The sequence below is a fragment of the Prorops nasuta genome, unplaced genomic scaffold (assembly GCF_024137725.1).
Source record: "Prorops nasuta isolate Cenicafe-Biocafe unplaced genomic scaffold, Cenicafe_Pnas_1.2 PNAS00031, whole genome shotgun sequence".
Lineage (NCBI taxonomy): Eukaryota > Metazoa > Arthropoda > Insecta > Hymenoptera > Bethylidae > Prorops > Prorops nasuta.
In genome coordinates, this window is record NW_027116828.1 from 2,401,977 (window position 1) to 2,474,065 (window position 72,089).

Genomic DNA, 72,089 nt, shown 5'->3' on the forward strand with positions numbered 1-72,089 from the left:
AATCGCGTTTGTTGTGACCTTCTCCATATGTCCTAGCTGCTCGTATTCTCTAATGAATTTAGCATAGCTTTCGGACTGCTCAGGAGATTTGTTAATACGACAGAGAACTCGCTTTAAAGCTGATTCGGCGATGCTGCGAGAGGCTCCCAGTGCCGATTTGGAGAACTCTGTCTTGAAAGGCAATGCAACCTGATAGCGGTCTGATGGTAATTGAGTAACGTTGCTTGCGAAAATGTCCTCACATAATTGATCTTCAGGTGTCAGACTATAGGTGCTAGGTACTTCTTCAATTTCCCAAAAATCTCGCAGTGTTTTATCGAAGTCACAACAATGAAGAACGTTTACTGTTGCAGTATGCATGTGCGACGCAAGTGTACCATACACAACCCAGCCAAATAACGAATCTTGGGCTATCAGTGCACGGTTCGATGAATGAATTATTTGATTCAGTAAAAGCTGAGGGCAATAATCTGCACCAATTAAAATATCAATTGGATTTTTAACAGAAGCATATTCGTCCGCGAGGTCCAGAGAACCTAATTGAGGGAATTCAAGAGGTGAATACGACCGAGGACTATAATTCCTGATTTTTGGTAAAATTAATGCCGTCACCTTGAGTGAGGCCTGATCGTGTTTGACTGACTGTAAGATGAGTTCAGCTTTGCTCGAGACTTTACGTACCGCACCTCCTGTGACTCCGTAAATCGTTGCATTAACTTTGCGGCGTGTAACTCTTAATAACTGGGCTAGATTTTCCGTCATGAACGATGTTTGTGAGCCCGGGTCGACTAAGCCTCTAATCATAATTTGACGGCCATTTGGTGCTGTAGCGCGTGCAAGAAACGTAGCAAGGAGTGTCGTGCGTTCGTCCATGGCACTCACATGAGCAACAACAGAAGTCGAAGACTGATCAATGGTTTGAAGACTCGTGGGTGAAGCAGCTTGAGATGAATTACGTTGAGGCGTCGGATTAGCTTGTTTCTCAAAATGCAAAAGCGTATGATGTGCCTTGGAACATTTTTTACACCGAGAATTACTTCGGCAAGACGATATCGAATGTCCAGGTCTCAAGCAATTGATACAAAGTGAGTTATTTAGCGCTGCTTTATATTTGGCTTGAGGGTTCAAGGCAATAAAGCTGTTGCATTGATAGAGAGGATGATCCGCGTCACAATAAAGGCATTTTGGTTTATCCACGATTGCGTTGAGTGATTTCATCTACTTAGGACGAGAAGTTTTATCAGTAGTTTGTTTACTACCTTTGAATTTATTACTAATAGATTCGAGCATATTTATCTGCTCGGTGATGAACTCTAAAAACTGAGTGAAAGAAGGATATTTCAATACACGTCTTATTTCCTTCTCCCATTCCACAGTGATAACTTGATCTAGCTTGTTTGAGAGGATGTGGACCAATATGGCACTCCAACCATCAACTGGATATCCTAATGTCCTCAGCGAGTCGAGCGCAACTATAGTTGTATCGCGTAGTGTTTTCATGGACATGAGATTGTCAGCGAAGACTTTCGGAATGAGCGTTAGTTTGCTAAGAAGGTTGGACGTAATAATTCGTTCATTTGTATACCTAGTCACTAATTAATTCCATGCTGTTAAGTAACTATCGTTACTGGCGGCTAAGGATCGAATTACTGAGCTAGCTTCTCCTTGAAGACATGCCTTTAAATAATGAAACTTTTGAACACCTGGTAATGTCGAATTATCGTGAATCATTGATTTGAAAGAGTCATAGAAGTTTGACCACTCTGAATAGTCACCACTAAACTTGGGTAAATCTAACTTAGGAAGTGTGTGTGTGTTTCAACGATGGAGCATGGGTCCGCCCTGTAGCGACAGGAGCGACTTGCTCACCGCTTAAATTCTCGATTTGCTCTAAAATGTATTCTTCCGCAGTCAAATACGCCGTCATAGCTCGCTCATAAGTATTCTGCGTCGTATAGTTAAACTGTTGCAAATCTTTTTCCGATAAATGATTAGTGATCGTCACATGATTCGTTTGTATTTTCGCGAGAATTTCCTTGGCACTAGCCAGACGACCATTTAAATAAGGGACGGTAAAATTACCTATACCACGCTTTTTGGTGTTGACCAGTAGCCGTTCTAATTCTGAGCAATAAAGACCAACGTGACCTGCGCACATGAGTATTTCCTCCTGCGTTACCATTTTGCCACCAGAGACACTCCCCGAGTCACCTCGAAGAATCACCAATCAAAATTCAACTCAATATGTACCGGTTATATCCGGCTCGAAGGACCAGAAATTTGTTTGAAAGATGATTGGGTGATATCCGCAAGGAGGTCTAGGAAGGAAGGCTCCAGGGTGACAAAAACAACGCCCAGGAAATCTGGTAAAATCAGTTTATTTGATTTGAAAAAAAAATACAAAAGAATGAAAAGTGCTCCAAAGGAGGCTGAGCCGCAAATTGATAATCCACCCAAAGTTACAACTACGAAATCCCAACCCTGTGGTCCCTAGGTCCCCGGACAGGATTCCCCGTACCTGAGACTCCCAGGCAACGAAGATAGAGAGAAAGGAAGACGATTTCTTGGAGCCCAAGAAATCGACGATGGAGCAGAAATGCGTACTAAGAGACTTAGTGGCGTCGCAGGAAGGGAGGACTGGCTAAGCTGCTGAGAAGAATGACAGAAAAGACAGAGTCTAGAGTCTAGACCGTTTAAATTGAGCCGCGCTTATCACGGAACTCTTGGGTATTGATATGTACAATAGACCCAAATAATAACAGCGAGAGAGAGAGAGTTCTACGCCGTGGGACACCTATCGGCCTCTGTTGGAGGTAGGATCAAGAGAGACAGAGTGTGAGCGGGAGCGAGACGGCCTGAGAGTCCCAGACCGCTCGTACCTACACTCCGATCTCCAACATTACATGTTCCTTAAGTGCAGTTTCCTGATTGGTTCTCACTTTTTGTCCTCTGCTGGCCAAACGGTGACCTTGAGGAAAAAGGTTATTTGACATTAATTACTCCTTGTTCCAAGGTCTATACGCCTGTACTTTATTGTACTATAACTCCGAAATCCTTCGGAAAAAGGGGGGCAGGGGGGGTAAGGGTAAATAGGTTTTTGCACCATCTAAAGTATCCCCCATGGTCCATGTTGTAAAAATTTTTTTTTAGCCTTTCCAATGTTTATTTCCGATCTTCCGAATCGAGTAGGATGCTATTTATAGTCATATTCTGTAGAGGGTGTAAAACTATTCAAACCCCCCCCCCCCCCTCGATCATCCCTGTATCTTTTTTGGTTTCTGTGCAGTGGCCTTTTAAAGTTTGTGATATCTCATATCTCTCTCCGTTTAGTATCACATGTTTCTTTTTCAGTGAACTTGGTCTCATTATTATTATAATTCGTGTTTGTGTATGTCCTGTCTATTTTGTTCGCGTTACCTATGAACTCAGCTCCATTTTTTCCACTAGCCTAACGTAAAATTCCATATTTCTAATGAAACAAAACTTTTAGCCTAATATATAGTGTTTTTCAACTTTGTATGTAAAAGGATCGGAAAAAATTGAGACAAGTAATGCAAATATGAAAAAGATTAGCTAAACAATTATTACAATTCCTCCAAGTTCACTGAAAAAGAAACATGTGATACTAAACGGAGAGAGATATGAGATATCACAAACTTTAAAAGGCCACTGCAAAGAAACTAAAAAAGATACAGGGATGATCGAGGGGGGGGGGGGGGGTTTGAATAGTTTTACACCCTCTACAGAATATGACTATAAATAGCATCCTACTCGATTCGGAAGATCGGAAATAAACATTGGAAAGGCTAAAAAAAAATTTTTACAACATGGACCATGGGGGATACTTTAGATGGTGCAAAAACCTATTTACCCTTACCCCCCTGCCCCCCTTTTTCCGAAGGATTTCGGAGTTATAGTACAATAAAGTACAGGCGTATAGACCTTGGAACAAGGAGTAATTAATGTCAAATAACCTTTTTCCTCAAGGTCACCGTTTGGCCAGCAGAGGACAAAAAGTGAGAACCAATCAGGAAACTGCACTTAAGGAACAAGTAATTTACAAAAATAAAAAATTGTATATAGCTCCAGTTTTAAATGAACTATCTGAGGAACCACAAATTAAAAAATAGACAGAAACTTTGCTACCTTTTAATTAGTCTTTAGTTGGCTACACCATTTTAAACTGGAGCTATACACAATATTTTATTAATGTACCATTGGTTTTAGCTTTGTTTGGCAATGTAATACTGCAAAAATTTGAATTTCGTGTTAGAAATTGAGAACAAAATAGACAGTGGTCTTGCTATTTTGTAATTCCTGTTTAATATGATAGAGGATTTAGAGCTGAGGGTACATGAACTTTTCTGTTAATTGTAAATGGTTTTATGGATACAGTTTCAGCTTCATATAAGCGGTAACCCATGTTTCTACTTTTTTTTAAAATTAGTCAAATTTACACCCAAGTATTTATTTAATATCGCATAAAAATCATTTCTTTATAACTGGAGGATAAATGCGCGCTTTGTACTTCCTTGCTTCATATCGACGAGTCCCTAATACCCCAACCCTGTTATTCGACCCTGTCTCGCCGGTGTTTTCTAGTTTTGTCTGCTAATTTCAGCTTCATGATTTCAAAACAGTTGTTTGCTGTCAGATTTCAAATCAGCTGTTTGCTGTCAGTTTTGTTGCATATTTTAAAATCAGTTATCACTTGTGATATGTGAAAGTTCAGCTGATCAATAAACGTTAACAGCAAATATAACAATTTTTTAGTTTGCTTATATAGTTTAAGAAATTCAGAAAGGTACAGGTTAAACGGTGTTTAACCTATATTAAACAATTTTGAAAAAGTATTAAAATGGAAAGAAAGAAACGTTCTTACTGCTACGATGAATATTCTTCTCGTATGAAGAAAAAATTTTACAAGACTTTACAAGGGGTAAATGCAGATAATGAAGAAATAACGCAAGAGACACAAAAGTAATCATTTGTATATACATAATTTTAATACTTGATATATATAATTTTAACCAAACCTATTTACACTCTTATTCAGTGATAGGATAAGACAAACTGATAATGAGCAAGAAATAGTAGAAGCAGTAACTGACACTATCATAAATGATGAGCCGAATGTTGAGGAGGAAAGTATAGTGAATAGCGAGTCAGAAATTCTGGAAGGTGGCTACTTATACATATATATTGATTTTTATATAACTTTGTAATTATAATTTATTATTAACTATTTATAAATTGCAAAATATCGACATTTAATACTATTAATGCCGGGTTCTGTTATTTATCCGATGAATACTGATGTTCTTCCGTTCTTAAGAAATACGGTAAAACAGTTTACATAGGGGAATGTCATCCGGAGCTGGGAGTGTAAACCCCTCTTCAAATCGTATGTAGATGAAAACGAGGACTAAATCATAAGTACAATAATTGAAACCCAGGAGTGGGGATAGTTGGGCAGAACCCACTGAAAATCTCATCCAACCTACTATCGAGAGATAATCCAAGTGCGAAACTTCTGTCTTACGATCTGATAACACTTATTATGCTATCGTTCAGCTGTTACAACAGATCTCAGATACGATTCTGATCATGTCGAAAATAATTTAAACCCATTCTATAGGCCGGTGTAAGATTGAAAAATTCAGGGCTAGAAACCTCAGAATACATAGATAAAAAAGCAGTAATCATCTTAGATAAACACCAATTCCATATGAAGGTGATAAATTATCATATAATTTATCTAGTTTTACTTCAGAGTGTCTTCATTTCGAGCTCCCGGACATAAACACTGGTTTTTTCTTCAAATTTTGAGGTTTCTAGCCTTTAATTTTTCCATCTTACAACGGTCCTATGCCAATTCATGTAGATTTCTCCATCATTCACTACCAGCTGCTTCTTTCCACCAATAATCAACCAGGGATCCTATTCTAGCCTCTGATTACTCTACGCATTCGTTGATTTTACGTTTTGATAGCTACTTATCTCAAATTTAATTTCCTTGTTCATCTTTTTACAGAATTAACAATTTAAGATGCTTAATGAAAATCTTACAACATATATATATAGGTCCGTTCGAAATTTAACACGTTATAAAATATTTTACTGTACAGTAACCGGCGCGTATGGTTACCAGATTTATTTTGATGTGTTTAGGAACAACATCCTATCAAAAGGTAGGTAGAAGTACGAAGTTAGCATAAACTGGGTGTAAATTGGCCGGAATTCATAGGGCCATTGTAATTAGGAAAATATGATTCCCAACAAAACAGAAAAAAAACCTGAAAATGGTCAATTTGAGTTGGTAGCCTTACGAATCAACTGGCAGAGGCTAGTTCGCAAGGCTACTAACTCAAATTGACCATTTTCAGGTTTTTTTTCTGTTTTGATGGGAATCATACTTTCCAAATTACAATGGCCCTATGAATTCCGGCCAACTTACACTCAGTTTATGTTAATTTCGTACTTCTACCCACCCTTTGGTAGGATGCTGTTCCTAAACACATCAAAATAAATCTGGTAACCATACGCGCCGGTTACTGTAAAGATGCTTTAATATAATCACATATTTTATTTATTTATTGCAGTAATTAAATAAATAAAATAATAACCTCTTTTACTATAATAATAACTAACTACCATATCTATTGTTTTGTTCCTTACGAAAAGAGAATGTTCATAAATAAAAATTATATACTGCATATTATTTTTTAGATCAACCAGATGAAGATGAAAATGAACATTTCTTAGAATGTGACGAATGGTTAGAAGATGAGGATATTTTAAATGTCGACGTAAATGTAGATGGATGTATACCATTATATTTAAATTCGCCAATCACAAAAGAGGAAAGTGCAACTGCAATACTCAGTGTTGCACTTCGACATAACATAACCGGCGCTCTACTAAATGATGTGTTAAAACTTATCTCTCTTCACCTCGTAACCCCAAATTTTGCATTTAAAACAGTATATGAGTTTAAACGTTTCTTGAAATGCAACAAAAGCGATGTAAAAAAACATTTCTTTTGTGAAAAATGCAAAACATCTGTAGGAAAGCACGAGGAATGCCCAGAATGCCATAAGACGGATAAATTGAAGTATTTTGTTGAAATACCTATAATACCACAAATTCAAACATTATTTAGACAAACTAATTTTATTAAAAATTTAGAGCACAGATTTCATAGAATTGAATCCGTAGATTTAACTGATATATATGATGGGGAAGTGTACAAGGAGCTTTGCAATAATAACGGATTTCTTAGCAATAAATTGAACATATCATTAACCTGGTACACTGACGGTATTTCTCCATTTCGATCCTCTAAATTTTCTTTTTGGCCATTTTATTTTTTGTTGAATGAATTAGAATATAAAAAACGTTATTACCCTCAAAATTTAATATTAGGTGGACTATGGTTTGGTGAGACTAAACCCATTCCAAATTTATTTCTTCGATTTTTATATGATAGCTTAAAAACTTTGAAAAACGGTATTTCGGTTTACATAAATAATTCAAAATTTCCTGTTATAATAAAAGGCATTGTAATATGTGGAACGTGTGATTTATCAGCGAAGGCACTTTTTTTAAACATGGTTCAGTATAATGGAAAATTTGGATGTCAAAAGTGCCTTCAAAAAGGTGAAAGGTATCTAAACGTTCAGGTCTATCCATTTAATAATTTCATAATGAGAAATGAAAATGAATGTTTAAAGTATGCCAGAGAAGCAATAAATTCAAAATTTCCTGTTTTTGGCGTTAAAGGTCCTTCAATTATATCCTCTATGGCATACAAATACATCCGAACAACGACTATTGACTCTATGCACTGTGTTTTCGAAGGTGTAGCAAAGAGTTTATTAAATTTTTGGTTAGACTTTAAATTTTCAAGTGAAACATATTCAATAAGTAATAAAATTCGAATTGTTGATGAAAGATTACTAAATATTAAACCCCCACAATTTGTGCAACGATTTCCTAGAGCGGTATCTCATTTAAAATATTGGAAGGCGCATGAATTAAAAAATTTCTTGTTCTTTTATTCTATAGCCATTTTAGAAGATTTACTAGACTCTCGGTACTTCAAACATTTTAAATTATTAGTTTCAAGTATAGCATTATTAATGAAAAACAAAGTAACACATCAAGATATAGATATTTCGGATTCAAAATTAAAAAAATTTGTAAAAGATTATGAACTTTTGTACGGAAAACAATATATGACATGCAATGTACACTCTTTGCTACACCTTCCACAGTGCGTTAGAGATTTTGGTCCACTATGGGTAACCTCGTGCTTTCCTATGGAAGATATTAATGGCAAAATTAAGCGGATGATACATGGCAGCAGAGAACCGCAAATACAAATTTGCAATAAAATGTTGGAATATTCAAAATTATTTGTAATTTTAAAAAGCAATAGTAACAAAACGAATGAACTATCAGAATTTTGTAAAGATCTTAATTATAACCAAAACCGACAAAGATTATCAAAATTAGCAAGTGAAAATTTTATCGTTGGAAATGTTAAAAAATATAACCTTTCTGATTTTGAACAAATAAATTTTACCAGTTTATATATTTTAGGAAACAGATACTATAAATTTCAAAAATTAATAAATAAGAATTATACTTTTGTGGCAAATGATTATAAAAGAAAAATTAAGAGTAACTCATCCTATTGTGTGTACACTTCGTTTCCAGCAAGAAAAGAATTCGGTCAAATACAGCATTTTATTAAAATTTCCAATTGTACATGTGATCAATTTTGTATTTGCAGCGAAACTGCTGTCGCGGTTATAACAAAATTACAAGTAAGGCCTGCATTTGGGATGAACCATATATATAGAGTCATTAAAAAATTGGATAATATTGTTATAAATGTGCAAAATTTACAGTCAGTTTGCTTTTTCATTATGGTTAAAAATATTAACAAATCATACGTTATGGAAACCTTAAATAATATGGAAAATGAATAATGTTGATAATATTTGTGTTTGTGTATAATAAGAAAAATGAAAAAATGAAAATCCTTTAAATCTATCTGTGTGTGTGTGTGTATGTGTGATTTAAAAATATCTGCTTCTTTCATGGGAATCAATAAAAATGAAGTGCGTAAAACATAATTCTCAAGAATAATCCCAAAGGATTTGGAGAATATTATCAGTTTTTGTATATACTATATGTGCTAAGCAGCTTCTCTGAATATTTGTGCCATTAGAGTTATCCAAAACTTAACTATACCTCATAACACGGTTGGCACATTGTTGTACGACATTCTTTTTAAATCTATCTCTGCTCTGTTTTTCAACCATTTATTTTAATATGCATTTAAGCTCAAAAGTTTTTTTACCTGCTAAATTGCTAAGGGCATCGCATTTTTCAGTTTCTTTCTTGTATATGTCTACTTGTATTAAATAATTTTCTTCATTCCTACATTTAGCTACAATTCCCATTGCAACTTTGGATTGATCGTTATTGCTCTAGGTTTCATAATTGAACAAGGATTATTTGCCACCGCCTCTCTATTAGACGTCTACGCAGAAGATGAACATTCCTCTTCCTGCATCCAAATCAACATCCGTCGCCATCCTCTCTCCTAACAAAGTCATAGCAATAAATGTTGCGATTAATTCAGAATTACGAATTTAAAAATTCATCATGAAACCATGTTCAAGAAAAACCTTGGTCTCCCAATGTAGCAAGATTCCTCGAAATTGTTAAAATGAATTAGTTCTACGAGTAACGTTGTTGCAAATTAACGTATTGTTCGGGAATACTTCATTACAATTACTTTCGATTTCTTGGTTATGATTTTATAATAAAATAACAATGTAACGTTTGCTATTCTAGAAACATTTGTGCGGGCATGTATTTTGGAATATATGTATATTTCTTACCTGTACCTACTACGTTCAATGTTTCATTCAATAAATGTCTTAATCCATATCATTTGCTTATTTAATTAACGTTATTTTTTTACAACAAATTAAATTAATATAGCATGTAGAAAATTGTTTAAGGCAGTACAATGAAAAATGGGAGCATCTGTGGATAATGGTCTTATTAAACATTTTTGTAAAAGAGTGTGGCCTATGGAGTGAGCAAGACGTCTTGGAATTTTGAAAAAAGGTGTGGCCTATGGTATGGGCAAGACGTCTTGGAATTGACCCAAAGCGAGACGTCTCGGCAAGCTTTCTTTTGAAGTCTATCGAACGGCTGGCACAAACTGTTAGCCATATTACTTTTTTTTACGCGGGATAGTCAACTAACACGAATCTCCTATGCTCCGCTGTTAGGAAAAGACCCTGTAGATAAACAATGTTACAAAATGCCGCTATGGCAAATTCAGGACAGCTCGAATACCTTGGTAACTGACCAATATGCAATAGTGAAATTACTACATTAGATTACTTTGAATCCGTTTTCTTAAATTTAATTGAATAACGCCTATCATTGCTAAGGCTTCTTCACCAGACTGCAACGAATATGCGTTGAATTTTCTTAAATTGGAGCAGTTGTAACTAATATTATCTCAGGGTAAATGCCAGCAATCATTTTCCATTTAGTAATTTCAGTTTAATAATAAGTACACTCTTTTGTCTATTGTGTACAAATAGAATTAACGGATTGCCGTAATAGTAGTTTGAAAATAGCCAAATTAATGCAATTTCATATTAATAGAGATTCGGTCTTACATATGTTCTTGTATGATTGAAATATTCCACCTCCACAGTTGCTCCGATCTGGTGTTATGCAGGATGTTTGGTTTCATAGTGACGAAGCATCGCGCTATGGTCCCTACCTTTCGTAAGATAGAGGTACTGGAGGCTAAATGGCTCACAATCAATGTGTTGTTTGATTTTGGGCTATGGAATATACGAATGGGATTCGCTGTTCACTCGCCACTCTTCTAATCAGATAGAAATCCGATTGGACAGAAGACGGGCAAGAGTGAAGGTGAATAATGAATGAATGAGTGTTGTGAGATGTTGCGCATGTAAATAATATCTTTGCGTATGTAAATAATAACGTAACGTAGGTAAATAATTAGGTCGCGTTTGTAAATAATAATAGCGTATTTAAATAATTAGGCTGCGTATGCAAATGATAACGTCATTCGTCGTGACGATGAGGCGTACGGAGTATGCGGCAATGGTAGCCAGTAGTATTAATGCATTTTTTTTATTTTCATTGAAAAATATGACGAGTGCGGACTACTTTAGAATATTTAGTCAAGGAAGAATGGGTAACTGCAGCTATGATGGAGAAATACTGAACCGTACTAGAGCCAAGAGGCAACAAGAAGAATTAGCGAATCCTTCTAATCCTTACTCTTTCCATTCATTTTACTATCACCCTATCACCTCATATCACCCATTATCGAAATTAAACCATTGTCTCTAGTAACATCCGCGTTTTTCTTCCCATCCCTTCCCTTCCCATCTCCTCCCGGTGAGTAAATTTCACGTATAAGTAAAAAAATTATAGAAATTTTTAAAAAGAATATGAAGCAGTTTTTCCCCGTTTCCATGTGCTACGTACGTGCGGAGAAAAAATGAGAAGGGAATCAAAAATGGAGATTAGTAAGAAGAGAGACAAGAATTATATTTGAATCGAGTCAGCAATGAAAAAATTATAAAGGATCTGACACGTAGATGACAGTGCCGCTTAATGTATGAAAGCAGGTAATGGGGGAAATAAAACTTAAGCGAAAAGCGTCGGAGTTTTTAATTATTGACAAACGGGTTTGTATTGCTGTGAAAAAATTATTAAAGGTAATTTATCTAAAAGGGACTAAGATTTCTCTCTGCAAAACTTGTAATTGTGCAAGTGAGTTAAAAGTCGCTATGTTATAATATGCAATTTCTTTTCAGGAAACTACACCATACTTACTACTTTACATTATCTTCAAAAAAACGATACTGATTTGAAACATTAATCATCCGGGAAGATCGCACAAACACCAATGAAGAATTGGATAGTTGAAAGAAGTTTTAAAAGCACTGACGATCAACTTTAGAAATTGCGTCTAAAAAATTCGTGACATTACTCTTACTAGTCGGTATGTCGTACTTGTAATATTTTTTTTCCAGACGAAATTAGGATTATTTGTAAAATGATATACAGGGTGTAACGAAACGACCGCCTTTTCTCGTAACTGGAGGTTCGGGGTGACCATCCAAATGCACGTGTAAAATTTTGCTGAAATCGTTCAATGGGTTTAAAAGTTATTTACATTTTAAAATCACCCTTTTTCAGTCCTTTTCGAACGACTTTGACTGCATAATGGAAAGTGGAGAAAGTGAAAAAACAATTGACGAACACCCCACTAGAATGTAAAAATTATCGATCGCGCGCGATAATACATTTGCTATTTATTTCATTAATTTGGCTATTAGATTAATTTTAAAAATAGCAAAATCCTTTTCATTACAATTCCAAATCAATTCAATACAAGTATCATTGACTGAATTAATGGAAAGAGGGAGAAGATAGAATGAAAAGGAAAGTATCAAACGCTAAGATGTCACGCGACTGCACTGATAATTTAATAGAAAATACATCAAGGCATTTTCTTTCTACAAACGAAGGTAAAAAGAATTATTTAAAATCAATTCATTGATGATAGAAAAACTTAAACTTACCCATTATTGTTCTCCAAGTTCCTTTACACCGAAGTATTTGAAAAAGCTTCAAACTGGCTCCTCGATGATTTCCAGAATGCACACTTTCATTGATTTTGTATTTAAGAACTCGCGAATTTAAGCAAATTAGGTGTTAATCTACGTTTCTTCAAAACACCGGTTAATTTGACACTTTTTGAACTGTTTGAAGTAGGCTGAAAAGAGAGACACAGAGAGATAGAATAATCAATCATTCGTTTCGACCACTCTTAATCACCCTACTTCAAACAGTTCAAAAGTGTCGAATTCACCAATGTTTTGAAGAAACGTAGGTTAATACCTAATTTGTTTAAATTCACGAGTGCTTTAATGCAAAAACAGTGATAGTGTGCTTTCTGGAAATCATCGAAGAGCCAGTTTGAACCTTTTTCGAAAACTTCGATATAAAAGAACTTGGAGAACATTAAATGGGTAAGTTTAGTTTTCTCTATCATCAATGTACTGATTTTGAATCACTCTCTTTAGTTTCGTTAGTAGAAAAAGAATGCCCTCATGCGTTTCCTATTAAATTATCAGCGCGTTCGCGCGATAGCTTAGTTTCTGATACTTTCCTTTTCATTGCGTCTTCTCGCTCTTTCCATAAATTCAGTCAATGATAACTGTACTGAATTGAATTGGAAATGTAATGAAAAGGATTTTGCTATTCTTAAAATTGATCTGATAGACAGATTAATGGAATAAATAGCAAAAGTATTATCGCGCACGATCGATAATTTTTACATTCTATTGGGGTTTTCATCAATTGTTTTTTCACTTTCTCCACTTTCCATTGTGCAGTCAAAGTCGTTCGAAAAGGACTGAAAAAGGATGATTTTAAAATGTAAATAACTTTTAAACCCCTTGAACAATTCGAGCAAAATTTTACACGTGGACTCAGTTTGTCACCCCGAACCTCCAGTTACGAGAAAAGGCGGTCGTTTCGTTACACCCATTGGGGTACCGACTCGTCCCAATCTAATTTGCAACGCCATATATCTTGTATTAACCTTTTAGCTGTAAAAACAATTGGCCCTAGTAATCCTAGCGGGTCGAATATTTTCGCTACCTGAGATAATATATTACGCTTGGTTACTTTATTTTGTACCATTGATAAGGATGTAGTGAAATATAATCTATCTTCCCTCGCGCTCCATACTATACCCAACATTTTCAATGACTTATCAATTTCTTCAAACATGCCGCGATGAATTTTATTCTCCGGTAAGTCTTTTAGAACTTCTGGATCATCGAAGACCATTGTCTTATTTCAAATCCTCCTTTAGATAATAATTTGATGGTTTCGTCTATAATTTCGCGGGCTTCCTCTGCTGTTTCGCTTCCCGTTAAGAGGTCATCCACATACATGTGATTTTTTATTATGTGAGCTGCTCTGGGATATTTCTCGTTTTCAATCTCTGCCAATAATTGCATCGTTCGTATCGCTAAGAACGCTGATGAAGACACGCCAAACGTAAGTGTATTTAATTGATAGGTTTTCATTCTACCTTTGTCTCTCCACAATATTTGCTGAAAACATCGATCCCTTTCGTCTAACCATATTTGGCGATACATTTTAGTAATATCCGCCGTTATCACGTATTTGTATTCGCGGAATCTTATGAGATGTGTACAATTTATCTTGTATGGTAGGTCCGACTAGCAATATACCGTTTAATGATATTTCGTTTTTAGCTTTAGATGATGCGTCAAAAACGACCCTAACTTTGGTTGTTGCACTATTTTCTTTAATCACTGCATGATGTGGAAGATAATATCCTCCATCATTCGTATTGTCTATTTCAGTCATGTGACCCAAAAGAATATATTCCTCTATAATTTGACTATATTGCTTCCTTAATTCTACGTTAGATTTTAACTTATTTTCTAATGAATTTAAACGTTTTAATGCAGCGTTTTTCGAATCTCCTAACGTCATATTGCTATCTTTAACCCATTAACGTCCAAAATGTCAAAATTTCTTGCACGTTTTCAAAGTGATTTTTTCCTATGTAATTGGCGTTGAAAAAATTCTTGAACCACATATTGTGATGTGAAATTGCATGCTCTTTCAGAATCCGTAGCCAGAATCATGATAAAACTCACAGGAAAAGAGATATGCTCGATTGAAACATAAAAAACACCTAAATTTTCGAAAAAAAAAATTTTTAGGATTTTTTTTCGAAGTGTTACGGTGAAGATATCACCTTGCGACCATGATCAAAGGTGATCATGGGAGTTGAAGTTTAACAGGGAATTTTTTTGTTGACCTTGAACCATCGCTTCTTTACAAAATGGCGGAAAAAACGATTTTTTTTTTTCAATCTTCATCAACATTTTTCTCGAAATCTATGGTCTTTAGAAAAAAATTCATAAAAACAAAAATGCCTTAGAATCACTCGAGGAACATTCTCAAATTTTTTCAGAATTTTTTGAGACAATTTTTGATTTTCCGGGAAACTTGTGAAATGGAATTTTCAAAAATGTCTCCAAAAATTCTGAAAAAATTTTAGGATGTTTCTCGAGTGCTTCTAAGACATTTTTGTTCTTATGAATTTTTTTCTAAAGTCCATATATTTCGAGAAAAAAATTGATAAAGTTGAAAAAATAAAAATTCGTTTCGGCCGATGTTTTGAAAACCTATTGGTAAAAAAACGTTCTGTCTACGAAAACTCGGAAAAAATTTTACAATATTGCTCGAATGATTCTAACTTATTTTCATTCTTGTTTCAAAGACTTATAGATTCCGACCAAAATTTCATCCTTTATTTCCATTTCATTTCGGCAGATAAGCGTAATTTTTGGTCTCATGTATTGATGAATATTCGTCTTTTTTTGTTCTCTTCTTTCGTATTTTTGTACATACGGATGAGTGATAAATAAACGAAATCATTAATTTCATACATTATGTCGCGGAAACGTGTAAGATCTTCTGAATATGAATCAGATTCTTCAGATAGTGATTCAGAACGCAACGTATTGATTCCGGATCCTGACTATTCAGGTTCCGATGATTCTGGTTCCGATTTTGATTCAGATTGCGAACATGAAATACCCAATATCACTTACAATAAAGCTCGTGCAAATTATTCTGAAAAACAAGATAAACTTGAAAAAGGTCATGAATTCACTTGGATTGAGGGTGAAAAGTTACACCCTGATTCTTGTGAAGATAAAGTATTATTGTCCGAATCGCAAAAAAAGAAAATACGTAGGAGCGAACCTTTTCAATTGTTTGAAACCTTTTTTTCTATTGAAATGAGAAAATATATTATTGATGCGTGTAAAGACAATGGTTATGATCTGAAATTGAAAGATCTTGATACTTTTATTGGAATAGTTATTTTTTCTACATTCAATCCCAGAAAATCACAGAGAGATTACTGGTCATCTGATCCGTATTTATCTAATGAAGTAGTTTCTTCTGCAATATCTCGCCAACAATTTGAAATCACAAAATCTAAATTGAAGTTTTCAAAAAACAAAGACAAAGATTCAAATGATCGAGGATGGCGCGTTCGTTCTCTACTGAAACTTTTTCAAAATAACATCATGAAATTCGGAATATGGAGAACTGCTCTATCCGTTGATGAAATTATGGCCAAATCCTATGCAAAAACTGTTTTGAAACAATTTATTCGAGGAAAACCGATAAGATTTGGTTTGAAATTTTGGGGCTTGTGTACTTCGGACGGCTATCTACTGAATTTGGATCTTTATTGCGGCAAGAATTCTCAAATTGGAGATAAGTTATCTAAATGTGCTTTAGGTTCAAGAGTAGTATTATATTTATTACAACCATTTTTTCAAATAATAAGTTATAACAAAATTTCTCAATTTCATCTGTACTTTGACAACTTCTTCACGAACATGGATTTGGTATTACATTTGAAGAAATTGCGTTTGAAATGCACTGGTACTATCAGAGATAATCGAGTCAAAGAAAAAAATGTGCTTGATAAGAAAGCTCCAAGAGGGACATATGTGGTGAAGCACGACGTAAACAGTGGCATAAATTTCATTACTATCATGGATTCGAAGCCCGTCTCAATAGCTTCAACTGCAGCAGGTGTCAATCCTCTATCTATTTCAAAAAGATACAGCGCAGAGGCTAAATCTAAAATTGAAATACCTTTTCCGCAAGCTTTTCACCTATATAACAAATTCATGGGAGGTGTTGACCTGCATGACGGACATTGCAATGACATACTCCCAAGTATACGATCAAAAAAATGGACATGGGTAGTTTTTATGAGACTTATACAGGCGTCTATTACTAATTCTCTTGCAATTTTCAATGCTGCTAACGATGGAAAGAAAAAAGTTGGAATAAAAGAGTTCACTATTTCGATTGCCAAATACTACTTACAAAAAAGTAGTCGCAAAAGTAAAGCACATGGACGATCTAATAGTGACAAATTGAGGATTTGTTCGAATGTAAACTGTCCAATAAGAACAAGAATTATCTGCAAAACATGTAATTTAAATATTTGCAATAAATGTTGGCTAAAAAAGCACACCTAAAAGTATGAATAAGTGAGAGGCAAGGGGACTCACGGAAAACAAGCACCCCGAGACGTGAGAGGCAAGGGGACTCACGGGAAAAAAGCACCCCAAAGGAGACAGAATTTTACCACGTCCACGCCGTAGTCTCTGGGTAACGCTAAGAGTAAAAAAATCTTCCTAAAATTTGCACAGAAATCGTTTTTTACCAATAGGTTTTTAGAACATAGCGGCCGAAACGAATTTTTATTTTTTCAACTTTATCAATTTTTTTCTCGAAATCTATGGACTTTAGAAAAAAATTCATGAGAACAAAAATGTCTTAGAAGCACTCGAGAAACATCCTAAAATTTTTTCAGAATTTTTGGAGACATTTTTGAAAATTCCATTTCACAAGTTTCCCGGAAAATCAAAAATTGTCTCAAAAAATTCTGAAAAAATTTGAGAATGTTCCTCGAGCGATTCTAAGGCATTTTTGTTTTTATGAATTTTTTTCTAAAGACCATAGATTTCGAGAAAAAAGTTGATGAAGATTGAAAAAAAAAAATCGTTTTTTCCGCCATTTTGTAAAGAAGCGATGGTTCAAGGTCAACAAAAAAATTCCCTGTTAAACTTCAACTCCCATGATCACCTTTGATCATGGTCGCAAGGTGATATCTTCACCGTAACACTTCGAAAAAAAATCCTAAAAATTTTTTTTTTCGAAAATTTAGGTGTTTTTTATGTTTCAATCGAGCATATCTCTTTTCCTGTGAGTTTTATCATGATTCTGGCAACGGATTCTGAAAGAGCATGCGATTTTACATCACAATATGTGGTTCAAGAATTTTTTCAACGCCAATTACATAGGAAAAAATCACTTTGAAAACGTGCAAGAAATTTTGACATTTTGGACGTTAATGGGTTAAAAGGTAAGCGTACCGAGAATCTACCGGTTTCATCTCTCTTATAATTAGTTAAGAAATGTTCCTCACAACGTCTCTCCTCTGCAGATTTTGGTAAATCATAAACAATTTCCTCAATATTCCAAAACTTATTTACGTTTGATTCTAGATTTGATAAAAAACATGTTGTCATTGAGGATGAACGTACGGTTGTACTGCCCGCTAATACCCAACCTAATCTTGTTTTTTGCGCGTACAAATCATTATTATTACTCGACAAATCTATTTGCCCTACCGATAACATGGACAAAGTGGCTCTTAATCCAATTAGTAAATCGACTGGTCTAGGAATATAGAATTCTTTATCGGCTAATTTGATATTAGGAGGTATATTAATCGAATTTCGTGGAAATGGTTCCGTCGGTACTAAGTCAGTAATTATGGGAATAATTAAACATGTTAATACTTTGGAAAATCTATCCGTATTTGAATTGATTCGAATTTTAACTGTACCACACGCCTCCGTACTAGTCGCATTCAATGTGTTTATAAAAATTGATGTCTTTTCTTTCTTTATTCCTAACTTATTTACTAGATTTTCCGTAATAAAATTTGCAGTAGCGCACGTATCTAACAAAGCCCTTACATAAACGATTTTGTTATTAATATCATGTATATAAACTGAAGCACTCATCAATAGCTGCGGCGAAGAGAGTGTTGTTATGGAAGCTAGATTTATGGCTGTCCCATCACTGGTACTCTCTCTCTCCTCCGCGGGTCATTGTTGCTTGACTATGTTTGTCTTTGAGGCGTCCGCTTGACTGTTACTAGCATTTTTGTTTATATGTATCAGTGTACTGTGCTTCCTTTTACAAACGTTGCATCCTGATAATTTACACGGAACACCACGATGCGATCGTAGGCAATTAAAACATAATCTAGCATTCTTTATTTTTTCTATTCTCTCTTTGACCGATAAAAGTTTGAACTTCTCACACGCATATAAAGGATGCGATTGATTTTCGCACATTATACAGTGTAACGTTGCGTTCTCGCAACGTTACTATAGCTGCCATCTAGCGCTTTGCTAATCTCAAGCGCTAGATAGGCGGGTCGCGCACGAACTAGGGAGTCATCAACCGATAAGTATTGATCTAGGATCGATAACTTGTCGGCTCCCTAGTGCCGCGCGATGGGTGTAGTGGGGCAGCGGCGGGACAGGCGCAGGGCCTGACTTGCTCCCGCGGACTGCCCCGACACACGTAGTTTAGAAGTCAAAGGTGACACATAGTGCCTAGAAGCGCCCCGCCGCCGACAAAAGTGCGACCCCAACGACAGCCGCCACACAGAGCCTGGAAAAGAGGAGAGGTGCAGCGACTGCCAGGGAGCCGCGAACCCATATCGGACGACGGGACACCCCCAGCCCTTCGGGCCAGCCACCAAGGGCGAGAGCGAGAGAAGGAGAGAAAGAGAGAGAGACCGAGAGAGCGAGAGAGAGCGAGAGAAAGAGAGAAGAGAGCCTACCTATCGTAAGCGGACATTTGGGTGATTATTCGTTTTGTAATAAAGTCCAGTGACGTCCCGGGGTGTGCTAGGGCTTTAGGGCTCGTAGCACCGACCGGTTGTATAGGGAACCGCTGGCCCTGCTCACCTGTCACGGGTAAGCGGGCAACCTAGCGGAGTGGTCATTCCGTCGGACCGGTAACGAGCATCTTATTGTGTACAGGCGCGAATTAGTAAAAGTGTTCGCGATTGCATCGATTAGTTGTGAGTTGACCGTTGACGGGAACGTTCCCGTAATTAGCCTCAAGGCCGCGGACTTAGTATAATCCCCGTGAGGACTAGTGACCTTAGAGTCCTCGACGTAAACAATCCGGGTCGTTGTTGTGTTTGAGTACGCGGGAACGGAATCAGTGCGAATAACCGTCGGGTGACGCGCACGCGCGGGGATAGGGACCCATCCGCGTAACGTCGCGTCGTGGTTAGCCTACGAATCCGCCGGAGGCGCGCGAGTACCGCGCGACTCGGCGGGACCGCCGCGAACGCCAACTAGTGGCTCGAGCGCGGGGCTAACTACTACGTCATCGGGGCTTCAGCCGCGTTCGCACGACTTAGGCCGCGCCCACATTTAGGACCTCGCGTAACACCGTTATACCACGTGCGAAGGATCGGGTATTGTATTAAGTACCGATTTTATAATAAAGAGAGTTCAATCGAAATTAGCGAGTTAGTGTATTAGCACCCCACCCCTATATTCGCGTACGAGGGTTAAAACCCCCTCTGTACCAATAAATATTCGGGAATTATTAAATAATTACATCGAAGGCGCCCGGGTCTTATAGGAAGTCGCCTATTGGGACGCGAACGCAAGCGGTGGGGGGAATCACTCCTCCCTCCCCGCCTACACCATCCCTTGGGATAGACAGTAGCGTCACAATTTGGCGCCCAACGTGGGGCCCACGGAGTGAGGTCTCGTACGCGTGGTAGAGTGCTAATTTTTTTTTAGATTTGAGAATAGTTTTTGGCGAGAGTAAGATTTTTTTTTTGGGAATTGAGAACAATTTTTTTTGTAGGTCGAGTAGCGGAAAATTTTTTTTTCTCGCACCCCTACCGCGGATAGAATTTTTTTTTGTTTTTTTTGCGGAAATAGAGAATTATGTCGGATTCCGACAAATCGAGTGGAATGTCAGTACGCGATCGTGAAATATTAACGGAACGTAACGAATTACGACGGTACGCGAAAAATATGCCGCGTAGTAAATTAATCATGGCGCTGACGGACGCGGAGCTAAATACACGCGATAGCTCGGAAGATCAACTACGCGATCGATTTGTGCGTCATAGGTTACGTGAGAGTTTCGGACCGGAAGCAGCTCAGTGGAATCCGCGGGTGGATGAATTGGAACCATTCCACCCCGCCGTCCCACCTCAGCCGTTTCCAACACCTTCGGCGATAAAAACCAACGAGGACGAATTAGCGACACCGAAAACGAACCCGAAATTAAGTCGGCAATCGGAAGATGCGCTTCGTGAATTGTTTGAGACCCCTCGGGGAGGGGAAACTTCGCGACAGATAAACATGTCAGAAGAGAGTAGCGACTCGAATTTGACATGTATTGATAAAAATCGCAAACTAACGCCGAAACCGAAACGAGGGGTTACGTTTGAATCAGATTCAGACAGGTCGGGCTTCCGAAGGCGTGATCTTGACGAGCGGTCTTCGGAACCACCCAACCGAACCCCAGCGAACCCGGAGTATTCGAGGGAACGAAATGCGCCGGTAGGAGTGGGAAATTCCGCATTAGGAGCGGTTCCGCCCGAACTACTAGCTAGCATCGTGCAATTAGTAATTGCGTATCAGTCGGCAGGAGCGCAAGGGTTTGCACCGGTCGAAAGGGCACCGGAGATGCCTCAACCCCGCGAAATTAGTAGAGATTCGCCGGGAACAAGCCGGGGTGCGACTAGTCGCCGTCGACAACCCTCTGAATACCGATCGCGAAATAGATCATCGAGTTCGGAAAGATCGAGCGAGTCTAGCTCACGATACTCCAGCCGGAGAGGAACACGGGTAATAGATGCTTTCCGGAAATGGGGTATTCGGTTTAAGAATCACGATGCTGACGACGCCGAAGACTTTATAGAGAACTTAGAACATTGCCGCAATGTTTCCGACCTAACGTTTAGCGAGATCAGGGAAACCCTCCCCGTCGTGTTGAGCGGGGAAGCCAAAGCCTGGTTTAAGGTCGAAGGCAGCTCCTGCTCAACATGGCGTGACTTCCGCGAGGCCTTCCTCAGCCAATTCGGGGATGAGGAGGATAACGACGCGAAATGGGAGAAGGCGCGACAACAGACACAAAGAGAGGGCGAATCGATCAAGGCGTATTTGGTGCGTATTCGGTCGATTCTAAAAGAAATTAGGCCGACCCCTTCCGTCTCGGTTCAATTGGACCTGGTTTATCGAAACCTACGTCCCAATTACCGCCGTAGAATGTTTCGTAGGGATTTTGATTCATTCACGGGTTTGCGCGAAATAGGTCGGGAAATAGAGAAGAACGCGGAGATAGACAAGGCGTTTAAACCACCGCCTGGAGCTACGAAAACGCGCGAAGAGGATAAATCGTCGCGTAAAAATCGTGAAGCTCTCTCTGCAGTTTCCGAGAAAAGCGAAAAACAGCCCGAAAAACAGACAAAAAGCGACGTAACCGGCAAGAACGCGAAGAAATCGGACGAGGAGAAGCCGAAAAAGAAAAAGTCGCGTTCAAGGAGAGGAAAACGCGGTAAATCCAAACGACGCTCGTCTGGATCGACCAGCGACTCTAGCTCGGGGTCAGATAGTTCGCGGGAATCTCCTAAGAAATCGTCTGGGAGATCGTCCCGAAGATATTCTGACAAAGGGAGTAGGAAAGGGAGCTCAAGCCATAGCGGACACCGTAGCAATTCGTCGGACGAGCTAGGTGCTATCGCTGCAGCTCCAAGACAAGGTCAGAGAAGACCAACCTCCTCCTCACGAGCGCCGGGAGGACATGTAGCGGGTCAGTCGCGATATCAGGATCGTGGGGGTCAATTCCGCGACGCAGCGATATGCCATCGTTGTGGAGGAAGAGGACACTACGCGAGAGAGTGTCCTTCGCGTGAGCCGACTCAAGCCGCGATTGCGCCTGCACCCTGGTGGGCCCAACAGGCCGCCGGGATGCAGGCGCCGATGCCACCGCAAACGGTGACCACTCCCGCGCTGTCTTATAATCAAGCGCAGTGGCCACCAACAACGTCCGCGTCGACAATAGGTCAGAGCCTATTGAATAATGTATACGGGAATGCGAGAAATCCGGGAAACGGACAGTAGGGCTCGCGGAGGAAGCTCGCGCGGGCCCGGCTGATAATCTTCGTAAATCGGGTATGACAGTACGATTTACTGACCCCGAATCATGGAGGGACTCATCGGTGAGTAGCACGGATTACGAATATTACGCGTCGGAAAGCGAACAAAAAGATTTGCGGGACCCTTCGACCTCGGAGTCAGAAGATGAGCCTAATTCGACGCGACCGGACTTTAGCGCTGAAGATTCTAGTGAAGAGAGCGTTTGTAGTTTTACCTCAGAAGTAGGAAGACGACCTTCACTAGAAAGTAACCCTGAAGATTCGATAAATGAAACGGAACCGAGTAGTTTATCCGATCATTTGTGTGCTTTGGACGAATTATTGTCCAAGGAGCGCACCGCGACTCTTGGCCAGGTAGGGGGGAAAGGGAACATCACAATCCGAACTCGTCGCTGTGTTCGGAGTGATGTGTTCCCTAATCAACCGAATACCGATGGCCGCTATTATTTGCAGCTAGAATTATTTGGACAAATTTTTCCTGCACTAATAGATACGGGAGCATCGCGATCGTACCTCGGACATCGAACGCTGGAAAGAATCCAAGCGAAGATTGACAGGTCGCAAGATAGAGTAATGCGTACTGCCGATGGTACGGAAACACGAGTAATAGGGGTTATTGCGCTAGAATTAGAGTTAGGAAAAACAAAGAAAGTAATGTATTTCCGCGTGGTACCGGTTTTAGACTACGACTGTGTCCTCGGTATGGATTTTCTCCGATTATTCGGAGTTATAATTGATACTTCGCGCGATTTATGGCAAACGCGCGACCGAGTAAATTTGAGATTCGCGAAAATAAACGCGGCAAGCTCAAATGAGACACACGTATCTTCATGTTTTGCTATCGCTGAAATGACTAGCGAGCAAAACGTGGTACTAGAGAAGTTTCTAAGTGATAACTTCCCCGAGATAGTTGGACCAGTCCCGGCGACTACCCTGGTCAAACATCATATAGATGTCCAGGGTCAGGCTCCAATCCGCCAAGCGGCAAGGAGAGTGTCGCCGGTGATCTATAAAGTAGCGCACGAAGAGGTCGATAAATTATTGGGTGAAGGGATTATCGAACCCTCCACGAGCGCGTGGGCCAGCTGTCCGGTTATAGTACCAAAACCGGGCGGGAAATATCGATTTTGCATAGATTTTCGACGCGTGAATGAGGTAACGCGCAAAGACGCGTACCCGATTCCGCATATCGATAGCATTCTCGATAAACTCCGCCACGCGAGATACATTTCGACGTTAGATTTAAGTCAAGCGTACTTCCAAATACCGCTAGGAGACGAGAGTCGGGAAATTACAGCGTTTATAGTACCCGGAAAAGGACTCTTCCAATTTAGGCGTATGCCGTACGGTCTTACGAATGCCCCTGCGACGTTCCAGCGAATGATGGACCAATTAATCCCGCCTGAATTCGATCCATACGTGTTTGTCTATCTGGACGATATAATAATCGTAACGAACACGTTCGCGGAACACCTAGGATGGTTAGAGCGTGTGTTGAATATTATTCGATTCGCGGGTCTAGAAATCAATCGCGAGAAAAGTAAATTTTGCAGGTCGGAGGTGCGGTTCCTTGGGTATCTGATAAATCGTAATGGTTTAGCCCCAGATCCCGAGCGAACCGCGCCATTAATGAATTATCCGCCGCCAAAAGACTTAAAAACACTACGCCGATTCCTAGGGATGGTTGGTTGGTATGCACGCTTCTTACCCAACCTGTCGAAGGACAAAATTCCACTCGTCTTGTTATTGCATAAAGGCGTGCGCTGGCATTGGGATCAAGAGCAACAGACTTCCTTTGAGCGATTGAAGGAAGCGCTGTGCTCGGCCCCGGTCTTGGCAAGGCCCGATTTTTCGAGACCTTTCCAAGTACAGACAGATGCTAGCGACTATGCAATAGGAGCAGTATTAACTCAGCGACACGGAACTGAAGAGCATCCGATTGTATTCGCTAATCGAGTACTATCCAAAGAGGAGCGGAATTACACGACGACCGAGAAGGAGTGTCTCGCTGTCGTGTGGGCAATTCGCAAACTAAGACCGTATTTAGAAGGCTATCATTTTACGGTTGTCACGGATCACAGTAGTTTGCGTTGGCTACACAACTTGAAAGATCCAGTCGGGAGATTAGGTCGATGGGCCCTCGAATTACAACATCATTCGTTCGATGTGGTTCATCGTAAAGGCGCATTGCATCACGTACCCGATGCATTATCACGCGCCCTCCCAGTAGGCACCGAAAATGAATGCGTCTCCGCGGTTAACGAAGAAATTAGCGAAAATTCGAGCGAAAATTTGGTCACACAGTCGCGTATCGACTTCGAGAGCGACCCGTGGTATACAGCACGACGCGGAAAAGTAATTCAACGACCGCGGGCTTACCCAGACTGGAAAGTTGAGGGAAACCGGCTGTATTGCCATCGGCCGGACGTGATACTCGAATCGATAGGTCGCGATTATGATGCGTGGAAGTTAGTCCTCCCGCGAGAGGCTCGACTTTTAGCCCTACAGGAAGCTCACAATAACACTTTCGCAGGACATGCTGGCGTTCAGAAAACTCACGCTAGAATCTGTAAAGATTACTATTGGCCGGGAGTTTTCAAAGACGCCGTAGCATTCGTCCGCGGGTGCAAAGTCTGTCAGCAACATAAAGCTGTACAGCTTGCCCCTGTAGGACTTATGGGAACTCGGGTAGTGGAGCGACCATGGACTGTGGTTGCGGGAGACATAGTGGGCCCCTTTCCACCGAGTAAGGCCCAACAGCGTTACGTAGTAGTCTTCCTCGACAACTTCAGTCGTTACGTGGAAATGCGAGCGATCCGCACAGCTGACGCCAAAAGCATCTTGAAAGCTTTTAGCGAGCTGGTTATTTACCGTTGGGGATCACCGGAAATATTTCTTTGCGATAACGGTACCGAGTTCGTAAATAAGGAAGTGACCAAATTTCTAAATGAGCATCAGATTAGGCAATTTACTATTCCGCCGTATCACGCGCAAGCTAACCCGGTAGAACGCGTGAATCGGGTAATTAAAACGATGATTAGGATATTCGTAGAGAGCGACCACCGAGACTGGGACGTTCATCTTGCAGAATTCCGTTTCGCGATTAATTCCGCGATGCATTCGTCGACTGGAGTATCTCCCGCGTTACTTAACCTCGGTCGAGACCCAGTAATTACTCCGAATCTACGGCGAGAGATTGAGGGTTCTCGTACGATACTTAGGAGCGACCCCGAAAATTGGGTGGCGCGACTAAAATGTCTTCCTTTGATTCATGATATCGTGCAGGTAGAAATAGAAAAAGCGAGTGCTCGTCAAGCCCGCTATTACAATCGTGGCCGGCGCGATATCAGGTATCAGGTAGGAGACGTGGTATGGCGGCGCGGCAGACCATTATCGTCATCTGCTGATAATTTTGCTGCGAAGCTAGCACCATCGTACGAGGGACCGTTTAAAGTAGTTCGCGTAATATCGCCGGTCGTCTACGAGCTAGAAAATCAAGGCCGTAGTAATCCGAAGGTCCACGTTTCGGATCTAAAACCGTTTGTCGCGTCGTTTTGCGTTCCGGACGTCGATGAACCGGGTGAGGAAACCGTTGCGGGGGAAGGGGACGACGACCCTGCACCTTCCCCAAAACCGACCGGTAAACGGAAAGGGACTCCGGGAAAACGGAAAATGTCGATCGTGAGCGATTCGTCGGATTCCGCCCCGTCTACGTGGACGGCACGCCTGCGCCCACGTCGAGACCCAACCTAACCCTCGCGAACCTGAGTGCGGACTTGTGTGTGTGAATGGATGAACGTGTGTGTCGCGTGATTTTTTATTTTTTTTTGCGGAGAGATGACGGATGCCTCCTCCTGTTCCAGAAGATGGATCCGTACCTGCAGCAGGTGGTGACCCACTGCTGGCTTCAGGGGATTCCCCTGCCGGGCCCCCTACCAGCAGTGGGCCCACCCACCGCCTACCCGCCACCCTCCCACCACCACCAGCCGGGGTACCCTCTCCCTCCGCCCCGCTATCCCGAGCGGGGTACCCCCTACCCTCCGGCCTACCCCGCAGCCCAGGCCTCTGGGTACACCGGTCCGCAGCCCGCCGGCTGGGAGGCGGAGATGAGCCGTCTGCGTCGGGAGAACGAGATGCTCCGGCGGGGAGCGGGCTACTCCCGCATCCGTTCGGACACTCGTCCTCCCGCGCAGGGGGCCTCTCGGCCACCAGCGACGGGAGTCGGACTGGCTGTACCCAAGCCTAAGAAAAAGGCGCATAGGGGCAGACGGGGTGGCCGGAAGGGCCAGGGAAGGGCCCAGCAAAGGAGGCGGGCGGAGGAGAGAAAAAAGAAGGAGGAGGAAGAGGACGAGGCTCGACGACAACGCATCTGCGTTGCCGTCGAGCAACGAAAGAAGGAGGAGAGGGAGAAAAGGAGAAAGGAGACGAAGGAGAAGGAGCAGAAGGAGAAGAAGAGGGAGGAAGAGATGAGGGCGTGGAGGAAGGAGAAGGCGGAATGGGAGCTGGAGAGGAAAAGGAGGGAGGAGGCGATGGAGGAGGAGCTCCTCCAGTTAAATTAATGTCCGTGTCCGCGTCTAGTGTTTAAGTTTTGTTTTGTATAGAGTCTTCTTTTTTTTTTACTTTATTTTTTTTATATATTTCTTTTTTCTTCGAGCCAGAGAATTTTTTTTTTATTTTTTTATATATTATATGTAGGCCGAATTGTTTTTTTTGTAATAAATGGATGTGTGTGTGAAGCGAGCGTTATTTTTTTTATTATTGTAGTATTGTAGGATTGCGCGCACCAGGAGGAATTAGATGGAGATAGGAACACCCCAGGGTCGACTTCAACCGGGAGGAAGTTGACCAACCCCCAAGTTGGTCCTAACGAGGGGGGAGTTGTAACGTTGCGTTCTCGCAACGTTACTATAGCTGCCATCTAGCGCTTTGCTAATCTCAAGCGCTAGATAGGCGGGTCGCGCACGAACTAGGGAGTCATCAACCGATAAGTATTGATCTAGGATCGATAACTTGTCGGCTCCCTAGTGCCGCGCGATGGGTGTAGTGGGGCAGCGGCGGGACAGGCGCAGGGCCTGACCTGCTCCCGCGGACTGCCCCGACACACGTAGTTTAGAAGTCAAAGGTGACACATAGTGCCTAGAAGCGCCCCGCCGCCGACAAAAGTGCGACCCCAACGACAGCCGCCACACAGAGCCTGGAAAAGAGGAGAGGTGCAGCGACTGCCAGGGAGCCGCGAACCCATATCGGACGACGGGACACCCCCAGCCCTTCGGGCCAGCCACCAAGGGCGAGAGCGAGAGAAGGAGAGAAAGAGAGAGAGACCGAGAGAGCGAGAGAGAGCGAGAGAAAGAGAGAAGAGAGCCTACCTATCGTAAGCGGACATTTGGGTGATTATTCGTTTTGTAATAAAGTCCAGTGACGTCCCGGGGTGTGCTAGGGCTTTAGGGCTCGTAGCACCGACCGGTTGTATAGGGAACCGCTGGCCCTGCTCACCTGTCACGGGTAAGCGGGCAACCTAGCGGAGTGGTCATTCCGTCGGACCGGTAACGAGCATCTTATTGTGTACAGGCGCGAATTAGTAAAAGTGTTCGCGATTGCATCGATTAGTTGTGAGTTGACCGTTGACGGGAACGTTCCCGTAATTAGCTTCAAGGCCGCGGACTTAGTATAATCCCCGTGACGACTAGTGACTTAGAGTCCTCGACGTAAACAATCCGGGTCGTTGTTGTGTTTGAGTACGCGGGAACGGAATCAGTGCGAATAACCGTCGGGTGACGCGCACGCGCGGGGATAGGGACCCATCCGCGTAACGTCGCGTCGTGGTTAGCCTACGAATCCGCCGGAGGCGCGCGAGTACCGCGCGACTCGGCGGGACCGCCGCGAACGCCAACTAGTGGCTCGAGCGCGGGGCTAACTACTACGTCATCGGGGCTTCAGCCGCGTTCGCACGACTTAGGCCGCGCCCACATTTAGGACCTCGCGTAACACCGTTATACCACGTGCGAAGGATCGGGTATTGTATTAAGTACCGATTTTATAATAAAGAGAGTTCAATCGAAATTAGCGAGTTAGTGTATTAGCACCCCACCCCTATATTCGCGTACGAGGGTTAGAACCCCCTCTGTACCAATAAATATTCGGGAATTATTAAATAATTACATCGAAGGCGCCCGGGTCTTATAGGAAGTCGCCTATTGGGACGCGAACGCAAGCGGTGGGGGGAATCACTCCTCCCTCCCCGCCTACACCATCCCTTGGGATAGACAGTAGCGTCACAACAGTTACGTGTTGAAACTGCCATAAACGCTTGATTCTGAGAGTAATGTTTCTTCCTTTTGACTGACGAATCTGCTTTTGATTTTTCATTTTCCTTAAGATCTTTCCTTTCCCTTATCGATATGCTAACTCCTACTTTGTACAAAAATTCTATCATTTGTTCTAATTTGGGGAATTCGTCCCTCGTCAAACTCTCTTCCCATTTTTCCACAATATTTCTAGGTAATTTTTCTTCCATAATCTGTACGATTATTTCCTGACTAATTTGAATCCCTAACGCATTTAATGCCGCGAGATGCTGTTGAATTGAATCTGCCAATTACGTAATATTGTCGGAAGTTTCTTTCTCTATACTTGGCGTATTCAAAATCATGGATAGATGTCTCGAGATTAGTATGCGTTTCACTTCGTATGCCCCTTCCAATAATTCCCATGCTTTAACGTAACTAAATGAATCGGCTGATACTATTTTGATTTTTAAAGCTGCATCGCCTATTAACCCCTTAACCTACGATTTAGATTCGAAGATGTTGGGCCGAAATTGTATACAAGTTCGCGCAGCGTTCGGGACGTTCGCACGACTTGGGTACACGCCGATCCGGGCAATTGTAAACATGACGGACATCGCCCGTGGTAGAGCGGTCGCGGTTTGTAGATAGCACAGACAAGACTCGTGATGTATTTCTATCATCTCTTCGTATCGTAATTAGTTTCCAGTCGTTCTTGATCGCATTCGCACGTCGAAATTTACGTTCATAAATTCTAGAGAAGCAAACCCACAAGATGTTCTCTAGAAAAAGATTTTGTGATGAAGATAGTGAGAATTGTGCTATTAATTTTGCTAATGAAAGTGACAGTAGTGACGAAATATGTAAATTTCGAAGAAAGTATAGGCGAATAATTGTTGATGATACATCCGATGACGATCAACTACCAGAGTCCTGGGTTTGGAACGAAAGAAGAAATAGTCCAAAAATCTGGGACTATACAATGACTCCTGGCATAAGCGAGGCAGCCTTATGTCAATTAGGAGGAAGTAGAGGAGAATTTGATACATTTAATCTAACATTTGATGATATATTTTGGAACAATATTGTGACTGAAACAAATCAGTATGCAAATCAACTACGAGAAAATCCACATACAAGACGAAAAATTGACGAAACCTGGTTTCCTGTAGACTCTACCGAAATTAAAAGATATTTTGCATTGACGATAATAATGGCACAGATAAAGAAACCAAGAATCCAAATGAATTGGTCGAAGAGGGCTGTTATCGAAACACCTATATTTAGAAAATCAATGCCTTTGAAGAGATATCTACAAATTACAAGGTTCTTGCATTTTTCAAACAATAATCTTGTTGCCAATACAGATAAATTGAAGAAAGTTAGACCTGTGATTAATTTTTTGAACCAAAAATTTAAAGAACTGTATATAATGAAAAAAGACATTTCTATTGATGAATCTCTTATGAAATTCAGGGGGCGTTTATCTTATAAGCAATTCAACCCATTCAAAAGGGCAAGGTTTGGCGTAAAATTTTATAAATTATGTGAGTCCGATTCCGGATATTGTTACGAATTTAAAATATATACCGGCAACGATAAAATAAACTGTAAAGATAGCGCTTCAGAAAGTGTTGTGAAAGAGCTTTCTGAGTCAGTGTTGCATAGGGGTCTCACTTTGTACATAGACAGTTGGTATTCTTCCCCAAAATTATTTATGATATTATCACATAAATACAAAACAAATGTAATTGGCACAGTACGTTCCAATAGGAAGAATATGCCAAAAGATTTGTGCAGTGTAAAATTAAAAAGGGGGGAGTACGTAATAAGAAGCTGCAACCGAGTACTCGCACTGAAATGGAGAGACAAGCGAGATGTTTATATGATGTCGACAAAACATGAAACAGCCGAAATGACTTCGCAAGGATCCAAACGCACTCTAAAGCCAAACTGTATTACAGAGTACAACAAGGGAATGAATGGAATTGATCTCCAAGATCAAATATTAGCATGTTTTCCAATAATGAGGAAATACTTGAAAGGATACAACAAAATTTTTTTTTATCTCTTTGATATTGGCCTGTTTAATTCTTACATCTTATGGAAAAAACTGAATGATGGAAAGAAACAATGTTATGTCGATTATAAGATCAACATAGCCGAATCTCTACTGAAGAAAATGCCAAAACCGATTTATAAAGAACGAGGCGTATTATCTTCCGGAGATGCGCCAGACAGACTTTGCGCGAAGGAATGGGCTCATTTTCCAAAGCACATTGATCCAACACCCTCTAAATTAAGACCGTCAAAACGTTGTACAGTTTGTCACAAAAATAAAAAACGGAAAGAAACAACGTGGGAGTGTAAAAAGTGTAAAGTTCCGTTACATGTACCAGAATGCTTCGAAAGATATCATACCGTTACAGATTACTAATTTTGTATTTTGGAGTTTTGTATAAATAAATATTTTGTAATACTTGCGCCTACCACAATTATTACATCAGACTGTAAATGCGTATCAAATATTCCACGTAATATTTACATCGGGCCCGATCACCGTACGCGGGCTATGCCCGTAATATTTACTTCTGGCCCAATCACCGTACGCGGGCTATGCCCGTAAAATTCGGGTTTGGCCCAACCATCGTACGCGGGCTATGCCCGTCATTGTAGGTTAAGGGGTTAATGCTGCATTGAGATAATGGAATTTATCAAGTTCAGACAGATCGGTTTGAGAATCTATCATATTTTTAAAAGACATTTTGAACGAAAGCCAATTTTCGTACTTCCCATCAAAAGTAGGCAATGGGGCTTCTGGTAATTTAATACGACGTTTTTTTATCGGCGGCGTATATTCATTGTTTTGATTCGACGTAATGCTGCAAAAATCTGAATTATTATTGGCATTTTTGGTTAATGATTCTTCTATCTTGCTTGCCAAATTATAGAAACGCTCTTGTATACTATCAAATTCGGTTTGATAATTTTCTTCTGGTTCCAGAATCACTATTTCGTCATGAAACTCTTAATACGCGTGAAACTGTGTAGTAAGCCTCGCTAATCTTAATTTTAACACTACCGGATTAGTTTCCTCTTTTTCTAATATATTTGTTATATTTGTTATTTACGACTTTAGGGTAGCGCGTTTTTGAAGAATGAACTTAATTCGGCTTGACATGGTTGAAGGCAATTAAATAAATAATATCGAACGACCTACTGGCTCACCTTTCTGATATTGTCTGTCTTTCCTAGATTCTTGTAATTATTTCGTTTGCGTAGTATTTTCTTCTGAAGCCTGAATACGTCCACCTCACAGGAGGCACCAATGTTTTGTCGTTAAAATTTATCTCGACAATAAATGCAAATCACTACATTCTCACTTTCATTAATCCTTTTTTTATTATATAATCCAATATAAAAAGGTATTATTTGCGTGATCAGTTATTGAATATCTTATTCGCTCTATGGTTTAGTAACGAGTAGTGTCGTGCTTTTTTTCTGTGGTAGAGGTCTCGAGACGAGTTCGACCGATCTCGAATCACGTGATCAATACGATCCAAGCCGACACTATTCCATAGGCGCGCTAATATTTGAACTATGTGTTGTAGCGTTGTTATATTGGTGGTTGGCCAACCATATAGCAATGATTTTAATTTCTACATAACATACGTTTCGATAGTATAAACCTCTATGTTATTTATTTATTATTATCAAATACACATCTCTTATTTTTCAATGTCTATGAGAATTGTAATTATAAGAAATGTAAAAAATAAAATGATATAATTTTAAAAAATACGTTCACCTTATTTCAACATATTCCTACATCAAATCTGTTCAATTATAATTATATTGATTGAAAATTTGTGTATGTGTATTAGGGTGTCCGTTAAAAAGGCATTATTTTTGTTTGTTTGTCAGCTATATCTAACTTGATGTAGAATCAGGTAAAAATGAGGTTTGCAAGAGTCTAGCCGATTTTGGTAGTAATAACTCGTGCCACCGTAGGATTGGATTTAAAACGGAATTTCGCATAGAAAAATGATATTTTGTGACTATTTTGCATGTAATTTCTTCATTCTTCAAACATTGCACACGATGATGTAGATTTAGTTAGTTTAAGCGTCTCTGAATATGGATCCATAGTGAAATTAATTTTTTGACTTGTTACAACATTTATTTTTCGTGTTAATGTTTCTTAAAATAACGATTTGCAATAAAAATTCATTATAGCCCTATCTTGCATAACTTCTCTTTCTTTGCCTCGGTATCCCCCCCCCTTCTTCGTTCTGTAATATTTCTGAATATGATAAGATTATGCAAATATTTTTTTGAATTTTTGTAACACACGTTTCATGGGTTAATGCTGTTAAAAACATTGATTTATCGTGACAAATCCTTTTATTCCTGTATTTTCTAGAATCTCTAACTGTTTCTCTCTTTCTCTTTCTATTACTTCGAAATGATTAGTTTTTAAGTTAAAAGTAGAGGTTTTAACCTCCACCTTAAGAATATATTGAATGAATTTTTAATTTCTCTAAATTTAAAGATTTTTGTTAATGAACTCTTATGTATATTTAGATATAATTTTTGGTAATATTAATATATCTTCTTGTATAATATATTAATATTACCAAAAATTCTATCTAAATATACATAAGAGTTCATTAACAAAAATATTTAAATTTAGAGAAATTAAAAATTCATTCAATATATTGTTATGTACATAGAATAAACATACATAACTCATTGCTACAATAAGCATTATATAATTAATATTATTAATATTATTATCATTTGAAGACATAATTAATAAATCTAAATCTATCATAGTTATACTAAAATACCAATAGCCTCATTGTAAAAGAGAAATACTCCTAATAGTCCAGGAAATAGAGACAAGTGCGTGCAAAAATTAATACCTGGAAAAAAAAAATATGGTTGTATAGGGAATAAAAAATAAAGGTAAGTTTCTATTTCGAGCAACTCGATCCTGAAAGTCGAACTTAACCTAAAAAATCGGCAAAGTTGCAAAAACCTGTTTTTTACAAATAACTCGAAAACTATGGCTCTAATCGTTAAAAGTTAAATCAGAAAGTTGTAGATATTGAATAAATCTATAAATTTTGTTTATAATAATTATTGCTATCTTTAATACTTTTCGAGTTATATTGCAAAAACCACTAAAAATCGGGTACTCTAGATCTCGTTAACTATCAGACTTATACACTTGTTATTTTGCATAAATATAGCCTATGACATGCTGAAAAAGTATTTTTTTTTTTAATTAAAAATTGTTATTATTTTTCGAGATACTTCGATTTTTCGGAAAAAAGATGCTCTCGGAAATTGGTTCCTCTTCATCGTAGGGTAGTCGTAGAGAATCGATTGCGGGCTAATTTTTTTTCTTAAGAGTTGTACTTTCATACTATTGAACAATTACAACGAATTTTTGCATTTTGAGTGCTAAAAAAAATGTTTAAACAAATTGTACATTTTTTTTGCAAGTTTTGTTTACATAACTTGATCAATTTTTAATTAATAAAATTGACTATTGTAGAAATCAATTTCTAACATTTTTTTGCAAATTTTAAAAAAAATCAATTTTCTAGAACCTTCTGGAGCCGAGATAACTTTTTTTTTTCGAAAAAATCTAGAAGGCTTAATAAACAATTTACAGAAGCGCGCTTTAAGGATGTTGATGTTAAATAGTTATATTTTCAATAAAAAAATACTAAAATACGCTTGCTTGATTTTAAGGCTTAGAAATTAATGAGCTAAGGAAAGCGTGCGAGCGCGGAGCGCGGCATCTGAAGCGGGCGGCGGAGTGGGGAGAGTTCCGCGCGCTCGAACAGAAAACTGATTTAGCGCGTTCAAAACGGATCGCGCTCATAAAAACATTAATATCTCGGCTTCTAACACTCGTACAAAAATCTTTTTGTACTTAATTTGGGGTAGCTCGGCGAGACAAATAAGAATACGCTATTTATTTTTGTCTTTGAAGTTAAACAAACCCGGAATCATTTAATTTTCTCATTAATTATAGTAAATTACCGTGATATTGAAGCCGCAAAATTGTTATACAATAAGTGACATAAAAACCAAAAATATACTTCATAGTAATTTATAGTAATGAATTTAAAGTTTTTTAATTCATCAAGTTTTTACATTTCATTAAAAAAAAAACGCGCCGAGATATTTACCGCCAGGTAGTGAGGAAACGATATCATTTAATGTAATTCCAGCATTATCAAAGCAAAGAAACGTATCAAGAAACCATAGAATATTGTATATCTGTAAATAAAGAATTCAATGCGATGACGTATATTTTTATTAATTATTTACACACCACCCAATAGCCCGCTGTTCAAATATTTGTTATTAATTCTAAGATATACTTTGTACACATTAAAGATAAATTACTATGAAGTATATTTTTGGTTTTTATGTCACTTATTGTATAACAATCCTGCGGCTTCAATATCACGGTAATTTACTATAATTAATGAGAAAATTAAATGATTCCGGGTTTGTTTAACTACAAAGACAAAAATAAATAGAGTATTCTTATTTGTCTCGCCGAGCTACCCCAAATTAAGTACAAAAGGATTTTTGTACGAGTGTTAGAAGCCGAGATATTAATGTTTTTATGAGCGCGATCCGTTTCGAACTGCGCTAAATCAGTTTTCTGTTCGAGCGCGCGGAACTCTCCCCACTCCGCCGCCCGCTTCAGCTGCCGCGCTCCGCGCTCGCACGCTTTACTTAGCTCATTAATTTCTAAGCCTTAAAATCAAGCAAGCGTATTTTAATATTTTTTTATTGAAAATATAACTATTTAACATCAACATCCTTAAAGCGCGCTTCTGTAAATTGTTTATTAAGCCTTCTAGATTATTTCGAAAAAAAAAAGTTATCTCGGCTCCAGAAGGTTCTAGAAAATTGATTTTTTTTTAAATTTGCAAAAAAATGTTAGAAATTGACTTCTACAATAGTCAATTTTATTAATTAAAAATTGATCAAGTTATGTAAAAAAAACTTGCAAAAAAAATGTACAATTTGTTTAAACATTTTTTTTAGCACTCAAAATGCAAAAATTCGTTGTAATTGTTTAATAGCATGAAAGTACAACTCTTAAGGGAAAAAATTAGCCCGCAATCGATTCTCTACGACTACCCTACGATGAAGAGGAACCAATTTCCGAAAGCATCTTTTTTCCGAAAAATCGATGTATCTCGAAAAATTATAACAATTTTTAATTAAAAAAAAAACACTTTTTCAGCATGTCATAGGCTATATTTATGCAAAATAACAAGTGTATAAGTCTGATAGTTAACGAGATCTAGAGTACCCGATTTTTAGAGGTTTTTGCAATATAACTCGAGAAGTATTAAAGATAGCAATAATTATTATTAAACAAAATTTATAGATTTATTCAATATCTACAACTTTCTGATTTAACTTTTTACGATTAGAGCCATAGTTTTCGAGTTATTTGTAAAAAACAGGTTTTTGCAACTTTGCCGATTTTTTAGGTTAAGTTCGACTTTCAGGATCGAGTTGCTCGAAATCGAAACTCACCTTTATTTTTTATTCCCTATACAACCATATTTTTTTTTTCCAGGTATTAATTTTTGCATATTTAACATTGAGCCGTTCCCTGTTTCTTGGACTATAATAGCGACAAATTCCTGAGTGTAATACGAAGCGCCAGACGCAGCTCGTTCACACTGTCGCCAAGGCTAAGTCCCGACACTTGGCAAATGCACTTCGACGGCAGTCGAATGTTCTAGAACAATGACGCATTTGACCATTGGGACCCGCAAATGTTACCATATAAGGTAATGTTTGACGCTGCACTTTGAGGGTAAGAGCCCCAAACGTGCAGCCCCAAAGTTCAGTTCGAGTCTACAGCTAAGAGGAACCAGTCGAATCTTTTGGGACCTCCAGTCCTCCTGCCTCTTAGACTTCTCTAGGCAATCCTTTCCCTCTTAAATACACTATTAACTAGCTCATAGCTCTGGTTATCAACTTGTATAAAGAAGAAACATTGTAAACAAATCTCAATAAATCTTATTATACAAAAGAATTTCAAGTTTGTCGTGAATCAGCGATTGAACCACAACAATATTCTTAAGGAAGAGGTTAAAACCTCTCCTTTTAACTTAAAAACTAATCATTTCGAAGTAATAGAAAGAGAAAGAGAGAAACAGAGAGAGATTCTAGAAGATACAGGAATAAAAGGATTTGTCATGATAACTCAATGTTTTTTAACATCATTAACCCATGAAACGCATGTTACAAAAAATTCAAAAAGATATTTACATAATCTTATCATATTCAGAAATGTCAGAACGAAGAAGGGCGGGGATACTGAGGCAAGGAGGGAGAAATTATTTAAGATACGGCTATAATGAATTTTTATTGTAAATCGTTATTTTAAGAAATATTAACACGAGAAATAAAGGTTGCGACAAGTCAAAAAATAAATTTCACTATGGATCCATATTCAGAGAATTTTAAACTAACTAAAGCTACATCATCATGTGCAATGTTTGGAGAATGAAGAAATTACATGCAAAATAGTCACAAAATATCATTTTTCTATGCGAAATTCCGTTTTTAACTCCAATCCTACGGTGGCACGAGTTATTACTACCTCAATCGGCTAGACTCTTGCAAACCTCATTTTTATCTTATTCTACACCAACTTAGATATAGTTAACAAACAAACAAAAATAATGCCTTTTTAACGGACACCCTAATGTGTATGTATAATATGAAAAGTAATATTATCAAATATCACACACTACATTCGTTTATACAAACATACATCTGTAGTAAGTATTTTCATTATTGTTTCGCTACACATTCATATAAACATGCATCTTCAGTCAAAATATTTTCGTTAACGTTTCATTTTTCAATGTAAGATTGTTTCTCTACATTTATCCACTTCTATTGCTTTTTAATTTTAAACATTAAAATTGTTTTATCTGTAGCGTAAAGTATATAGTGAAAATGAATAATAGTCTTTAGAAGAAGTTCAGTTTACTAAAAACGTTATGTGAATATAATGCATGGGTACCTGAGTGTCGTAATCATATTCAAGAGTTAAGGAAGACTGATCGGGATACACCACTGGGTACGCAACAGAAGAAATTTGCTGAAATTGCACGCATCAAGTGTTTACTCCTACGGGTATCACGGGACAAAAGTTCAATTAAATTCGGTCGTGGTAGCAATACTACTGCAGGAGAATTTATTTGCAAAGAGCTCGATTCAGCCATTAAACCTCGAATATATAGTGGTATGGTTGTAAATAGTAATCATATTGAAATGCGGAATATTTTATTAGATGTGCAGAAGGATTGGTACATATTGTTATATATATACAACTACTTATAATACTTTTCTCTATTAACCTAAAACCTAGCCAATAACTTTGTAAAACTAGGAATAAAACATTTAATTAATTTAAAGTTAGTAAAATTAAAAAAGGCTCCGGTTGCATTCTGACCAAGCGCTGTGTGGCGTCATTCGTATGCAACCTGAACCTCTGTCTTAGGCAACAGTACTTCCTTGCTGCCAGGATCTCAGAGCGCGCGTGACCAAAAGTCTTAGTCAGCTATTAGAACAATCGACTTATTGACGCACGATCGTCTTAGTAACCATTGACACACGATCGATTCCCAAAAACCATACCATATATGGTCATGAGAATCGATGCATTTTGAGGCAATGACTTGACTGCTTGGCTCCTGACCGATCAGTCCGGGCCCAGCAGTAACTAGCACAAGACATCTGACTTTATCTGAGCTTTATCTCCCAAGTTACTCTAAATTCAATCTAATTTCAAATTAGATAATTATTTTATAAAAAACCTCTAAAACGCGTATAACTATTAAATTTATTTTATATAATTGAACATTGTAAAAGAACTCTACCAGGACTGAATAAATTTATTTGTACCAAAGTACACTTCGGCCCAATAATCCTGTCCCAGGCAAGGGGAAGCGGAAATCAGAGGGGCGAGGGGATATCTAGGGAGTTTCTCCGTAGCTGTCAAATGGCGCGGTTAACCTTCGTTTTTGTATCGTAGACAAAACTAATTTTTTCGGAAAAGTATTACGGCAAAAAGAAGGAAGGATTTTAATAAATTACAGAAGAAAATATATATCAGATGAGTATTAATTAATAAGAAAACATAAAAATTGTTGTAAATTTTTAAGGAAATATACTTTGTGGTTATTTCATTTTTGTTACAGGTGAAATCCTGTTTCTAATGAGTTTCAATTAAGGAAAGGAATACTTATATAACAATAAACGAAGAAGCATTTATATACGAATCATTTTTGTGTGGCCCAGTCATTTCAATAACTATTACGTAATGTTATCATAGTGAATATGAAACGATTGGTGTATATACAACAAAGTCTTATTGTAAATTAATAATGATGTACGATAATGTTTTGATTCCTGTTATTATAAATTAAAGCTAGTTCAATTAAAATATTTTTATTTCATCCCTTTCCAAATTGTATACATAGTAATTACATATTCTCATAGTAATCATATATTCTTTATATTGCTAACAAAATTACAACTACTTTATGTTTGTAGAGGATAGATGTTTGTTGCAATGATTTTTATTATTTAACGTGAGACAAGTTAAATAGCGTTTCTGCAAATGTCGTATTGATCTTCCACATCCTTTTACATCTTGCGTGATATTTATTTGCCTCATTAGTTCTTCCTAGTTTTTGACATATATCAATATTTCTTTACTATTTTTAAATAAACTTAGATATATCCTTTCTATTGACTAATTGATTCTATAAAAGTTAAGATGATTGGTAAACGATTGTTCTATTAGTGGTTTTATTCACTTGCAACTGTTCAGTAATATCTACTGAACTTATTCCTCGATTCCACAGACTGATAACATTTCCTTTTTTCATAATCATTTTACTATTATTTGGCATTTTGCAATTAATTTTATAAAGAACCACTTATAAAATGTTTAAACTGTATCAGTCATAAAACATAAGAAAGCAAATAATGTATCAGCCAAAGAACAAAGGAAAACAACTACTGTTTTTATCTGCTAAACAAATGAAAACAAATACGTGTTTGTTTTCCTTTGTTTTATGGCTGATACAGCTTAAACAGTTTTATAAGTGGTTCTTTATAAAATAAATTGCAAAATGCCAAATAATAGTGATTTGTACATAAAAAAAGTAGAGGCTATTGGTCTGTGGAAGGGAGGAATGAGTTCAGTAGATATTGCTGAACAATTGCAATTGAGCAAAAGAACTATTAATCGATAGATTAAAAAATACAGTGAAGAAGGATATGCAGGACTAAAAGACAAAAGGATAAATAATAAAAGGCCGCGGATCACAACAGAAGAACAAAATAGGCAGATTGTTCGTGTAATGGACGAAGATCCTTTCCGGCCTTCCTGCAGTGTATTGAGCAAATTGGACTTTCGTGCTTCAAAAATGACTGTGCGCAGAAGACTCCATGAAGCTGGCATACATTGTCATCATGCTGCTCACAAAATTAAGCTGTCTGAGTATCACAGGCAGCAGAGAATTGGATTTGCGTTACAGTATCTGACTGTGGAAGAAGAATTCTGGGATGACGTCATCTGGAGTGATGAGAAAGTATTTCAATCCTCCGAAGATGGGAGATTACACGTTTGACGTCCAGATGCAGATAGGTATAATGACAAATATGTCTTGCCTACAAATAGGAGCAACAGGATTAGTGTTGCATTCTGGGGCTGGATATCAAAGCATGGTGTAGGTGAATTAGTTGCTATTGACACTAAAATGAATTCGGTGACTTACACTAGCCTTTTAGAGAACTGCATGCTGCCAAGTGTCCGAAGAAGATATCCCATCGAACAGGCTCCATTAATAAAATTCGTTCAGGATAATTCAAGTGTGCACACATCGAACATGACCAGACAATGGTTTGATAGGCATCCTGACGTCCTTAAAATTAATTGGCCAGCCAGATCTCCAGATCTCAATGTCATAGAGAACATTTGGGGAATCATCGTGAAACGTTGGAGGCCTGAAGAAGAAAGGACAAAAGAAGCATTAAGGAGCCATGTAAAAAGAATGTGGCAAGAGCTAATTGATCAACCAGAGATATGCAGAAATCTTGTAAACTTTGTCCCAGGCCGTTTACACGAATTAGTAGCAGCAAATGGTTATGCACTGAGGTATTAATAATACTTACAGTTTTCTAACTTGCAGATCAAATGGCTGTACGGTGCAGGGGGTTTTAGTGGGTATACTTGGGGGTGGCGGCTTGGTTGAGACTGTCTTTTTTAAGACAATCAAAAAACCACTCCCCCCAAGGAAGTCTTGACCTTGAATGTGGTCTTTCCACATAATCCTGGCCTGCAAAGACCAGGATATGCGTAACAGCATTTCCACATGCACCTAAATCTAAAAAGCAAAAAAAAAATTCAATGTGTATATGTTGTAACGTGGTGAAATCACGTTACAGAAATGTACACATTTTTTAGTTCTTCTCAGGTCTCCCCCTTAGTGCCTCCCGTCCCCTTGAGTATGCTTGTGAGTGAGTATAGATGAACCTTCCGTGTGATGGTAATGTAGTTACCCGCCTAAGGGATATTGTAATTGCCATCCACGGAAGGAGAGTAAATGTTTTTAGGAATTGGTATGATTGAGGATTGAGCGAATGTTTCTAGGCTGTAGTTTATTTAGAATTACATATTATATTCCCAATGGTAAATTTTATTAGTAGCTTATAAGACCGATTTCCCTGCTCCAACAAGAGCTTGAAAACTGTTGTCCCTCTATCCTTTTCCAGCCCATACCCGATCCACATAAGTCTATCTCCCTCGCACCCATTGTTCCGTCCGCGTATGTTTACGTGTCGCTCTATCCTTCCCCTTACCGCGCTTCGCGCCGCGAGCGCCTAGCAGCGAGTCCCGTCCCCTCTCCTTACCGCGCTGACGCCTCACGCGCCTAGCGGCGTTCTCCCCTGCCCGCGCCAATACCGACCCATTGTCGCCGACCCCGCACCGTCTCGCTCCGCTGCCGAACCACGAAGCCATAGTGTCGTCTGCTGCTAAGGACGATCACGCAGGATTCTCGCGCAGGACCTAGCCACCCGGCTATCATGCCAAGTATATGGGTGATTAGCCGAAACGGCGAGAAATATGGATCGCGGATCCATACCTAATTAATGATTGGTCCCTGGATCCCGATCATAACCATGACACCCCGGAATGAGGGGAATAATTGGGAGAACGGAGGAATATCCGTCAAATTGGACTACACCTTGTTCTACTCTTGGAGCATCAGTAAGAGCTGGCTCGTCGCCGCGAATATTGAAATTCGGCGTATTTCAATATTGCGGGCCCCAACCATCGATTTAGCAAATTTTTCTGTGGAGTTCTCGTGGCGGACGTCGAGGGATCGTGGGACATCGCCCTTGGAGCCACGGAGGATTTTCCCTGCCCTATTTCCTTCTCCCTTTTGCTTTTCCCCCTGCCGCCTTCTAGTCCGTTGCTTTCCCTAAGTTTTCCCCAGTTTTCCTTTTCGTTTAGTGGTTAATGAAATCATTGTGCGCGTATAATAAGTGTGCCAGGACATCGCGAGAGGCCTCTCCCCCCGAGATTTTATAGTAGAAAATAAAGATTGTGTCCCTGGATTTTCTTAGTGTTTTCTTTGGAATTTTCTAACCCGGAATCCTTTCCGCGCGTTACAATGTATAGCAGTAGACAAAATAAATATAAAATATATATAAAATACATTATTTTATATTGTCATTAATTCATAATTGCCAAGTTCATTTTTAAGTTGACAGGTAACCTTAAACATTTCCATTGCTGTAGATGAATTAATATATATTGAGATGACTGTGCAACACCAGTAAGTGCGAGCGATAGCCTACTTCTTTCCGATCCAGTTGAAAAAGAGATATTTATTTGCCACAATCAGACTTTTATCGAAAAGAGGAATTCATCTGTAATCAAATTAAAAAAACCACAAAGTATATTTTCTTAGCAATTTACAATTTAACGTGTTTTATTAATTAATACTTATCTTATCCTTTTCCTTCCTTTAATTATTAAAGTTCTTCCTTTTTTGCTGATCTTTGAGCAATTAGTTGCAGTTCTGCTGACGTAAATAAGAACAGTTCTAAAATTTAACGGTGCTGACAAGAATTCACTAGATATCCCCTCGCCCTCTGATTTCCTCTTCCCCTTGCCTGGGACAGGATTATTGGGCCGAAGTGTACTTATATTAGATTGTCACGGTGTGAACCCATAACAAAAGTGGTGGCAGCGGTGGGATAGGCTGTAAGATCTATCGATTGGTGAAGCAGCAGGAAAAAGAAGAGAGATTTACTACGCTCATCAACTACTACGACGGCAACAACTGGAGGAATTTTCATTTCAAATCAACCTCTCAGTTCCCCAGTCCTCAAGGGATTCATCTATCATTATCGAAGTGTCAACATTTCGACCTCGTCCATTCGGGAGATCACTGCCTGCCTTGGAAGATTCAACATCACCGACCAGCTTACTCAAGGAATCTACAAGAGGACCTACGACATCAGGACCCAACTGAAGAAGAATGGATCTTTGGTGAGTACGGTTCCAACTTGTAAAAAATCAGTAGCAAAACTATTTACTTTGCGAATCATTGTAACCGCGAGCCCAGCGAGCGATTAAACTTTAGAGGAAAATTTTCTCATGAGTCAGGACGACGGAAACCTTGACCGGACTCAATCGGTTCCCAATCTTACAGCAATTTCTAAGCGTTTATTTAATCAAGTTTCTATCAGTGACGAAGTAACTTCCTTCTTGCATGAAGTGCAGGAAAATACCGTACGCGTACTATTCGAAACGGAAAGCCCAGAAGTGACCAATACTGTTGCACTTCCTAGCATGTCAAATACTAACACAAGCCGAAATGCATTAGTTGGGAGCGTAGACCGCAGTGTTTTTAGATGTAACGTAACTACTCGTAGGCGCGGAAGCTCCATTGTGGTAAATCGCAATCGTGTTGTCATTCATGACCCAAACTCAGTTCATGAACAAAATCCAGATAGAACCCTGGATATCAGAATACCTGTAACACCTGCCCCAAGGGTGCCACAGTCGCCAATAACGACTGAAATAAACAGGTTGAGTGAAACCTTACGACGAGAGGCCAATCCTCTCGAAGAAGAGAATGCTAGGCTAAGAGATGAACTTAAACAACTGCGTATCCAGCAGGATGCAATTTTATATGCAACAGAAAACGAACCGCGACCTTGCGGAAGCTCCACCATAAAGAAACCTTCACGGAGGACTTTCTCTAAACCGTTAAACCACGGTTCAAATCATGAATGGGAAGAACTAACTCAACAGAGTTGCCAAGTGTAGTACTTTCGGTACTACCGTAGTACCAAAAAGCGACATATCCTATAGCGTAGTACTATTTTAGGTACTACGCTATAATCGCTGCTGATACTACTGGTCGGCTGAAATACGTCAGAGGGTAGAGACTGTAGAGGGGCCGCAATATAGATATTTCTAATTACTATATGAAAAATGGCAGCACATAATATGTCAAAATACATAATGCATGGTCCGTGAGCCAAGACAAATGTTAGTATTATTATATCATACCACAATAAAGTATTGTAAAGAAATAAAGAGTAAGTGACAGTTTTAATCTTACTGACAGCTGATATACTGATGGTGTAAGTGAATAAATAAAGTGACGAAATTTGTAAACTGTAAATAAAAATAATTTTTAAAAGTATATAAAGGACTTAACATTTTAGATAAGTATAACAATAAATTTTATAATATAAGATGTAAGATATATATATTTTGTGGTACTTTGTGGGATTTTATTTCAGATTAAATTATAGTAATGTGTTTACTATGTCACTGTGCTGAGGATGGAGCTGTGTGGATTTTCAAAATTAAAATAAAGAAATGGACTAAACATAATGTGGTTATAGTGTCATTGTTGATATTCAAACTATGTTAATTGAGACGGATTATAAAATAAACGTATCAAAAAACTGGGTAAATACAATAATAAATAAAGAAGCTGACAAATTTGATATATAATATAAAATGTAAGATATTTTATAATACTTTCTGGGATTTTATTTCAGATTAAATTATAGTAATGTGTTTACTATGTCACTACTGAGGATGGAACTATGTGGATTGAACATTAAAAGGAAAGGAATAGATTCACCATATTATGGTTACTGTGTCATCGCTGAGGATCAAACTGTGTTAATTGAGATGAATATTAAAATAAACAAGTCAACACATTGGGTAAATACGATAACAAATAAAGAAGCTGACAGATTACATTTATAATTTAAAATGTAAGATTTTATATAGTTCTTTTTGGGATTTTGTTTCAGATTAAATTATTGTAAAGTGTTTACTATGTCAATGCTGAGAATGGAGCTATGTGGATTGAACATTAAAACAAAAAGAATAGATTCACCATAATGTTGTTTCTGTGTCATCGCTGATGAGGATCAAACTATGTTAATTGAGACAGATATTAAAATAAACGAGTCATCAATTTGGGTAAATACAATAATAAATAAAGAAAATGACAGAATAGATATATAATATAAAATGTAAGATGTTTTATAGTACTTTGGGATTTTGTTTCAGATTAAATTATAGTAATGTGTTTACTGTATCACTGCTGAGGATGAAGCTACGTGGATCGAACATTAAAAAAAAAGAATAGATTTACCATAATGTGGTTACTGTGTCATCGCTCAGGATCAAACTGTGATAATTGAGATGAATATTAAAATAAAGAAGCTGACAGATTAGATATATAATATAACATGTAAGATATTTTACAGTGCTTTGTGGGATTTTATTTAAAGTTAATATATGTAAAATAAAATTTTTGTTTTCTTCTTACAATTGTATCTATATTAATTACTATATGTTGCAATCTCTTAAAATTAAGCCTCTGCTTTTATTAGCAAACTAATAGTTCCACACGGCATTGATGCCAGAAACAAGCTTTTAGCAACAAAAGTGAAGATAAGCGCTAGCCAGCAGCAGTATAGAAAATTTGAAGGGAAGCGGTACAAACATAGCTATGCCTGGTCAGCATAGGTGTGATTTGGACTTCAGGCAACATTGGCTTTAGAAGAAGAGCGACTACCGCTAACCGTGACATTTTTACGTGTCATCCGCGTGAAGTGGTGCTGCGTTGACCTAAAAACCCAAAGCAAATAAAAATGCTTTTCCTAAATTGATTTTTAATTTTTATAAAATGGTCAAATGTAGCCATTAATTAATTACATTTGGTAATAAATACGGAAAATGCGTTTTATTATAACAATTCAGTTGAGGTAAAATAAACTCAATGTTTTTATATTAATCTGTTAACAAATGCATTTTTTTATTTATTATTGAGACAATAAGTTAATGGTTAAAAAAAAAATGAAAAAATTTTAAACTTCACCAAGACTCGAACCCGAGCCCACCGAATGACAAACGGCATCCTTACCGCCTGCGCTACAGCGCTCACTTGATGTACCAAGAGCAAAACAGTCTTTTAATGACGGTATACCCTCATTTCACCGAAAAATTTTCTGACGCTGAGTCTACTCTCTATGTACTGATTATTACTAGTTCCAGATCTGGTGGAAAACAGGTGGCAGGAGCATCGCAGCAACTAACCTAACCTGTGGGACCTGTCACTGTGTCATGACAATTAACCAGGTGTTAATGTCCAAATTTTTATAAATTTAATAAATAGAAAATAATAATAGTAGTTTTGGGAGAAATAGGGTCTCAGATAAGTATTTATACTGAATTTCTAAAAGCATTAATAAAAAAAGGAGTAAAATCTTTGTGTGTATTTAATGTATGTTACAGATTAAAAAATGCTGGCTTGTAAAGGCTTCCTTTTTTATGCTATTTAAAGATTATATACTACAAAGGACTTTTTCAAAATCTTCAGTTCCTGTTAAAAAAGCTATCTTCATCTTTATTAGAGCATTATGTTCTCTCTATTATTTAGAACAATTATACTATGAAAGCAGTGAGTAATTTTGGCCTAATTTAGCTATATTTATATGTATAATTAAGAGGGATATAAAAGATTATATAATCAGTCCTTAAACATAATACTATACAGCTGGCACAATGAACAGCAATACGTTTCAAAATGAATTGATTATTTGAAATAACTGTAATGTTGATTTGAGTCATATCATACTACTTTACATTCGATATTTCCATACTTGTATATCAAATATAATTTTGCATAAGCTGTAAGATGTTTTTACTAATTAGGGAAGCATAACTCTGCATAACGCTTGCTGAGTAAATATAAGATTATACGTAACTGTCTATAATAACTTATTATCTTTGAAGTTAATCTTTTCTGAACTAGAGCAGTCACCCCATTTGTATCAATTATTTAATTACATCTCATTTTAGGATATCATCACTTTTAGTTGACCCAGATAAGTCTTGAAGATTATTCCAAACAGTATGAAGAATGAGAAATTGTTGGTATTCCCGCTTATAATCTACAATTTCTCAAACCCAATCTTACAAAGGCTAACAACACTGCAACCTGAGGAAGACGAATCTGACAATGGAAATACACGTGCAATAAATCTATATTTACATCTTAAAATAGTAAGTATTTTATTACATTTTGGAAATCCTTTTCTCTAGTTTAAACAACATGCATTGACTACAATTATATTCTGATATAAATCTTTTGTTTTCTTGATAAAGCATTGTTACATTTAAAATTTTGTTTATGTCAATATAATAATACAGTACTTCTATAAATTACAGATTTTACCATGACTGTTCCTTTTTCACCAGTAGGAGTTATAATTTTTCTTTTGGTGAGTGGAAGGTTTTCTGAAAGTGTAAAAAGAACTATAAATATAAATTTGACGGGTCTTATACAATTTAATGATATGAATGAGAAATAAAAGTTCATTACCTTTTCTTTTATTATATAAAATCCGAATTTTCTTCATAAACATCTTATTGCTTAATGAAGTTAAAGTTAGAAAATTGGTAATGATATTTTTTTCAATATTTTCACTTTGATTAAAATTCAAAAAATTATTATTGTATTCAGATATAAATCTATTGGAAGTGTCATTATTTAATAGATTTCTTCTCATTTTTCTGTTTCCATATATAAACTCAATATAATATAATTTTATAATATATTGAATTTTACCTTAAAATTAAAAGTTATTCGATTTTATAAATATATGTAGTACTAATTTAAGTTTAGTTTAGTCCTTCGCATCTCCTAAAAAGCTTAAAATAGTAATTAACAATTTCTGAATTAGTCCGAAAATATAATTTACACATTGAAGCAATGAAAGACGCTGGGTAGGTATATGGCGTTGTTATTTATATATTCTGTCTGATGATAACTTTTAAAGCTTAAAATGAAAGAAATTTAAAAAAGAATGATATAATATGATTACTTAAAAATTTTGAAACAGAGGGATGTACCCCTATTGTTTGATTCAAATATCTGTGATATCTTTCAATTGGATTATTGGTTCTTACACGTTTATTAACCCATTAACGTCCAAAATGTCAAAATTTCTTGCACGTTTTCAAAGTGATTTTTTCCTATGTAATTGGCGTTGAAAAAATTCTTGAACCACATATTGTGATGTGAAATTGCATGCTCTTTCAGAATCCGTAGCCAGAATCATGATAAAACTCACAGGAAAAGAGATATGCTCGATTGAAACATAAAAAACACCTAAATTTTCGAAAAAAAAAATTTTTAGGATTTTTTTTCGAAGTGTTACGGTGAAGATATCACCTTGCGACCATGATCAAAGGTGATCATGGGAGTTGAAGTTTAACAGGGAATTTTTTTGTTGACCTTGAACCATCGCTTCTTTACAAAATGGCGGAAAAAACGATTTTTTTTTTTCAATCTTCATCAACTTTTTTCTCGAAATCTATGGTCTTTAGAAAAAAATTCATAAAAACAAAAATGCCTTAGAATCGCTCGAGGAACATTCTCAAATTTTTTCAGAATTTTTTGAGACAATTTCTGAAAATTCCATTTCACAAGTTTCCCGGAAAATCAAAAATTGTCTCAAAAAATTCTGAAAAAATTTGAGAATGTTCCTCGAGCGATTCTAAGGCATTTTTGATTTTATGAATTTTTTTCTAAAGACCATAGATTTCGAGAAAAAAGTTGATGAAGATTGAAAAAAAAAATTCGTTTTTTCCGCCATTTTGTAAAGAAGCGATGGTTCAAGGTCAACAAAAAAATTCCCTGTTAAACTTCAACTCCCATGATCACCTTTGATCACGGTCGCAAGGTGATATCTTCACCGTAACACTTCGAAAAAAAATCCTAAACATTTTTTTTTTCGAAAATTTAGGTGTTTTTTATGTTTCAATCGAGCATATCTCTTTTCCTGTGAGTTTTATCATGATTCTGGCAACGGATTCTGAAAGAGCATGCAATTTTACATCAGAATATGTTGTTCAAGAATTTTTTCAACGCCAATTACATAGGAAAAAATCACATTGAAAACGTGCAAGAAATTTTGACATTTTGGACGTTAATGGGTTAAAAATTGTTAAAACTTGTGGATTTACTTGTTTTCGCCAAAATCTATTTATATATTTCATTAAAGGCTGGAATTGATTGTAAATAAATTTATCTTTCACCATATCATCTTCTATAAAATTAAGACCCTTTTCAAGGAAATTTGTAGGCAAAAAGGGCAAATTATAAAGCTTCCTTAAATTCAATAAAATTTTACATTGAATATTAAGATGATAAAATTTAAAATGCTTTAACAATTTTAATGTTTTTGCCCTCTTTCTTACATTCTGTAAATATTAAGAAAAATGAACAGATTATGGTATTTAGAATATATATTATAAAAAATTTTTAAAAATAGTCAATAAAGGGTTTTAAAATAAAATGAAGCATATTATTATACTTACATATACATAGTGAAAATAACAGCCTTGAAGATTAACTTTTTCAAAAGAATTTACAACAGACTTTTGCTATGCTCTCTCAAAATCGGTAACAATAAGTTTAGGTTGAAGAGTAACTATGTTCTCTCGTATATAGGTAAAAATACTATCGTAAATAGATTTATTCTTTTTTTCGGATAAAACCCAAATGAACGGGATAGCCTAGGATGAAAATTTGTATAATTGTCAGTTGTCTAATTAATAATATTGATGAATAAATAACAAGCATTATTATTTATCTAAAATTAATGAGCTAAATCATAATTACTTTCATATTATATAGACCCATAATTGTTAATAATTGGTGGGCATTTGTTATACCTTTAGGAACACAATCAAACGTTGCATCTATAAAAAGTGTTTCCGCTTTTGCCATTATGCTACAAAGCTTTATGTCAAACAGTATAACAAATTTTATTTCTCCACATTCATAATAATTTAATGTCAACCTGTGATTGTCTCCTAAAATCTCATAACTTAAATAATGTTCATATTTTGAACTGTTAAAAATAGTAAGTTTCTTTAAATTTTTGGGAATAGTTCCTTTAAATTGTTTAGAATTCCACCTTTCTAGTGTTTTCTCTAATTCATTAAAATTACAGTGGATTGCACCTTCTTCATTTCTGAAAAAACAGGATAGAGCATAAATTTTACTATCTTTTAATGAATAAAATAACGAGATAGCATTAATAAATTTCCAATCTTATACTTACTTTATTGCAACTGAATTATAAATATCATTTGATGTTTGTTTAATAAGGTTTTCATTTTTTACAAAATCATAAATTTCTTTGCGAAACTTTGCAATCTTCACATTTGTTAAACAAACATCATGATTATGAGCTCTTTTAGGGATAAACTTATTATTCTTCAAAGTAGCAGTACCAGGACACGATTTTTCTCTACATTTTAAATACCTAAAATTAAAAAAGAATATTTAGCCAAATAAATTTGCCTTACAAATAGTAAGAGCATTTCACTTGTTTAGTATTAGGAAGAAATCACTTCTTGAACTAATGCTTTTGTTAGAACATAATATTTAAAATAGTTCAATAAAAAATTTTAGTTATGTATATTAAAAATTGTTAATAAGGTATTTAACATACTTAGTGATGAGCCCACTTTCATTTTTAATACACTTATTGATGTGATAAAAATAGTTGTCTTGATAAAAACTAGTTTTATATAGACCCTTATTATACTCTTTATTATTCATTTTCTTTACTATAAATTTCAAATTTCATGTAGAAGAGGAAAATAATAAGCACGACTATAACACCGATCAGGACAACCATAAAAGTAATGGTACCACGAATGTAACAATAATGAGATCTATATATACGCGGATAGAAAAACAAATGCATCTTGAACTCAAATAGCACAATCATAAATCTGGTAAATATGTATTATTAAAAGCAAATTAATTTTCATTGTGACTAATTTCTTTATTTAATGTTTATGTATCATTATACAAATCGCAAATAATTTGTTAATATAGGTTATAATTATTGTTAATATAACTGTAGTCAATCTTATTTCAAAAACATTTCCATCCTTATAAATTGACAGAAACACAGGAAAAGGGAAGATGTTTCTTGAATTTTAAACTTAAGACAATTTCTTATTATATCAATTATGTTTTACACTTCTTTTTATTAATGCGCTCAATCTTTTTTCATTATTACGCTTAAATCTGTTAGATATCATTTAAATAGAAATTAGAGAAACAATATACTTTTCGACAAGCAGCTTTATTTTCAAGACGATAAAATAGTTTAAATTCTTTCTACACAAAATTAAAAAGGTTTATTGTGCACTAACATAAAATTTTCATCATTTCACATATTTCTGAGAAACGAAAGATTTATATCAGAATATAATTGTAGTCAATGCATGTTGTTTAAACTAGAAAAAAGGATTTTCAAAATGTAATAAAATACTTACTATTTTAAGTTGTAAATATAGATTTATTGCACGTGTTGTAACGTTGCGTTCCCGCAGCATTACAATAGCTGCCATCTAGCGCTTTGCTAATCTCAAGCGCTAGATAGGAGGGTCGCGTGCGAACTAGGGAGTTATCAACCGATAAGTATTGATCTAGGATCGATAACTTGTCGGCTTCCTAGTGTCGCGCGATGGGTGTAGCGGGGCAGCGGCGGGACAGGCGCAGGGCCTTACCTGCTCCCGCGAACTGCCCCGACACACGTAGTTTAGAAGTCAAAGGTGACACATAGTGCCTAGAAGTGCCCCGCCGCCGACAAAAGTGCGACCCCCAACGACAGCCGCCACACAGGGCCCAAAAAAAGAGGAGAGGTGCAGCGACTGCCAGGGAACCGCGAACCCATATCGGACGACGGGACACCCCCAGCCCTTCGGGCCAGCTACCAAGGGCGAGAGCGAGAGAAGGAGAGAAAGAGAGAGCGAGAGAAAGAGAGAAGAGAGCCTGCCTATCGTAAGCAGACATTTGGGTGATTATTCGTTTTGTAATAAAGTCCAGTGACGTCCCGGGGTGTGCTAGGGCTTTAGGGCTCGTAGCACCGACCGGTTGTATAGGGAACCGCTGGCCCTGCTCACCTGTCACGGGTAAGCGGGCAACCTAGCGGAGTGGTCATTCCGTCGGACCGGTAACGAACATCTTATTGTGTACAGGCGCGAATTAGTAAAAGTGTTCGCGATTGCATCGATTTGTTGTAAGTTGACCGTTGACGGGAACGTTCCCGTAATTCGTTTCAAGGCCGCGGACTTAGTATAATCCCCGTGAGGACTAGTGACCTTAGAGTCCTCGACGTAAACAATCCGGGTCGTTGTTGTGTTTGAGTATGCGGGAACGGAGTCAGTGCGAATAACCGTCGGGTGACGCGCACGCGCGGGGATAGGGATCCATCCGCGTAACGTCGCGTCGTGGTTACCCTACGAATCCGCCGGAGGCGCGCGAGTACCGCGCGACTCGGCGGGACCGCCGCGAACGCCAACTAGTGGCTCGAGCGCGGGGCTAACTACTACGTCATCGGGGCTTCAGCCGCGTTCACACGACTTAGGCCGCGCCCACATTTAGGACCTCGCGTAACACCATTATACCACGTGCGAAGGATCGGGTATTGTATTAAGCACCGATTTTATAATAAAGAGAGTTCAATCGAAATTAGCGAGTTAGTGTATTAGCACCCCACCCCCTATATTCGCATACGAGGGTCAGAACCCCCTCTGTACCAATAAAAATTTGGGAATTATTAAATAATTACATCGAAGGCGCCCGGGTCTTATAGGAAGTCGCCTATTGGGACGCGAACGCAAGCGGTGGGGGGAATCACTCCTCCCTCCCCGCCTACACCATCCCTTGGGATAGACAGTAGCGTCACAGTGTATTTGCATTGTCAGATTCGTCTTCCTCAGGTTGCAGTGTTGTTAGCCTTTGTAAGATTGGGTTTGAGAAATTGTAGATTATAAGCGGGAATACCAACAATTTCTTATTCTTCATACTGTTTGGAATAATCTTCAAGACTTATCTGGGTCAATTAAAAGTGATGATATCCTAAAATGAGATGTGGTTAAATAATTGATACAAATGGGGTGACTGCTCTAGTTCAGAAAAGATTAACTTCAAAGATAATAAGTTATTATAGACAGTTACGTATAATCTTATATTTACTCAGCAAGCGTTATGCAGAGTTATGCTTCCCTAATTAGTAAAAACATCTTACAGATTATGCAAAATTATATTTGATATACAAGTATGGAAATATCGAATGTAAAGTAGTATGATATGACTCAAATCAACATTACAGTTATTTCAAATAATCAATTCATTTTGAAACGTATTGCTGTTCATTGTGCCAGCTGTATAGTATTATGTTTAAGGACTGATTATATAATCTTTTATATCCCGCTTAATAATACATATAAATATAGCTAAATTAGGCCAAAATTACTCACTGCTTTCATAGTATAATTGTTCTAAATAATAGAGAGAACATAATGCTCTAATAAAGATGAAGATAGCTTTTTTAACAGGAACTGAAGATTTTGAAAAAGTCCTTTGTAGTATATAATCTTTAAATAGCATAAAAAAGGAAGCCTTTACAAGTCAGCATTTTTTAATCTGTAACATACATTAAATACACACAAAGATTTTACTCCTTTTTTTATTAATGCTTTTAGAAATTCAGTATAAATACTTATCTGAAACCCTATTTCTCCCAAAACTACTATTATTATCTTCTATTTATTAAATTTATAAAAATTTGGACATTAACACTTGGTTAATTGACATGACACAGTGACAGGTCCCACAGGTTAGGTTAGTTGCTGCGATGCTCCTGCCACCTGTTTTCCACCAGATCTGGAACTTGTAATAATCAGTACATAGAGAGTAGACTCAGCGTCAGAAAATTTTTCGGTGAAATGAGGGTATACCTTTAATGACTGACTACAATTCTTTTATTAATTCGTCATAATGATCAAGAATAAGCTGTAATAATAAGTACATCTATCTACACAGCATTATTGTAATAAATTTATTGTTTTTAATTTGCAGCATACATTTTGCATGAAGATATTATAATTTAAGGGTAACCATTCAGTACTCTAAACACATTAAACCTTTCATATGCTCATCTATCATAAATTATACCATTACACGTGTAACATATATTATAATATTATTTAATTAATTTATGACAATGGAGCATATGAACAGATTAATGTATTTAGAGTACTGAATAGTTACCCTTAAACTATCCTATCTGCATGCAAAATGTATGTTTCAAATTAGAAACATAATAAATTTAGTGCAATAATGCTGTGTATATAAATGTATTTATTATTACAGCCAATTCTTGATCGTTTATGACGAGTTAATGAAAGAATTGTAGTAAGTCTTTAAAAAGCTGTTTTGCCTCTGGTACACCAAGTGAGCGCTGTAGCGCAGATGGTAAGGTTAACGTTTGTCACGCGGCGGGCTCGTGTTCAAGTCTTGGTGAAGTTTAAAATTTTTTCGTTTCATTACAAGGAATTTTTTTTTTAATAACCATTAACTTATTGGACTCAATAATAAATAAAAAATGCAATTATTAGCACATTATACTACTAAACTAAAATACTATCCGACGATTTTGGCAAAACTAGGCCAGGCCACCAATGTTTCCAAATGCGCGTCTTGCCAGTGTTCCCTTTAACAAATTTCGTTATAATTGTGTTAAAGTTGGCTTAAAAAGCATTCCTGTAGAATATACCTTCTGGGGATACCACGTTAAAAAAAATGCGCCTCCAGCTCTACCTCCAGGGTAGGGTGGAAAAGAATTTATTATTTAAAGCATTTTTCGTAAATATATTAAAAACACGAGGAGCTCAATGTTTGAACATAACGAATAGCAAGTAAAGATGTGTACTTCATTCGCTGAGCAAAATAAGTCATTAAAATAATAAACTTCGCGCGATGCACCCTACCTAAGGCTCCATTTGACAAAAATCATATTTTAACTAACTTGGATTCTAGCTAATTAAATACCATACAAAAAATATTTAAACTTATTTTCGATTAAAATAGCCGGATTGAAAATATTAAATTAAATAAGATAAAATTGCAAAATTTGTATTCCTTTTTCCTGAATAACTTTTTAACCAATTTCGCTACAAAAAATATTGTCCAATAATAGTTGTAGAGAATATTTTTCTAAGTTAAATAAAAAAAATTGTTATTCTACGATGTACAGGAGTCGAATTATTTTTGGTTACCCCTTTTTCACCCCCCCCCCCCCCCAATTAGCAATCCCCATAGGAGTTTGAATTTTGCACATTTTCGCTCTTTAGTATTTACCACTGAAAAAAAAAAACAAAATTTACGATTTTTTGGTAATTATTTTTATTGATTTGACTAGACTACACTTGCCGTGCTGGCTGAAAAGGATTTTGCCACGCTTCCTTGGCTAAGAGACACTCAAGATTGGGAAAGAGTGAGAGGGCCGAGAAAACTATACTGCTCTCTCTCGCTCTGCAGTTGTGCCGAATCCGACCGAGACCCAGCGAAGGCAGCCGAGACACGCACGTATTGCTGCAATGGTGTGCGTGACTACGGAGTTGCGCATGAGTAGGGATGTCTCACCGATGCTACCGGCTGACCGTGTGTTAGTGAGACTACGGTCGCGTGGTGGGGAGAGAAATCCGGCACGATCTAACAGCATTGGTTCGATACAGCTATGAAAATGTTACCCACTTTATCAGGGAATCCAGATAGACTAGATCCATTTATAAGTACAGCATACCTTATTCACAATGGTATAACCCCTAAAGATCGGAGCGACTTATTACAATTCATTAGATTTTCAAGTCTAAAAGGCAGAGCGTTCCATGAACTTAAACATCGGGCCATTGACACAATGGACGATTTGGTCGTAGAATTGGAAGCCATATTCAGGCCTAAACGATCTGTAGCAGTTGTACAAAACGACTTATATACTAGCCGTCAAAGAAAAGACGAGCCAGTAAAAGCATACGCTAACCGAATAGAAGGATTGCTAACTGAGCTATTACAGTTCAGCTTGGACCCAGGAAATTCAGCAGACAGTAATGCCGCAATAGAAGGATTGTTGAGAAAACAAGCATTGATATAATTCAATCACGGTCTAAATTCGCGTATTGCAACTATAGTGAAAGTAGAGGAGCAATGCGGTTCCGATGACAGGGAGTGGGGGAAGCTGTTTTGTGGTGTGGAAGGGGGATGGGTGGGGATAAGACTCTCTTAGTATGGTAGTGGTGGGGATGAGGAAGGAAAGGGTCTTATAGTGGGATCGAGTTTGGTTAGGGAGGGTGGAGGTATTTTTCACCCTATGTCACAGTTGGAAGGTCTTATAGTGGGACCGAGTTTGGTTAGGTAGGGGGTATTTTTCACCCTATGTCACAGTTGGAAGGTCTTATGGTGGGACCGAGTTTGGTTAGGGAGGGGTTATTTTTCACGCTATGGTACCGTTGGTTAGTTATCCTACGGGGCCCTAGTTGAGGGAAGGTTTTTTCACCCTTTGAAGTCGATGGTTAGTTACCTTGCGTAGGTAACCGGACATTTCGCCGAAAAAATTTGTAGCATGGAGTATACTTTCTACATATCGCATAAATATGACTAAAGTTTGCGCATATCCCTACAGCTCACCTAGCGGAGAAAGTTGGCGAAAATTCTCCTAGGCAGTTGACACTTGACAGATTGGTTAATTTCAGATAAATAATAGTTGAATAAGTTAATGATGAATTTTTTATTATAAAAGGTATAAGATGTTTCATGAAAAATGTATTGCAGTTTGTTATTAAATGGACGCCGAATTTATATAGTCATCTTTACAATAACTATATAAATTCGGTGTCCATTTAATAACAAACTGCAATATATTTTTCATGAAATATCTTATGCCTTTTATAATAAAAAATTCAACATTAACTTATTCAACTATTATTTATCTGACATTAACCAATAATACAAATAATAACCAATCTGTCAAGTGTCAACTGCCTGGGGGAAGTTTCGCCTACTTTCTCCGCTAGGTGAGCTGTAGGGATATGCGCAAACTTTAGTCATATTTATGCGATATGTAGAAAGTATACTCCATGCTACAAATTTTTTCGGCGAAATGTCCGGTTACCCTTGCGTAGCCTAACTATTTCCTACTCTGCTACACAGATAAATTAGGTTGAGTTAATTGCTAGTTCCAGTAGTCACCGCTAGGTGACTGCCTTCCTTAATCTTCTTTCGCACTAATGGTATTTTAATATTACGTAATTACACACACGGGTGAACTAGTTCAATTTAAAAAAGATGTTTGACTAAAATTATACATTCGCGGTACCACGGGATACGGCTATAGAGAAGCTAGCCTTCAAGAGGAGGATGTGGATGAAAAAGGAGGAGGAGGAGGAGGATGAGACATGAAGACTGGATGAGTAACTGATAGTAAAACTTTAGTTATTGAATAAAAAACAGTTTTAAGAATTTTTATAGCCTTCCTTGACTTATCTTTTAGCCATTTTTAGCTTTTCAGGTAAGCATATCATACGATCCATCTAACGAGCAGGCTAGGTATTAGAAAGGGAAAGAGTTGTCAGTGCACTTCATTTTTTTTAGGGGTAGGTAAAGCAAAAAAAACATAACTTTTACCTAGACTTTAAGAAACTGTATTGGCACCATTCTAGCGATTGGAGGACTGATTGTAGAGTGTGCAGATATCTTCTAGAACGGATATGCTCGAGCACCGGACGTCTGAGATCGTGCCATGACTTGTTCAAAACAAACGTCTAGACTAATGTTACTTGATTTATGACCCCTTTAGAGCCCCGATTTTTTCATATTCTCTCATTTTTTTATATGTCTAGCTATCGAGAGGAATGTGCTCGTAAATTTTCCCGTTTCACTTTTCACTTAAGAAAATTCTGCAACACGTTTATGCAATTAAAAGAATTCTGGAGAACCCACTGGTAACGTGTCATGACTTGTTTAACGCAAATTTTCCCTAGTTCACTTTAGAAAAGTCTACAACATGGTTATGCAATTAAAAGAATTCAGGAGAAACCGATTGTAACGGTGGGTAGGAAAATGCCCTAATGATAAAATATCCTAACGATAAAATGACCTAAAAACGCTAACTTCAAATAGTTTGATTCTCTACATAAAAATTACCGACCGGGTCGCTGTAAATTCTTAAAGTCGAGGAGCTGGCAACAACGCTAGTGTTCATATAGAAAAGGCGCGAAAAGAAAATGTTACAGAAGCTTTGAGGGTTAAGAAGTGTATAATTACTAAGTAATAATTATGCACGCAGAAGATCGAATGGCAATCAATGTTGAGGCCAGATAAAAAAATGATTGCATAAAAACAAAAATATCCATTTTAATTTACATTAATACTGTTTCATACGACGAAACCAGCATTTTTTTAAGTACGAAAAAACTGATTATGTGGAAAAGTATAGAATTGTTTAGATGAAAAACTAATTTAAAAGAGTAATATACGAATTGTTATGGAAAGATGTTGGCTCGAAAAAATTGTGAAACGATTGTATTTTTCGTAAAATAAAATGTGAACTTTATTTTGATATATACAAATATCATGTAATATTTTATAATAATTGATAAGTCCTCACATATATATTATTAAACAAATCCAAAATTCTGTAATTGGAATGGCTGCGAGTAAACAAATTTTTTTTAATTTGAAGAAACAACCCTGTATATATACATATATATATATATATCTATATTACATCTTCAAATTCTGAATCTATTATTTCCTCAACTAGTAAATCATTTTCTTGGATATTGCTTCTTTCAATTGTAGCATTGAAGACTGATTGGTTTAAAAATGCCATAATGCTTTTTTTAATGCTGGGATTGCTTAAGTTTATCGTCAAGTATTTATCCAAATTCTCCCATGCTGGAATAATCCAAGAATCCAATTTTGTTTTTAATTGTTTCTTTTGGTAATTGCCTCTTTTTAATTGTTCATATATTACGCAATAATTTTTTATAATTGCCACCATTCCACCTGTAATATAGCATTTTAGTATATTATGAAGCATTTTAAGGCTATAAGTAGATGAACGAAAAAATAATCTTACAAAAAAATTCAACAACTGGTGGATGAATTCCTAAAGTTTGTCTGAGATATAAATGATATCTCTCCTGAGCATTGTTCGTTCGGTTAATGCACTGGAAGATCGACAGCATTTTAGCCCCAGTCTTCAGAATCCATTGCTTATTGAAATATTCTAACAGAGAGGAAAGCGTTTCGAATATCTCCTCATCTTCCTCTATTGTTTGAATTAATTCCACAAATGCCAAATCTATAAATTTTGCAGGCAGTAAACAAATATTTATAAGCATTTTGATGTACCGCTGTGCTAATTGTTTCTTATCTGACGATTCAAGTTTATCAATTATATCGTTCAATTTTAATTTTTTTACTTGCTTCATTACGTTCTGTAAAATATAACAAATGTATAGTGGTTGCCCAGAAATAAAAAGCGAAACTCTTTAATTTTTGGAAGCAATAATACCAAATGTATGTATTACTAAAAATAAAAGAAAAGACTTACATGGGCCATTCCACGTCAAAACAGACAGATTTCGGAGTACAACACCGATTTTTTTTTTAAAAATATGTGTTAATATATAAGAAAATACAAGACTTTTGGCGCTAGTTTGAGTTAATAATCTTTTTTCGTTTCGGAGATACGAGCTGTCAAAGTTTGCAGTTTTACTGTTTTTCGTAAAAACACGTAATCTTTGAAAATTTATATCTCCTAAACGAATAAAGATAGAAGACTCTGGCTGGAACGAGTGTACTCAGAAAGAATCATACTTTATTAGAAAAATATAAAAAAAAACAGTTTGTTTTAATTGGTTAAAACTATTAACAATTAAAATAAACATTTGAATTAACAAATGTGTTGTCATGCTCTGACAATTATAAAAAAATATCAGAAATGTTCCTTGGAATGTCCTCTACAAAGAAAAAAATTAAAACGCGTATACTCTCTTGGTGTTCATATTGAAAAAAAATATTTTATCACGACGCGCTCGGCCAGAAGCGTCGTTCGAGCGGCGTAAACCGGTGAAGCGCATGCGTAACTGAGCGCGACTAGTCTCTACATGTCGGAATCCATCAATCTATGAATAATGCGAGCTTATAACATGTTTTAATTGTTTGTTTATGTTTTTATAAATATTATAAATTAACAATATATTTATTATTATTCTGCTTTATAAGCAGTCGTTATTTATTTACAAAATAATTAGCAATAAGACATTTGAACATGGCATTGAATATACAAATTATATACTAATTTATATTTACATATTTTATTAAATTATGGCAGAAGAAAATATTAGGAATATGAAATTTCTGTACTGAAAATATTTAACTAACTTTAACAATTGTATAATTATCTGATTGAGGAAAAGCTTTAGTTTGTAATTGTGTCTTTGAATCTATCGTTAAAAATGCACGATAATTTCAAGTTCCTTTAACTATTTTCACTTTTCAAAAAATCTCGTACGAAGTGTTTTAATAAGCATTAAAATAATATAAACGAGATTTTTTTGAAAAGTAAAAATAGTTAAAGGAACTAGAAATTATCGTGCATTTTTAACGATAGATTCAAAGACACAATTACAAACTAAAGCTTTTCCTCAATCAGATAATTATACAATTGTTAAAGTTTGTTAAATATTTTCAGTACAGAAATTTCATATTCCTAATATTTTCTTCTGCCATAATTTAATATAATATGTAAATATAAATTAGTATATAATTTGTATATTCAATGCCATGTTCAAATGTCTTATTGCTAATTATTTTGTAAATAAATAACGACTGCTTATAAAGCAGAATAATAATAAATATATTGTTAATTTATAATATTTATAAAAACATAAACAAACAATTAAAACATGTTATTAGCTCGCATTATTCATAGATTGATGGATTCCGACATGTAGAGACTAGTCGCGCTCAGTTACGCATGCGCTTCACCGGTTTACGCCGCTCGAACGACGCTTCTGGCCGAGCGCGTCGTGATAAAATATTTTTTTTCACTATGAACACCAAGAGAGTATACGCGTTTTAATTTTTTTCTTTGTAGAGGACATTCCAAGGAACATTCCTGATCTTTTTTTATAATTGTCAGAGCATGACAACACATTTGTTAATTCAAATGTTTATTTTAATTGTTAATAGTTTTAACCAATTAAAACAAACTGTATTTTTTTATATTTTTCTAATAAAGTATGATTCTTTCTGAGTACGCTCGTTCCAGCCAGAGTCTTCTATCTTTATTCGTTTAGGAGATATAAATTTTCAAAGATTACGTGTTTTTACCAAAAACAGTAAAACTGCAAACTTTGACAGCTCGTATCTCCGAAACGAAAAAAGATTTTTGACTCAAACTAGCTCCAAAAGTCTTGTATTTTCTTATATATTAACACATATTTAAAAAAAAATCGGTGTTGTACTCCGAAATCTGTCTGTTTTGACGTGGAATGGCCCACATGATACAAATGGAAATAGCAGCCGTGTACCTGACATTCCGGAAAAATATTTTTAAGGGCTGTATAAAGCGCATTCTCAAAATCTGTTACAAAAATCTTAGGCATCATATTCAGTGCAATTTTTCTTATTATTAACGAAATTGTTTCAAAATAATTTTCGTATGACTTCGATTTCATGAGAGCCCAAGCAAACGGAATAATCTGGAAATAAATTGAAATATAATTAAAGATACAATTATTCTCTCTCTCTCTCTCTCTCTCCTTCCTCTCGTTGTATATCTATACATTTAAATTGTATTGCAGACTATAATAACTTGCTTTATTATATCTCTCAGCCATAATTGTTAGAACTTGGTAAACTCGGCTTCCTCCTATTTGCGGTGTCGTCTTGTACGTAGCATCTATAAAAAAATCTGTAGCGCCTTCTGCTATATCTTTAGCAAATTTCAAGTCACCAAAAATGACAGATACTGCACGGTCGCTGTGGCCATTGTACGTGCAAAATATAATTTGGTGTACATAATTGTCATAATTAAACTTCAATAATTTGTCCCACTTCTCATTTTTTAACGCTTCTTCTAAATTTTCCAAACTTTTAGGTTGAGGAGGATTATATATTTGAACCCATTTTCTCAATGAACTCTGGATTTCATTGTATACCATATATTTAATCTCCTCTGGAAAACTAATACAATACATAAGGGACATTATTCCGTTGGTATTCAAAAATATGTAGATAACTACTTTTTCAAACACTCGTCATAAATTTTCTTTCCCGTTTTTAGCGAATTTTTAGAAATATTGTGAGCAAACTCTCTAATTGTGGCTTTTGCCAAATATTCATTGTCGGATGCATGCATGTGGCTCCTTGTTTCTTGAAAAATTCCTTCCTTCAATACTCCTTTTCCCGAACACTCCTTATCTTTACATCGAAGATAACTACGGAAATCAATCAAATTGAAACTGCAAATAATTTATCAAATGAAAATTGTACATAAGGTTAATATAAATCATTACGTCACGCATTCCCCTGACTTATTCCTATATTTTCTTACTTGATGGTAAATGAAACCGTCGTAAAAAACATTTCTCAACTTTTTAGGATTGACGTCCTTTGGTTTGAAAATTCTATTTGGTCGGATTCTCTCCATAATTATTTCATGTGTTTTAATACTCGAGCAAAGGAAATAACTTTGATCGTCAATTTTTTTTTACGATACTGTTTATTCGTAATATATACATTTTAGAATTTATCGTAAAAACAATTTGACGATCAAAGTTATTTCCTTTGCTCGAGTATTAAAACACAAGAAATAATTATGGAGAGAATCCGACCAAATAGAATTTTCAAACCAAAGGACGTCAATCCTAAAAAGTTGAGAAATGTTTTTTACGACGGTTTCATTTACTATCATGTAAGAAAATATAGGAATAAGTCAGGGGAATGCGTGACGTAATGATTTATATTAACCTTATGTACAATTTTCATTTGATAAATTATTTGCAGTTTCAATTTGATTGATTTCCGTAGTTATCTTCGATGTAAAGATAAGGAGTGTTCGGGAAAAGGAGTATTGAAGGAAGGAATTTTTCAAGAAACAAGGAGCCACATGCATGCATCCGACAATGAATATTTGGCAAAAGCCACAATTAGAGTTTGCTCACAATATTTCTAAAAATTCGCTAAAAACGGGAAAGAAAATTTATGACGAGTGTTTGAAAAAGTAGTTATCTACATATTTTTGAATACCAACGGAATAATGTCCCTTATGTATTGTATTAGTTTTCCAGAGGAGATTAAATATATGGTATACAATGAAATCCAGAGTTCATTGAGAAAATGGGTTCAAATATATAATCCTCCTCAACCTAAAAGTTTGGAAAATTTAGAAGAAGCGTTAAAAAATGAGAAGTGGGACAAATTATTGAAGTTTAATTATGTACACCAAATTATATTTTGCACGTACAATGGCCACAGCGACCTGCAGTATCTGTCATTTTTGGTGACTTGAAATTTGCTAAAGATATAGCAGAAGGCGCTACAGATTTTTTTATAGATGCTACGTACAAGACGACACCGCAAATAGGAGGAAGCCGAGTTTACCAAGTTCTAACAATTATGGCTGAGAGATATAATAAAGCAAGTTATTATAGTCTGCAATACAATTTAAATGTATAGATATACAACGAGAGGAAGGAGAGAGAGAGAGAGAGAGAATAATTGTATCTTTAATTATTTCAATTTAATTCCAGATTATTCCGTTTGCTTGGGCTCTCATGAAATCGAAGTCATACGAAAATTATTTTGAAACAATTTCGTTAATAAAAAGAAAAATTGCACCGAATATGATGCCTAAGATTTTTGTAACAGATTTTGAGAATGCGCTTTATACAGCCCTTAAAAATATTTTTCCGGAATGTCAGGTACACAGCTGCTATTTCCATTTGTATCATGTAAGTCTTTTCTTTTATTTTTAGTAATGCATACATTTGGTATTATTGCTTCCAAAAATTAAAGAGTTTCGCTTTTTATTTCTGGGCAACCACTATACATTTGTTATATTTTACAGAACGTAATGAAGCACGTAAAAAAATTAAAATTGAACGATATAATTGATAACCTTGAATCGTCAGATAAGAAACAATTAGCACGGCGGTACATCAAAATGCTTATAAATATTTGTTTACTGCCTGCAAAATGTATAGATTTGGCATTTGTGGAATTAATTCAAACAATAGAGGAAGATGTGGATATATTCGAAACGCTTTCCTCTCTGTTAGAATATTTCAATACGCAATGGATTCTGCAGACTGGGGCTAAAATGCTGTCGATCTTCCAGTGCATTAACCGAACGAACAATGCTCAGGAGAGATATCATTTATATCTCAGACAAACTTTAGGAATTCATCCACCAGTTGTTGAATTTTTTTGTAAGATTATTTTTTCGTTCATCTACTTATAGCCTTAAAATGATTCATAATATACTAAAATGCTATATTACAGGTGGAATGGTGGCAATTATAAAAAATTATTGCGTAATATATGAACAATTAAAAAGAGGCAATTACCAAAAGAAACAATTAAAAACAAAATTGGATTCTTGGATTATTCCAGCATGGGAGAATTTGGATAAATACTTGACGATAAACTTAAGCAATCCCAGCATTAAAAGAAGCATTATGGAATTTTTAAACCAATCAGTCTTCAATGCTACAATTGAAAGAAGCAATATCCAAGAAAATGATTTACTAGTTGAGGAAATAATAGATTCAGAATTTGAAGATGTAATATAGATATATATATATGTATATATACAGAGTTGTTTCTTCAAATTAAAAAAAAATTGTTTACTCGCAGCCATTCCAATTACAGAATTTTGGATTTGTTTAATAATATATATGTGAGGACTTATCAATTATTATAAAATATTACATGATATTTGTATATATCAAAATAAAGTTCACATTTTATTTTACGAAAAATACAATCGTTTCACAATTTTTTCGAGCCAACATCTTTCCATAACAATTCGTATATTACTCTTTTAAATTAGTTTTTCATCTAAACAATTCTATACTTTTCCACATAATCAGTTTTTTCGTACGTAAAAAAATGCTGGTCTCGTCGTATGAAACAGTATTAATGTAAATTAAAATGGATATTTTTGTTTTTATGCAAACATTTTTTTATCTGGCCTCAACATTGATTGCCATTCGATCTTCTGCGTGCATAATTATTACTTAGTAATTATACACTTCTTAACCCTCAAAGCTTCTGTAACATTTTCTTTTCGCGCCTTTTCTATATGAACACTAGCGTTGTTGCCAGCTCCTCGACTTTAAGAATTTACAGCGACCCGGTCGGTAATTTTTATGTAGAGAATCAAACTATTTGAAGTTAGCGTTTTTAGGTCATTTTATCGTTAGGATATTTTATCATTAGGGCATTTTCCTACCCACCCTTGTAACGTGTTACGACTTGTTTGACGCAAATTTCGTAGGCGGGCAAGAATACCCACCACTCAAATATTAACTTCCAATAAGAATGCATCTCATCCCCTTCCATGAATGCATCTCATCGCTTCCACCATTTTTAAAACCCTTGTTGTTAGCAATCGGGAAACTTCAGTCAGTCAGTTTTCATTAGAAGCTTCAAGGAGGTGAAAGATCCAGTGCAAAGCTATATTCTGAATATTTTCCTTGCTGTACCACAGAAACTCTTTTGGGTAGTAAGAATTATTCTTTTATTATTATTCTCTTTTCTTGCTATTCTATTTTACTGTTTTCTTTTCTCAATTTCTATGTTTTTTCACAGAAAAATTGATTTAACCATGATCAATGCACTTGCAAGTGTAACTTACCAACCTAAGACTTTCGTAAAGGTGAATACTTTTGAGGAGAATAAGGAGTATCAAATCACTGAATTAGTGAAAATTAAGACCAAATATGGAGAGAAATTAATAGCGAAGCTGGCTACAGACGAATGGTTCTTCCTACCCTCAAGGATGATGAAATTACTGGAGTCGCCTGAACTAATCAAAGAACTTCAAAATGTTCCAACAGCGAATACATTAAAAATCTTATATGTTGGAGGACGATACAATAATTTAGAATTTAAAGTTAACCAATGATAATCATAAGATAAATTTTGGAAATGTTTGTAAGGAATGTTTTTAAGGAGTGACATCAATAAATGTTTATTATATCTTATTTATTTATTTTTTCTTTATCCCTCACTACATTAGTAAGATACATATAAATCTAGTCTATTAACTTACATTTCTAACAATACTAGTAAGCGGGTTATATTCAACGATTTTATCATGTATAATTAAACAAAACGCAGTAGTATTACTTGGAATATTTCTAGTACAATCAATCTCAATTTTAACATCAACAGTGCCTGACTTTATAGATTCATTTTGATGCGAACAATCGATGACGAAGAGAGGACCGTATTCCACAAAGTTTTTGTAATTAAGCATTGGTTTCGACTGTTTTTCTCCTGCATAATATGAATGGATAAATTTAACATACATATCATATAGTACAGAATAACGGTTTTTTTCGCTATCACTATCAATTCGGTCATATGGATAAAATTCTGAATTCAGATAGACTTTAACATCACGAACAGAACTGTCATTGAATCTAAGCACCTCCATATGCTGCGTACTCTTCTTATTTTGTCTAAATGCTAGTATAACATATCGAGGTTTCTCTAATGGTATTGCAGCTTTTACGGCCCATGTATGCCTCTGTGTTTCAGGTAGAAGTGGATATTCGTAGAGTTCCCAGGAACGAAAAGCCATGGTTAGACTTTTGTTTTGCTCAATCAAACGTAGAAATTTAAGTTTTGTATAATCATTCAGTGATACATGAGGAATCCTCCACTGCACTTTTTGCAAATCAATTTTGGAGTTGATGATTTTTCTCGAAGAATGTAGTGAATTTATATCATGACGTGCTCGAATAAGAACGAGTTCATGACGAGCATTTATTATAACTCTTCTGTAGTCTTCACAAAAACCCAACAGCATTTGCAATGGTACACAAAAGTTGAAATGATTCGTAGACCTGTGATCTGCTAGAAACCATCCTGAATGACGTAGACTTGCACTTTCCTCAGCAGTTAAGGAGATGAAATTCTTCATGGAGCTAGTAATACCCACATTCTTGCAGCGATCAATCTCAATACCATTCAATTCATAACGAATTTCAACAAACAAGAATGCCATGGAATTACAGTCAAGTCCTACGACATCTTGGGTTGCTGCATCCGGAGTACGGGTTCCAACGATTATTTTTCCCTCAATGTAGAGATAACTTTCACTGGGTAGAAGAATTAAATGTTGCTGTCGTATAGGAATTCGAATTTCATCATTATTTCCCAATGAGGCATTTGAATAAGGATTGTATGCATCTATTTCCATTTTAGTGATGCGATTGTCGAACACCGGTTGAGCGGTTACATCTAATGGATCCATTTTTATTTCTAACGTTGAAACCCAGTGATTGTAGAAAGGTGATATTTCTTCTTGTTAATGATGCTCCAACGTTACCTTCGCTCAATGTATTTTGTCCTCCAGCGTTACCTTCACTCAATGTATTCTGTCCTGCTGCAGAAGTTGGACTGATAGGCTCATCGAGTATCGGTGATTTATAAGTATTCTTGTAAATCAACATTTTCTAATATGTAAACGAATTGTGATTTCTTCACCTCCGAAATTTACTATACGATCTTCCTGATCGAGAATACGCAAGGTGAGACGGTCAATTACTTTCGCAATGACTGGCAAGTAAATGACGTTCTTCGGTGTTTCTGCGATTTTATAACCTGGCGGAACACTCGGAAAAAATTCATGTATAACATGTCGAGGTCTACCGTTTGTGTACGCACCCGCTGTAATGTTGCATTCAATTCGTAGAATATTTACTCTTATAATGTTTACGGACTCGTCTGATTGAGCTAGTGTGTTCGGTGGAATAACACGATCTGATGAAAAACCCAACAAAGAGCCTATATTGTTAGGTTGTGTAAAATCAATCTGATATTTACACTTTATTTCACTTTTTAATGTATTATTATTAGCACGTAGAACAATTACTTCTTCTTCATCACCTTCGAACATCTGAGCACGTAAAAAGTCATTTATAGCATTGAGCTCATAACAACCTGTAGGTATAGTTAGCTCCTGATCATCAACGTAAAATATATTGTTTGTCTCATCAACATTAGAGATTGAATTGAAGCTCTGAAAGTCTACGAGACCGAGTTCATAATGTCCATCTCGAAGATCGATCGGGGGGAAAAAATCTGACCCCAATACCGAGTCACGGCCAGAGAGTTAAACTGTTAAAGACATTGTTCACGTAGAAATTTGACACACAACTGACCGCATATGCTTGAATCATACGATTGATATTGGTCGTGGTTGTAGTAGATTATAGCAGAAGGTCCAAAATATTCCACAATTTCAATTGAAGGTTTTAAATTTCCGAAGGAATCGAAATACTTAACGTGCTTATTACGTTTAACGTAAGCGACCCAATGTGTTCCAGGACCTTGTTCGTCATCAAGATTCACAATTGCGCACTCATTGCGTTGCGCATTTTGAGGTAGAGATGTACGCATAAAGACTCCCTGAAAATGCGGTATTTTACGGCAGACGTTTGATAATTGCATATTACTAATAGGTCCAGATTTAGGAAGTCCATTTATTTTCTTTTCCTTTTCCTTTTCACTCCCTCTCCTATTCGACTGTATGGTGCAAGGTATAAACCTTGTCCCCGTCTCGCTTCCATTAAGCGATTGTGTCGATGCATTTCTTCCAATTGTTTTTTGGCTGCTTTAGTGTCGTTTACAGTCTTTGCTATACCTGCCGCACCGCCAGGTAATGCGCCCACCGCACTCAGCAGCGGAAGCAATGGTAATAAACCCCCCCGTTTTGTTTTAGTAAGTGACTTTTTCCTCAATAAACCACTTCGTTGTTTCGGTACACGAATTTTTCTTTTCTTCGTACTTTTTCTAGACACTCGCAGTCCTAAGCTGAGTTTCCGTTTTGTATTCATTGATGCCCAGACAGCAGTCGCTGTCGCTCGTTCACCTACGGATGAGTCACTAGCTATGATACGTTGTCGTGCACGGCGTGCAAGTACTTTATCAGCATAATGACGCGAGGGCAGGTCCTTATATACTGAATATGCGATATCATGCTCACGGCAAGCATCATCCAGAGGGTTTATTCCTCGATCACCACGTGCTAACCGTTCATGAAGGCGAGTACCTGGACCGCAATAATTGTAGCCAGGTACATGCTGCTCGAAGGGTAGTTTATTTGGCAGCTTATTGAAAAAAGATCCACAACCATAACTCATCATGTCATGCTTTCCTAATGGGTTCGTTGACACATCCAGCAATTTTTTATTCAAGGCGGTATTCCATCAAAATGATCTTGATTAGGTAAATTATAATGTTCCGTACAGGCACGATATTGTTGCACTTCAGGATCTGCACGAATGTGCTCAGGCAATTTACACCAAACAAGTCGAATACTGTTTGGAAAGCTCTTCAATAGTAAAATTTTTGGAATGTATTCAAGCTGCTCAATAGTTAAATCCTCCAAACGTAACACATCTAACATTAACAACGACATAATGAGAACTGATGAGATAATCTGCTTCAAGCCTATAAATAGCTTGCATGATCATAGAGTTTTACAGTTATGGATTTCGTAAAGCAACCACTGCACATTCGTGTCTCCAACGCCGATCGCTTTATTGTCGGTGGGGGTTGTGGAGGAAGGAGTAAACGTCATGGATCCCTACTTCCATCTACAATTCGTAGTATAATTTGCGGACCCTCGAATTGCGGTAAAACAAACGTACTGCTTAGTCTCGTAGAAAGTCTTAACGGTGTGAGATTTGAAAATATTTATGTATACTCAAAGTCGCTTCAACAACCCAAGTATCAATACCTTGAACGGTTATTAAAAGGACTAAAAGGTATTGGATATTTTAAATTTTCAAACAATAGCGACGTTTTAAGGGTAACTGAGGCGTTACCCAATTCTATTTTCATATTTGATGATGTTGCTAACGATAAGCAAGATAATATCAGAGATTACTTCTCCATGGGTAGACATTCAAATATTGACTGCTTCTACTTCTGCCAGACTTATGCTAAAATTCCTAAACACATGATTCGTGATAATGCAAATCTTCTCATAATCTTTAAGCAAGATGGTACTAATTTAAAACATATTTATAACGATCATGTCAACACGGATATGTCATTTGAAAAATTCAATGAATTGTGTTCAAAGTGCTGGCACCATGATTATGGATTTCTAGTGATCGACAAGGATAGTACAATTCAAAATGGTAGATATCGGAAAGGTTTCGATGAGTATGCTAAGATTAAATAGTATACCGTTTGCTTAAGATTGTTCAGTTTAGAGCTAAGTGTCCATCAAAACACACACACATCAAATGAGCGGGGAATAAACCTAGTATAAACGTGGAAATAAAAACGTGGACTGAACCTGGATTGAACGTGGATTGAACGTTGATTGAACGTGGAAAACATGGAAAGCAGGAAAATGGAAGAAAAGATGCTGCTTAAGAAGATTGCTGCGAAAAGTAAAGTAATTCGTGAAAAATATCGTGCACTCAAATCAGGAAGAGAAATGATGGAAACCAATTTAAATGAAACTTTTAAACCAATTGTTAAGCCATTGAAGAAGCTCACTGAACATAATAAGATGACCTTCGTGTCCCTGAAATATGAGTATAAATAGGAACCGCTACAGAAGACTACTGTAAGCGATAATTCTTTTATTATTCCATCGAAACGTAAAAGGACTTATCTCTCATCGGCTCCACAACGTAAAGATTTCGCATACAACTCTAGAATTAAAATTCCAACCCCTTCATCTGATGATGATGAGCAAGGAAATTCACGACCTAATGAAACATTATACCTTTCTCTGGAAGAGGATGGGGATGAGGAGGAGGAGGGAGTGAAAGTGGAAAAGGATGTTAATGATTTAGCAATACCATCACCAGTGTAAGCAGAAACTCCATCATCGCCATTGCAAAGATCCTTAGATTTAAATAGTTCTTTGTCAGAATATGGAGCAATTGGACGTAAATATATAGAGATGTTTATGATTAAAAATAAGGAAATAATTGATTATAATTTTGGAGTTGAACAAGATGGTAGTCTTAACAAAATGAGAATTGGAAAATGTGCTGTTAAAGTAGATCGTGGAGATTTTATTATTATTGA

General features: G+C 36.7%; 4 protein-coding genes across 4 annotated transcripts in view; 2 read left to right on the top strand and 2 right to left on the bottom strand.

Moving 5' to 3' along the window:
- LOC136783026 (uncharacterized) overlaps window positions 1-1,218 on the bottom strand; it is a 4,191-nt gene extending 2,973 nt beyond the window's left edge. The window contains exon 1 of the mRNA XM_066742820.1: window positions 1-1,218. This exon is cut by the window's left edge and continues 1,726 nt beyond it. Coding sequence (XP_066598917.1) covers window positions 1-1,218 — 1,218 coding nt within the window.
- Window positions 1,219-13,913: 12,695 nt separating this feature from the next.
- Window positions 13,914-14,774, bottom strand: LOC136783027 (uncharacterized). Its single transcript, XM_066742821.1, has 3 exons — window positions 14,744-14,774; window positions 14,407-14,627; window positions 13,914-14,339 (listed from the first exon to the last, which is right to left on the bottom strand). The coding sequence occupies exons 1-3, from the start codon at window positions 14,772-14,774 to the stop codon at window positions 13,914-13,916; spliced, it is 678 nt and encodes a 225-aa protein (XP_066598918.1).
- A 5,949-nt stretch (window positions 14,775-20,723) lies between these two features.
- LOC136783028 (uncharacterized) lies at window positions 20,724-22,910 on the top strand. Its single transcript, XM_066742822.1, has one exon. It carries the CDS (start codon window positions 20,724-20,726, stop codon window positions 22,908-22,910), a length of 2,187 nt encoding a protein of 728 aa, XP_066598919.1.
- Window positions 22,911-30,004: 7,094 nt separating this feature from the next.
- Window positions 30,005-31,666, top strand: LOC136783029 (piggyBac transposable element-derived protein 4-like). Its single transcript, XM_066742823.1, has one exon. The coding sequence runs from the start codon at window positions 30,005-30,007 to the stop codon at window positions 31,664-31,666; it is 1,662 nt and encodes a 553-aa protein (XP_066598920.1).
- The last annotated feature ends 40,423 nt before the right edge of the window (window positions 31,667-72,089 follow it).

What these genes read in the sequence shown, in the direction of transcription:
- LOC136783027 (XM_066742821.1), bottom strand. Translation starts at nt 14,774, where the DNA reads ATGATTCTGGCTACGGATTCTGAAAGAGCAT. An exon ending in TACGGATTCTGAAAGAGCAT is followed by an intron (nt 14,628 to 14,743) that starts GCAATTTCACAT and finishes AATGGGTTAAAG; the next exon opens with ATAGCAATATGACGTTAGGA. An exon ending in AAAATAGTGCAACAACCAAA is followed by an intron (nt 14,340 to 14,406) that starts GTTAGGGTCGTT and finishes GTATATTGCTAG; the next exon opens with TCGGACCTACCATACAAGAT.
- LOC136783028 (XM_066742822.1), top strand. Translation starts at nt 20,724, where the DNA reads ATGTCGGATTCCGACAAATCGAGTGGAATGTCAGTACGCGATCGTGAA.
- LOC136783029 (XM_066742823.1), top strand. Translation starts at nt 30,005, where the DNA reads ATGTTCTCTAGAAAAAGATTTTGTGATGAAGATAGTGAGAATTGTGCT.